Here is a 60,858-nt window from a genome sequence, read left to right on the forward strand (position 1 = left end):
TAATAGAAACTTGTAAAGTCGTCTACTCCATTCGATTAAACATTTTACAATAGGTGGTCCATTTGCCAATGTATTATGTTCGAGAGCTAACGTGCTGTCACTTGCTCGTCCACTCAATGGTGACTGAGTGTGTGTAGTTACACGCCGCTCTTATACTCCAGCACTATCCAATCTAGGACAGTCGCCATAACTAGAACTCGTTGTTACATAGATTTCTTATTCGTACGGGTCAATGGAGTCTCACTGTATACAAGACCGCCTCCGTGGTGTAGTGGTTACAGCGTCCGCCCGGAGAGCGGAAGGTCGCGGTTTCGATCCCCGACCGCGTCACACCAAAAGACGTTTAAATATGGTACTTGTTGGTCCCTGCCTGGCGCTCGGCATTAATGGGTACAACAAGGACTGGTCGGCTCGGAGTCAGTATAATGTGTCTGAGGGGGGGGTATCCATGCTTCACTGCGGCATGGTATCTCAGTGGGCTAGCACTATAAAACCAGCTTTAAGTCTGGGCTAGTACAAGCAGCCGCACATACACACACACGCGCATGCACGTCGTCATATGAGCGAAATATTCTCAAGCACGACGTTAAATCCAATTTCACCTCACCTCACCTCACTGTATATACCTATTCTCAAGGGCTGAGTCAGTGTTGTACATGAGATAGCCGGTGTGCTGTTTAGTCTGGGACTTGTATAACCAATTAATGCTCTCGACAGATGATGCATATCCCTCAAGCTGCAAATCAGACACAGTTTATATACTTGCTATCATTGTAAACAGAGGAGCCCCTTTGACTAGGGAGATTTGGCTGTTATAAAGAGTGTGTTGCAGACTCCCATGGTCTTGAGTCCAAATACTAAATTAGATTCGAGCTGATTTTAATTCTTGATATATATTTCATAACGAACATTTACCTGTATGGTTGTACAATCTGCTAAAACAAACCAACAGAGCATAATTTCAAGTTAATAAATTATGCTTAAGTTGAAGCTTGTTTTGTACCTTTTGTTTCGTTGCAGTTGTTTTACTGTTTTACGCAAAGTAACTATGATCTATAGTAAAACTTTGATTCTAATTTTACGCACTCGGGTCAGTAATGAGTGTTGTTTAAATCATTGACTAATAACTTCAGTGCAGTGTATGTATATAATTAAAACAAAATATACATAATTTGCTTTCTGAAGAAAAGAATAATGACAGCTGAAAATATACACTTACACTTGATGTTTTAACATCTCATTTTTCTAAGAGGTATGCTTATAATACAGTGTCTGTACAATTATTATGTCCTTATTTAAGTTACCCGTGAAGGTCCGGGTTAGAGGTATTGATCTTCAGTAACCCATGCTTGTCGTAAGAGGCGACTAACGGGATCGGGTGGTCAGGCTCGCTGACATGGTTAACACATGTCATCAGTTCCAAACTGCGCAGATCGATGCTCATGCTATTGATCACTGGATTGTCTGGTCCAGACTTGATTATTTACGGACCGTTGCCATATAGCTGGAATATTGCTGAGTGCGGCGTGAAACTAAACTCACTCACTCACCTTATCTAAGTTACCTTGAGTTATTTCCGAGTTTGAATCAGTTCCCACTGTTTACCAATCGCCCAAACCACGTCTATCTTTATCAATAAAGGGCGCGAGGGAAAACGGGAAGGCATTTCATGCGTATTCATGTGCACCTTTACCAACAATTGCTCACGTGAGGTTACGCCTGGACTCATAGAGATGTAACCAGGTAATGGCATTGGGTATTTAGAAGCTGGCGAGCGGCAATCGGCCTGTACTCGGCCCATCAATATGTCCCTGGACTCTGTTGCGAGTCTCTGGGACAGATTTCAGCAACTTGAAACAACACATGATGGGGCTCGTTTTGGAAGACCACGTGTCACTACACCTACAGAGGGTAGGTTCATCTGTCTTCGACATTTACGGAACTGGTTAGCTACAGCAATATGAACTACGTCGGCAGTAACTGGGAATCCGGAGAATCTGTGATCAGACGATTAAGAACCGTCTGGTATACGCCTAGGGAGACCAGCCTGGACCCATCCTTATCCCAGACCAGCGTGAACCCATCCTTATCACAGCGTGGACCCATCCTTATCCCAGGAGACCAGCGTGGACCCATCCTTATCCCAGGAGACCAGCGTGGACCCATCCTTATCCCAGGAGACCAGCGTGGACCCATCCTTATCCCAGGAGACCAGCGTGGACCCATCCTTATCCCAGGAGACCAGCGTGGACCCATCCTTATCCCAGGAGATCGTGGACCAGCGTGGACCCATCCTTATCCCAGGAGACAAGCGTGGACCCATCCTTATCCCAGGAGACCAGCGTGGACCAGCGTGGTCCCATCCTTATCCCAGGGACCAGCGTGGTCCCATCCTTATCCCAGGAGACCAGCGTGGACCCATCCCTTATCCCAGGAGACAAGCGACCCATCCTTATGGACCCATCCTTATCCCAGGAGACCAGCGTGGTCCCATCCTTATCCCAGGAGACCAGCGTGGTCCCATCCTTATCCCAGGAGACCAGCGTGGACCCATCCTTATCCCAGGAGACCAGCGTGGACCCATCCTTATCCCAGGAGACCAGCGTGGTCCCATCCTTATCCCAGGAGACATGTGGTAACCAGTGAAGATCTGTAGTAACCCAGAGACCGTAGTAACCCATACATGTCGTAAGAGGCGACACGTGTCATCTTATCCCAACTGCGTAGATCGATACTCATGCTGTTGATCACTGGATTGTCTGGTCCCGACTCGATTATTTACAGACAGCTGGAATGTTGCAGGGTGCGTCGTTAAACAACAAACAAAAACAAATCTTGTTCACATTTATGACGTCGTCACGATATGGCTGAAATATTGCTGATGTGAGGTAAAATATTAACTCACTCACTCCTCACAAGTGGTCCGCGGTACGTGTCCACATGATTTGTCTGCCTTGGCCGTACCAGGGTCCGATATTGCTTGACAATTCCCGTGCTCATTGCTTCAACCTCGTTTCTTTCTTTTTCACCCACTTTCTGTCTTCTCTATAACATTCAGCATATACGCCATGATATAACCGATATATATTCCGAAGTCGACTGACTGAGTTTGGTTTACGCCGCTTTTAGCAATATTCCAGCAACATCACGGCGGGGGACACCAGAAATGGGCTTCACATTGTACCCAGGAGATGCGTGGTCCCCATCCTTATACCAGGAAGACAAGCGGGTCTTCGGCGTCAAACCATCCATATCCGAACAGCCAGCGGATACATATTTGGTTCTTATAATATATAGTGTGATGTCTAGATGTATTCTGACCTATCTCATAAATCAGTTTTCTGCTGAGGTAACTTCTGTACAACCGGGGGCGGTGGGGTGGCCTAGTGGTTAACGCGTTGGCTCGTCACGCCGAAGACCCGGGTTCGAATCCCCACATGGGTACAATGTGTGAAGCCCTTTTCTGGTGTCCCCCGCCGTGATGTTGCTGGAATATTGCTAAAAGCGGCGTAAAACCAAACTCAGTCAATCAGTCTGTACAACCGGCTCACTGTTTACATGAAAAAACGTCTCTTTGCGCCATGAACGCGTTGAAGTTTAACATCCTAATCACATCTTTATAAATCACACCTTACTTAGATAAACAAGTTACGCCTTATGGTACAAGTGGTTCTTTAAAACACACTTGCCTGTATACATGAGATGAACCATCTGCCAGTCGTCTGTCAGCTGGAGTTATTTCGGACCCACATACGGATGCCTCGTGCTGATATGGTGCATGGCCCATCCATGGCGTATGTACAAGAAGCAGATCCATCTCATTCAACCCCCGATGGCCTAGTTGGCAGAGTTCCCGCCTGGGTGATGCTGCAGCTTGGGGGGGGACTAGCTTCATCCTCGTGCGCAGAGTGGTGATACACACTGTTGGTGATATTCCATCAGGCTGTTTCCTTGTGGTTTTGTCAGCTCTGTAAGATATGCCCCCACAAAAAGAAGACAGAGATTGGTGGGAACTTTCCTCGAGGTGTTCAAGCGTTGTTTATCCATCTGGTTCGGCGTGTATTTATGCTGAAGGGGTCGTGGTCGGCACAGGTACGAGGGGCGATTTAAAAAGTATGTAGCCTCACCAAGAAAATGATACAAATGCATTTAGTTTTATTTTTCTACATATTATCTGTCAACATCAGGCAAATTGGTTTTGCTATGTTCCAAACATTATACCCCAATGTGTTGTGATATCACATTACCCACATATGTGAAATTTTGGTTTTGCCCATGATTCCTTCAAAATAAAATGGAATCTTTTCAAACATTCGACATCGAGAAAATGATTAAGCTGACTACGTTTTAACCGACCCCCGTACTACAGATGTGTACCCCAAGGTACGTTTCTGTAAACAGAAATGTATCCTAAACATAATCAAAATACAGAAACGTACCCGGTACACTAAACGGCGGAGTCCATGTTCCGCAACTCAAACCGAAACCAACTGGAGGTAGTTCTTCCTGTTCAGCTGATTGCCAGTGGTATGGTGCATGGCGAAATATTTGCTATTGTGTGTGCTCGTTTCTTATATAACGCAATCAAATGTGTCTAGTAGAATATTATTGATCTGTTTGATTGGCATTTAGAAGTTGGTGACTAATAAGAAAGTAAGATTGTTTATGGATAACAACTTCTTTTTATTATATATGATGCGACGTTTCGGTATGGATTCTTATACCGTTGTCAAGCAAGAGTGAAGTACTACAGCACAGAACAGACTTATATACATCAACAGGGATTACGTAATAACAGCATGTAGGTATGAATACCTAGTACTGTGCTGTAGTACTTATGTTATCAATAAACAATCTTACTTTCTTATTCGAATATTATTGCCGTAATCCAAACTGCGACTGCGTCTCAGGAAATATTAAATTTACAAGGGTCTTACAGTGCCGTAACCCTTTCAAAACACCTTGGAACTAATACAACTACTAAAAACGACCCATTCAACTGTAGTTACAGTACATTAACCTTGCTCCAAGGCTGTACTGAATGCTAAGTCCATGGATGAACAGTAATTCTATCCTTTAACTGACTGACTGACTTTGGTTTTACGCCGCTTTTAGCAATATTCCAGCAACATCACGGCGGGGGACACCAGAAATGGGCTTCACACATTGTGCCCATGTGGGGATTCGAACCCGGGTCTTCGGCGTGACGAGCCAACGCTTTAACCACTAGGCTACCCCACCGCCCTCTATCCTTTAAACAGTCTAGATGAGGGGGCAGTTATTTTATAAATTATCATTTAAACTACTAATTATTACCCTAGAAACTTTTGCAAGTCTAACAGTCCGTATGCCAATATGGGTTAAAACAGACCAAGTAGGTATTTATACACATTTTAAGTACAACGTTTAAAAGAGTTTTTTAAAAAACATATCTATTCATTACTCTATTATTTACAAACTGAAAATGTCATAACACCAAACTGAAAAACAATCAATCAGTCATTCACATTACATAGTTATAATTTATGATACAGATCAATTTCTCTCAAGTAGTTTACAATGGGACGCGGGAAAACAGATCTGTCAGATTTATCACTTTACAATGTGAATCCCTTGCATTTGAAAAGTCCACAGAGTCAAGTTTATTAGGAACCCATACAAGTCACGTGTCATCATGTGGCTATTTCGAATGGCATCAAAAGTCACATGTGTTGAACTGCAGCATTAATTAAGGCTTCAAAAGTGTTGAAATGCATAATTTATTAAGGCATCTTAAGTCATAAGTTTTGAAATGCATAATATATTAAGAGATCCAAAGTCACATGTGTTAAAATGCATCTTTTATTTAGGCATCAAAAGTGTTGAAATACATCATTTATTAATGCATCAAACATGTTGAAATGCATCATTTATTAAGAGATCCAAAGTCATATGTTTTGAAATGCATCATTTGTTAAGGCATCAAAAGTTCTATGTGTTAAAATGCATCTATTATTTAGGCATCAAAGGTGTTGAAATGCATCATTTATTAAGACATCAAAAGTCACATGAGTTGAACTACAGCAATATATTGAGACAAACTAAGTCATATGTGTTGAAATGCATCATATATTGAGACAATCTAAGTCACATGTGTTGAAGTACAGCAATATAACTATTTAAATCGACAAAACATTTTCTACAATCATAAGAATCTGCTAAAAGACGAGTCCGTTGTACGACCCCGAACGTATGTTATGAATAAATGACAGTTGTAACCTTGATCAAACAACGTTTAAGCAAGAGTCAAATAGTCCGTGTGATGCTTTCTGAAGTCTTTTTAGAAATAGCATGCTCGACTGTACTCCAACGTTTTGGTTTGGCTAATCGTGGGTTCGAATCCCATATTCATAACGGTTACTACATAGGCAGTAAAAGTTAGAATGTATGAGAGTAAGTGAAGAAGTATTGTTTTACGCCGAGGTTAAAGCGCTGGCTCGCCACTCTGAAAATTCACGTTCGTCATGTACGATTTCCCACATGGGTACAATGTTTGAAGTCCATTTCCAAGGTCCCCCGTCTTGATATTGCTGGAATATTGTTACAAAGTGGTGTGAATACTTCATCATTCAGATGAATGCCCCATTGTTCAGAAGGGATTAAACTCGCGTTAAACGCACCTCACTCTGTATTTAAAAGGGGCGGGTGTAGTCTGATGGTTGAAGGGTTCGCTCGTCACGCCGAAGACCCGGGTTCGAGTACCAATATGGGTTCAATGCATGAAGCCCATTTCTGGTGTCCCCAATATTGCTGGAATATTGTTACAGCGGCGTAAGAACATACTCACTCACTCAACTAACACTGACTTTTGTGAAATTCAAAGTTGTTTTCATTTGTGTCAAAACAGTGATATTTACGAGTTCTCTTTCTTAATAAAACATTAGCGTGGTCTAGACCTTGTGGAAAAACACTAACTATTTCCACAGTTGTAGTACGAGTGAACGCAGCACACTTGGCAGGAGGATGAACCCACCACTGGGGAGGCACGCGGTGATGCCGAGGATCTACAGCATCCCCGCACGTGGGGCAGGATGATGAAACACTCAAATCGATGTTGTTAAATTTACCCATGGTTCGGCCTCATGGCTAGTTCGTGGAACGAAGAGCACAGTGGGTGAACCAACAACACGACTGCGAGGCGGTACGTTTTTTGCCGTTACTATGTTGTATTGTTAGTATGGATGTTGTATTGTTAGTGGCTGTTTATATGTGTTGTTTTTTTCATTTGTTCTGTTGATGTTTTTAATAGTTCTAAACTGTCATATTTTCCTTTTGCGACTTAAAACTTCTTCAGTTGTCTTTTGTAGTTCAAAATTATTGTGTTGTTCCTTGAAAGAGTTTAATTTCTTCAGTTATCTTTTGTAGTTAACGGTGCGGTGGGTTAGCCTAGTGGTTAAGGCGTTCGCTCGTCACGCCGAAGGCCCGGGTTCGATTCCCACATGGGTACAATTTGTGATGCCTATTTTTAGTGTCCCCCGCCGTGATATTGCTGGAATATTGCTAAAAACGGCGTAAAACCATACTCAGTCAGTTGTAGTTAACGATTCTCATGCTGTTCCTCCAAAGCTTTTAATGTCTTCTGATGGTCAGTTGTAGTTCTAAATTTTCTTGCTGTTCTTTTGAGGCTTTAATTTCTATTTTTCTTCCCCACGTTGTTTTGTTTGCTGTTTAAGATATTGATACCTGTTGTTGTTACGCAATTCATGTCCTCACTTTTTATGTTGTTTTCCTGTTTGTGTTGTTCCCGTGTTATCTGAATTTCGTTATTCTGTTTTCGTATATTTTAACCCGTTTGTTTTTTATGCCAGTTTCGTTATTCATCTGCTATTCCTATTTTGTTCTTATGCGTAGTTATTTCCAGTTTATTTATCTAAACATTCCGTACATATATGTATATGTATGACATTTACTGATTTCGATTTCCATATATTTATTAGTGGCAATTTTTTTTCTTAATAACAAATGTTTAGTAAGCAAAATGATTATATATTGAATAGTTGCTTAACAGAATAGATTACGTACGAAGACAATATGTTGACCAAAGACTGTGATAATAAAGAGAGTGGGCGCATGAGTGAGTGAGTGAGTGAATTTAATTTTAGCAATATTATCTCAATAACACGGTAGGGGACACAGAGATGGACTTCATACTCTGTTACCAAACACGAAACACAACCCGTCCGATCCAGTATTTACAAAGCGATTCAAGGTTTAATGATAATTAATGCTTAATACGCCTGAAATCCGTAAAAACTGCGCTAAAATTTCAAAGGCTACACCTACTACTGATCAAATGTTTATGAACTACGAATCACTGGTTCGATATGCGATATGTTTTGTTCCCCCATATCAGGAGATTGTAGAACTATTTAGGTTAGTGCGCGTCTTTCAAGCTGCTTTGGTATAAACAACGAGGATGTTGTTATGTAGGATCGGATATGTTTTTCAGAGAGTGCTCGCCAGTGCTTAGTAAGAGGAAGCATGTTAACAGCGTGTGAGATTCGCGTCATGTTAGATAGCATCTACTGAGACTATTAAATGGTGATTCAGGTTTTCAAGCTACAGACCAAACAAAACGTTTCTCAAGGTATAACGTTAACGCTTGTTTAACGCTCACAGCATATACAGTATACTACCGTTATATCAGTGAGTGAGTGAGTGAGTGAGTTTAGTTTTACGCCGCACTCAGCAATATCCCAGCTATATGGCAGCGGTCTGTAAATAATCGAGTCTGGACCAGACAATCCAGTGATCAACAGCATGAGCATCGATCTGCGCAATTGGGAACCGATGACATGTGTCAACCAAGTCAGCGGAACTGACCACCCGATCCCGTTAGTCGCCTCTTACGACAAGCATAGTCGCCTTTTATGGCAAGCATGGGTTGCTGAAGACCTATTCTACCCCGAATCTTCACGGGTCCTACCGTTATATCAAAAACATGTTTGTTATAACAGTAGTTCGTTAAACGTATTTGGACTAAAATATACAGCAAGTGGTTTGGACAAAACCAGTTCGTTATACCCACCACTTCGCTATGATAAGCGTAGTTTACTGGATGGACAGCGAACCCCCGTCATATCAGACCGGAAGTTACCGGATAAACAAATTTCCGGACTGACGAAACATGGATACGGGGCAATGTTCATTTGATTATACTTCCACTGTAGATGAAGTCCCCGTTTGTAAGTGTCCGGAATGCGTGGTGTCCGCATTATCGAAGGACAAGGCTAACCTATTTTCTTGAACGTAAAGTACGTTTATAACGAACTGACGGATATAACGAAGTCAATTTTCTGCCATAGCAACTTTATGTACACCTTATTCGAAATGCGTACAACGAACATTATGGATTTAGATTGGCATCAGGATAAACTGGTTTCGTTTATTTCGTTCAAAACTACTTGTATGCATTACCAGATTGACTGCATTTTCACCTTGTCTACATTACGTTGCGATAAGTGTATTTTAATTAAATCTATTGTGAATAATTCATGTTTATAAAAAAGCGAACAAAACAGCTTTAATGGCAGTGTTGTTGGTGCAGACTAACGCTCAGTCTCCGAAAATACATATTTTCTATAGAAACAAATGACTCCATTTAAACTGAAAGAAGCCCGATCAGAGATTTTTCCCTGGGGAACAGTTGGGGCTTTTGAGTTGCATAAAGGTTGTGTAGACGGCAAAATGTTACTTGGTTGAGGGGCTGTAAGGCAGACTACCGATCTTCATATCTGTAAATCTAACAAGCACTGTTTACATTCTGGGTAACCAGCACCATTTGACGGAGAGGTCACGTGGGTTTGGCTGATCAGCGGCACCGGATGTAAACAAATCTGACTGCGCCACCTGCCGGGAATGTCTGCACTGACGTATATACGCGTTCCTTGGAGTGCCATTCAAACATGTGGTTAATGTACTACTGACACAACAAGAATCTGACTGATGTACACTATTCTAGCCTTAGCTTCCTCTAAGTCTGGAGGCATTTGTTAAAACGTAGTTTATCTAAACATATGCTATAACAGTTCGAGTAGTCACATAGATACTACAACACTTACGATTTGAATTAACACACGAATAATCCCAATAGGTCATGTTTTTTTCTAATCTAAACATTCGTTTTTTTCATTTCTGATATAAAAGAGATAAAAAAGATAACTTTGACTCTTTCCTGTTTTTCGGATGCAAAACCGCTTAACGTCTCTTAAAAAATGAATTTTACTGTGAACCCTCGTTAGTCCGAAATCCCATCGAAACGGTCCATTACCATTTATGTAATATTTACGGACCAAAATTACTTATCCATGCCTTAATCCAGTAAATATATCCCCCAAAGATTCCACCAGCACATTAATCGGCACCCCGCGGATTAGGGGAGTCAGAGACCATGTACCGTCGGTATAAGGTCTCTGGGGGAGTTCACTCTATTCATGTGGATGTAACGAATCCTTTATATTTATTTTGTTCAACACGTGTGTGCCCTCAGGTGTTGGTCTATTTAACACGTATGTGCCCTCAGGTTTCTTTTGTTCAACACGTGTGTACCTTCAGGTGTTGGTCTATTTAACACGTGTGTTCCCCCAGGTTTCTTTTGTTCAACACAAGTATACCTACAGGTGTTGGTCTATTTAACACGTATGTGTCCTCAGGTGTTGGTCTATTTAACACGTGTGTGCCCTCAGGTGTTAGTCTATTTAACACGTGTGTTCCCCCAGGTTTCTTTTGTTCAACACAAGTATACCTACAGGTGTTGGTCTATTTAACACGTGTGTGCCCTCAGGTGTTAGTCTATTTAACACGTGTGTTCCCCCAGGTTTCTTTTGTTCAACACAAGTATACCTACAGGTGTTGGTCTATTTAACACGTGTGTACCTTCAGGTGTTGGTCTATTTAACACGTGTGTTCCCCCAGGTTTCTTTTGTTCAACACGTGTGTACCTTCAGGTGTTGGTCTATTTAACACGTGTGTTCCCCCAGGTTTCTTTTGTTCAACACAAGTATACCTACAGGTGTTGGTCTATTTAACACGTATGTGTCCTCAGGTGTTGGTCTATTTAACACGTGTGTGCCCTCAGGTGTTAGTCTATTTAACACGTGTGTTCCCCCAGGTTTCTTTTGTTCAACACAAGTATACCTACAGGTGTTGGTCTATTTAACACGTGTGTGCCCTCAGGTGTTAGTCTATTTAACACGTGTGTTCCCCCAGGTTTCTTTTGTTCAACACAAGTATACCTACAGGTGTTGGTCTATTTAACACGTGTGTACCTTCAGGTGTTGGTCTATTTAACACGTGTGTTCCCCCAGGTTTCTTTTGTTCAACACGTGTGTACCTTCAGGTGTTGGTCTATTTAACACGTGTGTTCCCCCAGGTTTCTTTTGTTCAACACAAGTATACCTACAGGTGTTGGTCTATTTAACACGTGTGTACCTTCAGGTGTTGGTCTATTTAACACGTGTGTTCCCCCAGGTTTCTTTTGTTCAACACGTGTGTACCTTCAGGTGTTGGTCTATTTAACACGTGTGTTCCCCCAGGTTTCTTTTGTTCAACACAAGTATACCTACAGGTGTTGGTCTATTTAACACGTATGTGTCCTCAGGTGTTGGTCTATTTAACACGTGTGTGCCCTCAGGTGTTAGTCTATTTAACACGTGTGTTCCCCCAGGTTTCTTTTGTTCAACACAAGTATACCTACAGGTGTTGGTCTATTTAACACGTGTGTGCCCTCAGGTGTTAGTCTATTTAACACGTGTGTTCCCCCAGGTTTCTTTTGTTCAACACAAGTATACCTACAGGTGTTGGTCTATTTAACACGTGTGTACCTTCAGGTGTTGGTCTATTTAACACGTGTGTTCCCCCAGGTTTCTTTTGTTCAACACGTGTGTACCTTCAGGTGTTGGTCTATTTAACACGTGTGTTCCCCCAGGTTTCTTTTGTTCAACACAAGTATACCTACAGGTGTTGGTCTATTTAACACGTATGTGTCCTCAGGTGTTGGTCTATTTAACACGTGTGTGCCCTCAGGTGTTGGTCTATTTAACACGTGTGTTCCCCCAGGTTTCTTTTGTTCAACACAAGTATACCTACAGGTGTTGGTCTATTTAACACGTGTGTTCCCCCAGGTTTCTTTTGTTCAACACACAAGTATACCTACAGGTGTTGGTTTATTTAACACGTGTGTACCTTCAGGTGTTGGTCTATTTAACACGTGTGTTCCCCCAGGTTTCTTTTGTTCAACACAAGTATACCTACAGGTGTTGGTCTATTTAACACGTATGTGTCCTCAGGTGTTGGTCTATTTAACACGTGTGTGCCCTCAGGTGTTGGTCTATTTAACACGTGTGTTCCCCCAGGTTTCTTTTGTTCAACACAAGTATACCTACAGGTGTTGGTCTATTTAACACGTGTGTTCCCCCAGGTTTCTTTTGTTCAACACAAGTATACCTACAGGTGTTGGTTTATTTAACACGTGTGTACCTTCAGGTGTTGGTCTATTTAACACGTGTGTTCCCCCAGGTTTCTTTTGTTCAACACAAGTATACCTACAGGTGTTGGTCTATTTAACACGTATGTGTCCTCAGGTGTTGGTCTATTTAACACGTGTGTGCCCTCAGGTGTTGGTCTATTTAACACGTGTGTGCCCTCAGGTGTTGGTCTATTTAACACGTGTGTTCCCCCAGGTTTCTTTTGTTCAACACAAGTATACCTACAGGTGTTGGTCTATTTAACACGTGTGTTCCCCCAGGTTTCTTTTGTTCAACACAAGTATACCTACAGGTGTTGGTTTATTTAACACGTGTGTACCTTCAGGTGTTGGTCTATTTAACACGTGTGTTCCCCCAGGTTTCTTTTGTTCAACACAAGTATACCTACAGGTGTTGGTCTATTTAAGACGTGTGTGCCCTCAGGTGTTAGTCTATTTAACACGTGTGTTCCCCCAGGTGTTATTCTAAAAGAAACCACCAAAAAACAAAACAAACATTGCAGTCAACAACCACCGTGCAAATAGCAACAGTTTATTTTCCAGAACGTGCTGTCTCACCTAGTGGCAACGAAACGATCATTGACTCACATTGAAAACGAGTTGTACGATCTTAGTCGGCAGAAAGGCATGCTGGGAATTTTTCTTTGTCGCATATATCTAATCGACCAAGGTTAAACCTATCAAAAACGTCAAGGAAACTCTGGTTTTTGTTAACGACCCTTCTACCTGATATCTCACACACGTGATAGTAGGACCAAGGTCAAGGTCATCGACTGAAGTAAACATTCACTCGTCAGCGTGCCATCACTCTAAGCATGCGTGAATTAATGCGCTTTGACATTCTCAGTTCATGAGGCTATAGACTTGTTTGTGTCTCAAAGGCAATAATTATTTGTCTAAATTATTTTAAGATTATATAAATATTAAGGACAAGTTGTCCGAATAAAAGAATGGCGCCCTTCCGCTTATCTAGACTTGCCTATGATAAGGATAATATCACTAAAACTCCCTGGATTTATCGGTCAGTACAGCCTTGATCAAGGCTTAACTAGTCGACAAAAGGGTCTTTTTCCGCAGTGTGTAGAGCTGGAGATAGTGAGCTCGTTTAGAACACTATTTCAGTCATATCACGTTGTGTCTGTCTGATGTTGGTGTAAGGCAAGGGTTAACTTGCTTCACCAAGGTTACAAGTCCCATTTGTGAACAGATAGAAATTATGAACCGAGAGTATTCTGTTTTGCACAGTGTGAGAGATAACACCGTCTTTTCCAGAAGAATCTTCCGGATATCGTAAAGTTTAAGAAAGATAAACCCTAAAAAAACTGTTTATCCCATAATCGCTGCCATGAACTGCATTGCATACCACGTGAGCGGGCGTTTCTTTTGTTTGTAAACACGCGAGAGGTTGCGAATGTCTTTCAGTGTGATTTCAACACATTTTTGCATAATAAATAAAACAGCAGCGTGGGTGTATATGACAATGGCATACTGTAAAATATGGAGTGGAGTCTTGGAGTGGAGCCTTGGAGTGGAGTCTTGGAGTGGAGTCTGGAGTCTAGAGAATGGAGTATAAGTGCACTTGTCACTTCTGTAAACACTGATTACTGTCTAGAATGGTTAGGTCTACTAATGCCTACAGTGAATAATGCCTACAGGGAATAATAGCTACAACGTTTGCAGTGACAGCGATACGCTTACCTGCACACAAGTAGATTGTTCCACTTAGTGTGCACTATTGCCTACAAAGGGATTAGGGGGAGGCCAGCAAGGAGAGTAAAGAGTAAGATCAAGAGTATTAAATCGTTAGCTAGCTTATGTTTTGATAATTCCATACGCATTTAGTTCTCACACGAGAAGGAAATTGAAGAGTAAAGTAATTAATAGAGAGATTATTAAAGGGAGAAGGAAATGTATTGCTTTAAAATGCTTGTGATACAAATCTTCATTGCAAATCATGGCAAATCCCAAGAAAGTCGAATACTTCACATCACAGAAAGGAGGACAGCAGGTACTCTTGGAGGGGATACCGCTACAGACTCAACAACAGGCGACAGACGTGTGTACACTGGAAGTGTGTTCAAGGTGGCTGCTTTGGCAAGTGTACGACAGTCGGACAGTTTGTTCGGAATCAGACCCCACACAACCACCCACAAGAAGACCAGGTAGCCCTGAAGATTGCCAGTTCCCTGAGGCAGCGGGTACAGACTGAGACGACGCCAGTTCAGGTGATCTACGATGAGGAGATTTCCCGACTTGACCGAGGTGAAGCAGCAACAGTCAAGTCGTTCCATTCTATGAAGAGTGGACTCTACAAGTAGAGACGGAAGATGATGCCGCCACTTCCCCAGACGCTCAGCGAGGTGAATCTACCCGACTTCTTCAAGGAGACTACAGATGGACTGCCCTTCCTCTGCATTGATGACAAGATTCTCTGCTTCGCCACAAGTGACCGCCTGACCCTCCTGCAAGAAGTGGACACCCTCTACATGGACGGCACCTTCTACTCCTGTCCTTCTCTCTGGGATCAGCTGTACGTCATCCATGGCCTAGTCGGAGGGAAGATGACCCAGTTGGTCTTCTGTCTACTGCCGAATCGTCAACGCCGCACCTATGAACGCCTGCTACGTCTCCTGAACGACAAGATCCAGCAGACAACGGGATCGCCCCTTCAGCCTGATGTCATCCAGACGGATTTCGAAATCGCTGCCATCAACGCTGTTGAGACCGTCTTCCCCAACTGCGACGTCCGTGGATGCTATTTCCACTACAGCCAGGCTCTCTGGAGGAAAGTACAGAACCTCGGCTTCAGCGAAGCCTACCAGCAGGATCCTGAGGTCCACAGATGGGTCCGACGAGCAGCAGCACTCCCCCCTCCTCCCAGTGGCCATGGTACAAAATGCCTGGATAGAGGTCATGGACGACGCCCCTGCCATTGGACAGAAGGATGAGTTCCAGGACTACATCACCAGCACCTGGGTAGACGACCATGCACGGTTCCGAGCCGGACTATGGAATCACCACGACACCAGCGGCCCAAGGACGAACAATCATCTCGAGGGTTGGCATTCGCATCTCAACAAGACCGTCCAGAGAGCCCACCCGAACATTTTCGCTCTTGTGAAGGTTCTGCAGAAGCTGGAGAAAGCGGAGAGAAATAAGCTGGTGCAGATGGCTCATGGCGCCCGTCCCCCCACCCCGCAAGAGGACGTACACAGAAATTGACCAGAGACTCACTCGTCTGAAGGCCCAGCTGACATCTGGTATCAAGACACCCCTGGAATTCCTGACTGCTGCAGGATATTTGATCAAGCTAGCTTGAAAACCAAATGACTATGTTGATGAATGTGTGAAACTGTGTGTATACATGTAAATTACTTTTGGTTACCACAATGACTTTATTAATGAATGTGGTAGTTGACTGTGTGAAAGATGTATATATGTATATATAATCATGAATCAAATTAAGTTTTAATTACATTTTAATCCAAATAAATGATTATGTTTATTTATGTAAATTTATTTATCTCAAAACAAACTACTATGTGAAAGATATGAATAAAGTTTAAGAAAATTAAGAAAAATATGACAACAATGTGAAAGATATGTATATGAATGTACATATGTATATGAATGACCAAATAAAATGTCTCTCAACATAGAAAGTTACTGTTTTCTATATACTGTAGGCATTAGTGCACTTTGAAATAGGACCATGCCACTTTATTGAAAGGTTGAAGGCAGGTGCAATCAGCAGCACTGGTGCGTAAAGTTGTTTATTTGACACTGTAGGCATTAGTAGACTCCACCTCTAGAATATGCCATTAATGGTTCTTCCCAGTTGTCGTTTATACTTCCGGAATAACCGGTTTCAAAAGTAAATATCTTATCTTACTCATCTTAGAGATTAGTCTTTCTTTTTAACAGCTCTCGTAGAAATGTTTGTTAATGCTTGTCAGTTTACTCCAAACTTATTAATAAATCGTCACAAATTCGAACTCTGTGCAATTATACTTTCATTTGTAGACAGCAACGTAATCATGGTAAACATGCCAATCCACAGCAGCATTCCTTTAGATCTCTGACATTCTGAGGGCAGATAGTATCAGTGATGTGTTTCCTCTAAGCTGTCACATTCCAGTGGACTGCCCATACATAACCTGACAGAAAGTCAAGATTTTCGAAGCCATAGAGAGCTGATGAAACTCACTAACAATCAGATTGCAAAATATTCTGCTGCATTTTTTTTTTGCTTTTTGTTTGTACGTTCAGGGATGTAGAGAGATGGCTATTTCTGAACAAAAATCAAAACAATTATGACTTAGGAACAGTTACTTATGCCATTACTGACAATAAATCCAGTTCTTGAATAATATAGTGCTATGTATCTTATGTAATCTATTTCTTTGTTAAGTAAGAAATAAAATTATTCATGCAATAATAACTGTTATATTCCCTGATGATTAGTATGTCTTAGCATAGACTTAATTTATGTACTTTTTCCCTTACTACCGCTTCCTCTACACAAATTTGAATTTACATGTGACAATATTATATATATATGTCGTTTTTTGGCTAATAATTAATGCCATTATTAATATTTTGTTTACAGGTTGTAAATAATTTACATGCTTCTCCATCCATCCATTCATCCATCCTTCCATCTATTCATATACAATTTTTCTTCTTGATGGCAGTGTGGTACTGTTACAGAATGACATTTCTGGAATTGACAGGGGTAATTGATACGTGTATACAAAATGCCTCCTGTCTTCTGATAAAACTGATAACACCAACCAGCTACAGATGTGAAATGAATGTGCTTGTATAGATACCCTTATGATCAAAACAAAACAAACTCGGTCACCTAAATATTTAAATTAAGACTCCATTCCGAGACTCCACTCCAAGACACCACTCCATGTTTTACAGTATGCCATATGACAATGTATCTTGAAACATCAATGTTACAGTACCGTTAGTTATTCAAAGGGTTTTGATGTCTGCACTACGATGTCTGCACTCGTACAAGATAGCTTAGTTGTGTCCCACAGACCGAGACTAACAACTAGTCTCTGAAATGAACAGATTTTACAGAAAAAAGGCTCATAGTGAAAAAACCCAAAATATAATAAAAAGGAGCCCTGAGACTTTCTTCATTTTCAGAAGACCCTGAAGCTGTGGAAATCTAGACTTGCAACATTTTCTAGACTTTCGTGGGAGTTCTTGGATATATTTGCTTCAGGGTCTGTATGACAGACTACTACAGACCCTAAACGAATATACACAATACGCTCATGCAAGTCTAGAATCTGTTGCAAGGCGAGATGACCAGAGTTTCGGGCTGAAAATGAAGAAAGTCCGTGGGCTCCTTTTGATTATATTTTATGAATATTATTTAAGAACCAATTTGTTTGTAAAATATGTTCATTACAGGTACGAGATGTTGTTCTGAGGAAATATCTGCTAAAAGTAAATACCCCCAAAACCAAACCCCCTCAAAGCATATGCAATTTATTAACTATACCGAGTAATGTGAGGAAGCTTAAAACCATTTGGATTGAGTGAGTGAGTGAATTGGGTTCAACGCGGCGTCTTCATACCAGAGTTCATTGGTCGACGTGAGAAACCTGCATAAATGGTCTTCCCTCCAACATCTATATGGGGCGGCGGTCCCTCCAACAGCTATATGGGGCGGCGGTCCCTCCAACATCTATATGGGGCGACGGGGTAGCCTTGTGGTTATAGCGTTGGCTCGTCACGCCGAAGACCCGGGTTCGGTTCCCCACATGGGTACAATGTGTGAAGCCCATTTCTGGTGTCCCCCGCCGTGATATTGCTGGAATATTGCTAACAGCGGCGTAAAACCATACTCACTCACTCCAACATCTATATGACACACAGCAACATAACTGTAACACAGGTAACAGAAGAGTTCAACCCCAACTCACTCACTCACTCAAGTAAACAGCGTTCTGTTTATATATCGTGACATGTCAACTTGATGCTGAAAACAGGAATGTAAAATTCAGACGTTTATTACTTTGGAGAAACCAAGGGAGTGGTGAATACGCTAAAGATGCTTGTCGCAACGACACATGGTTCTAGGGCCAAGTTTGGTGATTTGTTTGAAGTATGTCACCGTCTCCCATTTGCGTAGACCGATGCTCATGACGTCAATCACTGGACTGTCTGGCCTAGACTCGATTATTAAGAGACCGTCGTCACATAGCTGAAATATTACTGCGAGCGGCTTTAAACAAACAAACAAACAAACAAACAAACAAACAAACAAACCTGAATTTCTTTTATGGTAGATACGTATTTTTTTTAAATAAGATAACTTTCTGGGCTTAATTACTATCGGATGAGGTCTTCTTGAGACGAATCGATTGGATTGTGTGATTTAAGCTCAGTGACACATATGTACAGCATTATTACAAGACAGCTGGTGACAGCAGTAATCACAATATATCGGCCACCCTCACACTCCCGCCCACATCCCTGTAAAGAAACACGTTCTATATACCATGAACTAGAATGTAAGTTGGGAATGGGCAACCAGACACTGATGAGTTATTTATGTACGGAATCACATTAATCAGGATATCATACAAAATCCATGTTAAGAATATTGCTGAATGCGTTGAAATGAGTATTGGTCTAAAGCATTTCCTCTGAGTAACATATACGATTTCTATTATTTTATGAAAACACATTTCAAGACATATTTTTCTGTGTAAAAATGTGTTAAGCTGACATATGTAATTAAGTCTGTCAGGAGATATTTTGAGTCTCGATTTAGAGCTTTCATAAGGCGAATTTCTTGAATAAGTTGTCTTGAAAATATTGCTCGATTTTTACGCTATTTATCGATACGGATCCGGGAATATTCACATATTCAAGTTAAAGAAACATAAATAAGTAACAATTTAATTAGTTCTTGTGTAGTATTCTTAGGTATACTTTACAGGACTAGTTTAGCCATATGCTGGAGGTAACGATAGCGTGTCATCGTGTCAGTTGCTCATGACATCGATCACTAGTTTGCATGGTCCGGATTCGATTATTTTTAAACCACCGTCCTACTGTGGAATATTGAAGAGTACGGCTTTTGATATCAATATCTGTTGACGTTACATGGCATACATTGAGACCCGTGAAGGTCCGGGTTAGAATAATTATTGGTCTTCAGCAACCCATGCTTGTCGTAAGAGGCGACTAACGGGATCGGGTGGCCCGGCTCGCTGACTTGGTTGACACATGTCATCGTATCCCAATTGCGTAGATCCGATGCTCATGATGTTGATCACTGTATTGTCTGGTCCAGACTCGATTATTTACAGAAAGCTGCCATATAGCTGGAATACTGCTGCGTGGGGCGTAAAACTAAACTCACTCAAATACATTAAACAAGTAGTTTTTTTCTGGGATTTAAACAATTTGTGTAGCCAATTATGTTTCTTCCTAATAAACCTCTATTAAATTATTAACATTTTGCAAGAGGCATGCAACAGACATAAATGGACACACAACAGACACGCAACAGACATGACGTGGACATACAACAGACATAAAGAGGGCACGTAACAGACATGCCACAGGCACGCAACAGACGTGAATTAGTCAAATTACACAAGGACCGGCAAGTTTGATATAAATTGTGATAAATTTGATTAAAACAATTAATGGATCCTTTAGGATGGATTCATTTTCTTGAAATACAGCTTTAGATTCGCCCTGTCATTTAGCCGTTGTCATGGTAATTAACACAAACTAAAAGCAGATTTACTGGAAAGTTATAAAACAGAGACAAGGTTACATGTCCTCCCACCAGTACTCTATATGAAGCCATCAGAAAATATCCCCGGTAGTGTACAATCACCAGCGTTGTCAACAAACGGTACGGAAATACCTGTACAAATTGAAATATTTCCGCTGACGTAGGCAACAGCAAATTAAGAGTGAGGGAAGACGGGGTCCTGTGTTAATGATTCATTGCGTGTGTTTAAATAGGGTGATAAATAGCCCCTGTATGTATATTAACTGTTACAACCAACAACATTCTCCATTCTAAGAATGAGATAAACCAACGCCGTGATACAAAAACTGGTGAGTTGCTACTTTAATATTTCAAAAACATGTTAGTAATGTCAATGTAATGATTTGAATGAGTGAGTTTAATTTTACGCCGCTTTTAGCAATATTCCAGCAATATCACGGCGGGGACACCAGAAATGGGTTTCACACATTGTACCCATGTGGGAACAGAACTTGGGTCTTCGGCGGTACGAGCGAACGCTTTAACCACTAGGCTACCCAGCCCCCAATCTAATGAAATGATCATAAAATACATGTAATAATATTTTCAGTTCAACAGGGCGGTAATTGGGTAACATGCTTAAAAGAGAAGTGTGTGAATTACGAATTTCTCACTGACCTATCCCTAAACTCATCGATACAGGCAGGCAGTAGTTTCAGCATTAAGTGTTTTTTCTTAAAAAAATGTTATAAAAAGTCCATATTTGTAAGGTCCCTTTCCCTGGAAACAGTATTGCCTAGGTAACAACTGGGTATGTTTGCGGTTGAGTACGGGTGTGGGTTTAAGTGTGGTGTAGGTGTTAGTCTGCTGTAGGCCATGATGAGGCGTGGGTGTGGCTGTGGGAGTAGATGTTGAAGTGGTTGTGGATGTGGGTATGGTGTAAGCGGGGTATGGGATATAGGGAACTGGGTTTACACGTATATCGGGGCGGTAGTGGTTAAAGCGTTCGCTCGTCAGGCCGAAGACCCGGGTTCGATTCCCCACATGGGCACAACGTGTGAAGCCCATTTCTGGTGACCCCGACGTGATAGTGCCAGAATATTGCTAGCGCAGTAAAGCCATACTCACTACATGTATATCGATCGCTCAAACTGAAAAAAATAAGGTGTGTACATTTATTGTTTCAAAACGAAGATAAACTGTATTTTCGCACTGAAAAAACAAACGTTTACATGAATCAGAGAACTGAAATATGTTTACAGACTTCCTTACAATAAGGGTACGTAAGTCCCAAAGCATTCAAGTCAATTTAATCTATCCGGCCTTTATTTAATCGCAGAATATGTGTGGTTTTAATGTATAGCTAGATTATTTTTTTTTAGATAGATACAAATATACAAAGTACATGATGCAACAACACTTGTACACCGTAAAACAGAAATTCATATGGGTTGGTATTACACATATTGGAATCTTCATTTAGCTGGGAATGTGTGCAGTAGAGATGACCATTTTCTGTCAAATTGTAATATGTTTTGATTCTTACTGGCAACAAACTTTTCTGTGTATGTATGGCTAGATTTGTCTAAATTGCTAACAGCTGAAGGGATGGTGTAAATCCAGCTAGGGTTCACGCAGGAAGCAAATGTACTGTAAGTCCCATGGTCCCTTGTATGGTGACCTACCTTCAGTTGTTGGCAATATATAGCCTGCTTTTATATTGTGTTGTCCTCTATAGTTAAAACGTATTAGACATAATTACTGGTTTTACGTTTCTCTCTGTGATAATCTGGTTATTTTACTGTCAGGTTGTTGTAACTTGATTCCATTTATTATCAAATAATATCTTTTTAAGTTACGGTGATGCAGTACTTTCATTTCATTGTGATACCACGATCTTGCATATACTCTTCTATTCCCAGCACATAATGTAATTGAATATGTAAGTGTGCCTTCCTATGCATGCTGTCTCTCACTTTAAGGCTCGCAAAATTGATTTTTTTATGCAACTGAAGTGAATTTGTTTAACCCTCCCCCAACTTTTTAAGTCACGATATGGCTGAAGTACTACCAATGTGACTATAAATCTTAACTCACTCACTCCTTACAATAAAATGTCTTCACTGAATTGACACTGCCATATAGTCGAAGACTTTAGATATGTCGTCAACCCTTGAGACGAACAAATAAATGTAAACTTCAGAATCAAAACAACATGTTACCAACCAGCCCTTAAACAGGGTCACTGTGTCAGGCGAAAGTTAAATCACTTCCATTCCTGACCTATTTGGACAGCCGCCAAGTCGAACAGAAAACCACAATGTAAACAAACATAACAGTCACGTGGATAAGTGTACAAAATACTTTACCGTTGCGAAGATAAATATAGTTTATCTGCGATTCTGTCTCATTGAAAGGAATTTATTGGAGCAGAATTCAAGTTTCTTGTTTTGGTTGCATTCCAAGTTATCGTTCCACGTTCTGAAAATACCCTTCTTACAAAATACGTTATCTTGGAGTCGGCAATGTGTGTCTGCACCTCTGGCCTGTAGAAGAGTTCATTCGGGATGCGTGTTAGAGTATCTGTAAGTACCAGTCCGGACTATGCGGGTTAAATACCGCCAGTCCACTGAGATACCAGCCTGCAGTATAACATGATACATATACAGAGAGTATATCGTCTTCGGGCCAGCAAGATATCCATTCATCACCTTAATGCTGAGCACAGGGTAGGGTAACAACAGGTAACATCGTTTACCGGTTTTTTGTCTGACGCAGCTGGGCGTGGAACGCCCAACATTTCGCTCTCGGGTAGATGCTCTGTCCACTTAACCACGAAGGCAACACCCCCGCCCCAAAGCTTAGAATGCCAGGCTCCAAGGGTCGCGGCCAATAATTGCCAATTCCCTTCTCAGCAAAGTCACTGAAAACGATGTATTCAGACCTAATTGTGTGATTTTTATTATATTTTTTCATATGACCCAGTTTGGCGTGAGATTTATCAGCATTGTTGTAGGAGTGTGACATGAGAAATAAACGCGTGAGAGTTTGCAGGTATGCGAAGGCAGTGCATGGTTTTCGTGTGTTCGTACAGGCGGTTGGATGATATTGAAATATGAGTGAGTGAGTTGGGTTTTACGCCGCTGTTAGCAATATTCCTGCAATATCACGGCGGGGGGCACCAGAAATGTTGAAATATGAATGCAGTCCCTTTTTAACAGTTTAAGAAAATACTCCCTGGTGAGCTGAGCGTAGGCCGATCTGTCTACCTATGTATAAGAATATTGCTGAGTGCGGCGTAAAACTAAACTCACTCACTCTCACCTATGTATAAACGCGCTAATCATCATCACAATCATTACTCTGTGTGCTCATGTTTTTTGCATTATCAGGCCTACCATACAAACGGTGAACAAATCTTCAAAACTGAACTATATAAACCAAAACAGAACAAAAATCACCAAAATAGGACAATAAACTTCCAAAACTGCAACAATGTCCTCTAAACCCGAAATAGACTAACAGCTAGTCTCTGAAATGAACATATTTTTAAGAAAATAAAAGTTTTTAAATTAAAATTGTAAATACAATAAAAAGGAGCCCAGGGACTTTCTTCATTTTCAGAAAGCTCCGGAAATCTAGACTTTCCACAGTTTCTAGACTTCCGTGGGCTTTCTTGGATGTATTTGATTCAGGGTCTGTACGACAGACTAAAACCGAAACAAACGCATCTGTAATGGAAAACCAATCGTTTGAAATGGAAACAAAACTCGCTTATCAGCTACAACAGCGCCCGAGAACGGTCGCCGAGCGTACAAAACGGCAGTCATAGCACCCGAAAACGGCAGTCATAGCATCCCGAAACGGCATAAAAATCGTCAAAGATGGCGGCGAGGGGAGACAAACAGGCTTTGGTACATAATTGTTTTGCGTCACTATGAGTCTAATCTTTAAAATTTGATATCGGGATGTAGCGCATCAACCCCATATTGTAGTAAGCTTCAAACCTACGTTCATACTTCTCAGTGTCAGGCTTGTGATTCTGCACAATGTGGTCCCTCTTTCGACCGAATAGGGGTTGTTGTCAACGTGTCGTGCTACTCTCTTCAGTTTTGTAAATAAAGTATTCATAGCGTCACATTCAACGTTAATATATTTTAGTGATTTAAAACGTTGATCAATCTCTGTGAATTGCATATCTCCTCTGCCGCTGTGGAAATGTATGCCCTCATGTGATATCTGAAATATGTGACTAAAAATACTGTTACCCTTACATATTCATAAAAATACAGGTCAGCTTGATCTTTCATCACTTAAGTTAACTTAAGATATTGTTTTCGAAGCAAAGCAACTCGATAGATTAAATTTTTTAAAATTAAACAGAATAATTTACACAATTAGTGTCAAATGCTCACTAAAATGTATTTTCTTTTCGCCCAATCCCTATCTTGTTGCTTTAGGCTGGAGATGGGAAACACTATAACGAAATACATCTAACGCTCTTTTGAGGATGGCGTTATCATGATTCTTACCCTTAGTTGCTCCTCAATGTCGTCGTCACCACCACCACCACTACTACTACCACTACTACTACTACCACTACTACTACTACTACTACTACTACTACTACTACTACCACTACTACTACTACTACTACTACTACTACTACCACTACTACCACTACTACTACCACTACTACTACTACTACTACTACCACTACTACTACTACTACTACCACTACTACTACTACTACTACCACTACTACTACTACTACTACCACTACTACTACTACTACTACTACTACTACTACCACTACTACTACTACCACTACCACTACTACTACTACTACTACTACCACCACCACTACCACTACTACTACTACTACTACCACTACTACTACTACTACTACTACTACTACTACTACTACCACTACCACTACCACTACTACTACTACTAAACCCATGAAGATCAGGGTTGGAATTGATCTTCAGCAACCATGATTGTCGTAAACGTGGTCGGCCTCGCCGACTTGGTTAACACAAATCAATCAATCAAAACTTTTTTGAACACATGTAATCGTATCCCAATTACGTAAATCGATGCTCATAACAGCAATCACTGGATTGTTAGGTCCGATTAATTACTGACAGTCGCCATATAGCTTAAATAATATGCGACGTTGTGTGTAAATATATAAAAGAACACTACTTGTATGACAATAGCTGTATAACTGCTGTCTGGGTTGTTAAAGGCGAAATAATGCAATCCATCAACATACCATCAATACACTACCAGGGCTCCAGATAATTTTTCAACATCAGGAGTACTTACTCCTTCCAATATAAGAGTACTGGAAAAACTTAAGAGCACATTTAGAGTACTGAATGGAATTTAATGGCGTATCAGTAATCTTGTGTTTCGTTTCATATGTGCACCACAACATTGATACTCTTGTGTAAACAGGTCAATTAACAATGAAACAATACTTTGTATCCGATAAATACGTCTGTAAATGATTCTAAGACCGTACGCCATTGCTGTGGTGCGTATCTGCTACGTTTTCCAAAATATTTCCTACCGTATCGTGCATATTATTTATCCGTACATACGCCGATACGGCCCTTATCTGCAGCCCTGCACTACTACTACTACTACTACTACTACTACTACTTTTACTACTACTACTATTACTACTACTACTACTACTACTACTACTACTGAATTAGCTACTACTACTACTACTGCTGCCACTACTACTTTACTACAACAAACTGCTGCTACTAATTTTGCTGCTGAAACCGTGAATCCACAAACGAAATCGTGCAATTAACAACATACCACACTCCTGCCCGATACGAAGAGGCCGTCTGCTTGTCCTTGCTGTTTCTCGGTAAAGTTTCGTTGACAAAACGGCCCCGTCAGTCACAAGTATGAGGTGAGGATGGCAACACACTACACCCACAAGTCCTGTGACAGAAGGGGCCCTCGGCGCTCCACCCCCTTCCGTCTAGCACCCCGGAGGGTTATTGCACGGACGCTATTGGGGTGTCACACCTCGGACCAGGGTTGTGACTAGGTCACAGGGTTCTGTTTAGAATGCATGGAAGCATCCCAAAGACGAAGTAAGCTTTAGATCCAGTTCATGTAGTTGTCATCAGGAAACCACGGGGGCGCCACAGTCGCCATTTTCCTCGAGTATCACCCCGAAATGATTGCTACCAGGAACACCGCCCGATAACAACTTCTCTCGGTTTGGAATGGCAATACTAAAGTTATCTCACTTACCTGACGCCTTTTATACCTTCGCAGGACACTGCTTCGTCAGCAATGTCTCACGTGATGATGACACATCATAACTATTTATACAAAATGCCGATTTCGCAGTCTTATTGCACAACCTGTTGCGTAATCAACAAGGGGAAGTCACTCTAACTAGACCATGTCGGCGGTTAACCGCTGTCACCAGAAATCCATAGATAAGCTTGCCCTACTTTCATATGGCAGTCTTTATTTCATAATATTCGCCCTTTATCTGGTCATAATGATATGTTTGGGCAGTTGTGGAGACTGGTTTGTATTTTGTCTTATCCAAACAGCACTAGTTGATTTGTGAATTTACCAGGTAACTTTAGTAAATCTACTCTGGACCAAGCAATAAGTGGAAAATAGAAGAGGGAAAATAAGTAAATTTAATAATGTTCACTACATGAACCGTGTCGATCTTGTGGTGTGAACACTGTTAGATGTTAACCTGTTATATTTTAATACAGGCATATTTATAGTCCTAAAATCCTCATATAATAGTTTTGTTTGTATATGTGTAGGACAATGAGATATATTTAGCCATAGGCGGATACAGAGGTGTGTGTGTGTAGGTGTAGGTGTGTGTGTGTGTGTGCAGGGGTGCGCACCCCACTTTTGCCCTGAAAGTTTATTAAATGACCATCGAAACTCTGGTGAAAATGAAGTGTGCACCCTCCCTTTTTCAATAGTGTGCATCCCCCCTTTCTCAAAAAGCTGTATCCGCCCCTGCTTATCCAACTCACTTAGTAAGTACATGTGTGACCGTGAACTTTTGTAATTGATTGCACAGGTAAATGTACCTGTCTACCTGATTATATGATCTTTCTTAGAAGTGGGTCATGTATTATGATGAATAGTATGGTGGGTAGGCCTACATATGGCAAAAAACGCCACGATATTCCTTTATACACGATGTACAACCACGTGAAGCGTTTGACTAGCCTGCTCATTTTCTTCTTAAAGAGTGTCAAAAGACTTGCAGACAAGTCCCAACCACAGATTAGGAAACAACTATCTAAATATATTGGGAATGAAAGTCAATAGTTTATTGAGACAGATGGCCTCGCAGTAGTGTATCGAGTTTAAAAGAAGTTCCTGTTTGGTGGCCTCATTTGCATAATTATCGGGGCAGTGGGGTAGCCTAGTGGTTAAATCGTTTGCTCGTCACGGCGAAAAGCCGGGTTCGATTCCCCACATGTTGCAATGTGTAAAGCCCATTTCTTTCCAATTATCAGATCGTAATACCAAGTTTATTGGATTGGTTGATCGTATTCACAATGCCAGCCTTTATATGATGAATATATTTACAGAAGGAATATATATTGGCTCGGTGACGTCACTCTGTGTATAAATATTGTTATTTCCCCATCAGCATAGGGTTTTTTGTTTGTTTGTTGTTGAACGCCGCAAATCAGCAATATTCCAGCTATACGCCAGCGGTCTGAAAATTATCGACGCTAGACAATCCAGTGATCAACATCATGAGCATCGAGGTACGACATTGGGCTATGATGACATGTATAAACTAATCAGTGAGCCTGACCACCCGATCCGGTTAGTTGTCTCTTACAACAAGCATGGAATGCTGAAGATCAATTCTAACCCGGATCTTCACGTGTGTTTACATTGTAGAGCTGAGGGATTCGTTTTCTAGTTGAGTTTAGTTTTAACTTATTCTCTAAAATAACAACGTAAATAAGCGCCTTTGGTGTGCCTCCGCTTTACGGGTCCGCGGATGGTAGCGAGTAAAGGCCTGGATGTCGTGTTCTGCACTGATGGTCTAATGGCGAAATTCCAAATGTGCCACTTAACATAGTGACGTAAATCAGGTGTTTTTGAGTTTGAACCAAACGTTTGCTTACTTGACATAAGAGGAGTAGATAAACGGACTTGATACGTAGCCTCGTAATTACTACCTGGTATATACAGGTGGTTGTTTGGTACAGACAAGCAGATTCCTGATTTCAAAGCCTGCCAGCATGACTCACTTGAACAAAATCTTTGTAACCGTGGAGAGTCTGAACAGGCACAAAACTATGCGCTTTCTGGAGACATCAGCTATTAGGGCACTACAACAGGCACTACAACATACATTACAACAGACACTACAACAGACACTACTACAGGCACTACTACAGGCACTATAACAGGCACTATTTCAGGCACTATAACAGACACTGCAACAGGCACTATAACAGGCACTGCAACAGGCACTACAACAGACACTACAACAGACATTGAGACAAACACTAGAACAGACACGACAACAGACACTAACTACAACAGACATTGAGACAAACACTACAACAGACACTACAACAGACACTACAACAGGCACTACACAACAACAGGCACTACAACATACACTACGACAAACACTAGAACAGACACTACAACAGACACTACAACACAGGCACTACAACAGACACTTTACAACAACACACTACAACAGACACTAGAACAGACACTACAACAGACACTACAACAGACACTACAACAGGCACTACAACAGGCACTACAACAGACACTACAACAGACACTACAACAGGCACTACAACAGACACTACAACAGGCACTACAACAGACACTACAACAGACACTACAACAGACACTACAACAGCATTTACAAACAACACACTACAACAGGCAACAGGCACAACAGACACTACAACACAGGCACTACAACAGGCACTACAACAGACACTAGCAACAGACACTACAACAGGCACTACAACACTACAACAGACACTACAACATAAGGCACTACAACACACTACAACAACAACAGGGCACTAAGACACTATAACACTAGGCACTACAACAGACACTACAACAGGCACTACAACAACAGGCACTACAACAGACACTACAACAGGCACTAGAACAGACACTACAACAGACACTTAACAGGCACTACAACAGGCACTACAACAGACACTACAACAGACACTACAACAGTCACTACAACAGACACTACAACAGGCACTACAACAGACACTATAACAGGCACTACAACAGACACTACAACAGACACTACAACAGGCACTACAACAGCACTACAACAGGCACTACAACAGGCACACAACACACACAGCACACAACAGGCACTACAACAGACACTACAACAGACACTACAACAGACACTACAACAGGCACTACAACAGACACTACAACAGACACTACAACAGACACTACAACAGACACTACAACAGACACTACAACAGACACTACGAACAGACACTACAACAGACACTACAACAGACACTACAACAGGCACTACAACAGGCACTATAACAGGCACAACAGACACTACTACAGGCTACTAACAGACACTACAACAGACACTACAACAGACACTATAACAGACAACAACAGACACTACAACAGGCACTACAACAGGGGGCACTATAACAGACACTACAACAGGCACTACAACAGGCACACAACAGACACAACAGACTATAACTACAACACACTACAACAGGCACTACAACAGGCACTACAACAGGCACTATAACAGGCAGACCCTACAACTACAACAGGGCACACTATAACGGGCACTACAACAGGCAGACACTATAACAGGCACTACAACAGACACTATAACAGGCACTACACTACACTACAACAGACACTATAACAGGCACTACAACAGGCACTACAACAGACACTACAACAGGCACTACAACAGGCACTACAACAGACACTAGGCACTACAACAGGCACTACAACAGACACTACAACAGCACTACAACAGGCACTACAACAGGCACTACAACAACACTACAACAGGCACTATAACAGGCACTACAACAGGCACTATAACAGGCACTACAACAGACACTACAACAGGCACTACAACAGACACTATAACAGGCACTATAACAGGCACTACAACAGGCACTACAACAGACACTACAACAGGCACTATAACAGGCACTAGGACACTACAACAGGCACTACAACAGACACTACAACAGACACTACAACAGGCACTACAACAGACACTACAACAGGCACTACAACAGACACTACAACAGACACTATAACATGCACTACAACAAGCACTACAACAGACACTAACAGACACTAACAGGCATTACAATAGGCACTACAACATGACACTACAACAGGCACTACAACAGGCACTACAACAGACACTACAACAGACACTACAACAGACACTACAACGGGCACTACAACATACACTACAACGGGCATAACAACAGGCGTTACAACACTAAGGTGAAACCATGTACTGATAAGCAAGGCAGGGAAACTCACATAAGGCGTACTGGATTACTCCCAGGTCATTGTCTATCTGCTTCTACGTTCATATTGTTCTCGTAAGTATTAGTTTCACACCAACATATGGTGACTCGGACTAACTCTGTGGGTGGGGATTACAAATATTCCTTTGAAGCTCAATACTCAAAACAATATTGACACGTGCTTTGACCTCAATACTGGATTGTGGATCGTAAGACTGGACAATGGCAGTGTCAAGAAGGGTACTTGATACCGGTACACAGACGGGTACACAGACGGGTACATAGACGGGTACATAGACGGGATAGTAGCTCAACCCTTGGAAATCTAGATACAGACTGGATACAAGTACAATGCCGTTAGAGAGTCTAGACAGCAGATGCAGATTTGTCACAGATATCGGATCACTAGAAACTCTAGTTTATTTCATTGTTCGTATTTTCCTGTGAATATTTCCTGGAATGGTATTTAACCTAGTGTTTTCTTTTCTTTTCTGTGACACAGATCAGACATGATTCTCTGGGTCGTCCTTTCCGCGTGTATCGTCATGGTAACGATGTTTACCAAGTGGTTGATAGGGAAACAGACTGTGGGCAACTATGGTGACAGATATGTTCTGATAACCGGCTGCAACAGTGGCTTTGGGAACCTTCTGGCCAAACGTCTTGACTCTCTTGGCTTCAACGTGTTTGCTGCCTGCCATAGCGATAACGGTGTAGATGAACTCAACGCCGCGACGTCAAAGCGACTTGTGACCTTAAAGCTGGAAATTGCTGATGAGAGCAGTATACGCAGTGCTGTGGAGTTTGTCAAGTCAAGGATTCCTGATGGTACAGGTGAGTGAGTGAGTGAGTGACTTTGGTTTTACGCCTATTAGCAAAATTCCAGCAATATCACGGCGAGGGACACCAGAAATGGGCTACACACATTAAACCAATGTGGGGAATCGAACCCGGGTCTTTGGCGTGGCGAGCGAACGCTTTACCCACTAGGCTACCCCGCCGCCTGGAACGTCAGATAAAACAATATATTACTAGTATGTGTTTGCTTCCCGACTGACAACAACTTATTCAATAGTTGAAGGGAAGGCGGGGTAGCCCAGTGATTAAAGCGTTCGCTCATCACACTGAATACCCCGATTCAGTTCCCAACGTGGGTACAATGTGTGAAGCCCATTTCTGGTGCCCCCTGCTGTACGTGATATTGCATGAATATTGCCAAAAGCGGTGTAATACTACGTAACGTAACGTAACTTGTCAGGTTCTTTTAACAGGAGTAAGTGATTGAGTTGGGTTTGAGCAGTTTCACCTTGAAGTAGAAAGAGTTAGTGAGTGGTTTTGTTCTGCAGTTTTATGCAATGTTCCACCAGTAACGGCGAGGACACAGATGTAGGGAATCGAACACGGACCTTTGCGATGACGAACGGACCTTATGATGTTGAAGGGTAGCCACCCTTTACAGTTTAGTCCCATTGCACCAGAATTAAATTATCTTTGGTTATAATCAGATAATCGTCCTGATAATGACCCTTTGTTTCAGTACAGTGACACTTTAAGTCCTGCACCATGCTGATACTCTGTCATATCGATATATACTGTGAAAATGCCGTGAAACGACTCACTCACTCATTCACTGACTATAAATATATCCAGGTCTATGGGCACTCATCAACAACGCCGGCACAGCTGCCTCTCTCGGACCCGTTGATTGGCTGGAGCGACAAGATTACGCAAGCGCACTTGACGTCAATCTTCTCGGTCTCGTTGACATCACAAGGTCGTTTCTACCACTGTTGCGTGAAGGTCAAGGTCGAGTTGTCAACATGTCGAGTATTCTGACCAAAGTTGGTATGGGGCCATCACCATATGTGGTATCGAAATACGCAGTGGAAGGATTTTCCGACTGTCTCAGGTGAGTTAATGATATTTTCTAATTGGAAACATATAATTGAGACTCATCCCTTACCTGTGAAGGGGCGGCGGGGCAGTCTTGTGTTAAAGCGTTCGCTCGTCTCGCTGAAGACCCGGGTTCGATTCCCCACATGGGTGAATGCGTGAAGCCCATTTCTGGTGTTCCCCGTCGTGATATGGCTGGAATATTGCTGACAGCGGTGTAAAACTAAACTCACTCACTCTTACCCGTGAAATCGTTTTGAGGACGTCGCTTTTCATTTTCAATACTGAAATGCCAAGCATAAATGGTGCATTTATAAACAGGCACACGGCGCATGTGTTTGGGACGTTCGTCACTGATGGGCAGGATACGCTTACATTCTGCGAACACCCGGTGTCTTCACTATGCTATATTAATTCAGAAACTCGTGATATAGTCGGATTCGTAGCCTGGACTCCGCCCTAAGGAAATGTTCAGCAGAGTGACTATTGCTCTGGAGATTGCCGAGTGACGCATCAGAATATTTATTGCAATACATGTACCAAGACCTTGTGGCCATTCAGTATGTAGAAGCCGCTTCGTGGTGTAGTGGTTAGAGCGTCCGCCCGGAGAGCGGAAGATCGTGGGTTCGATCCCCGACCGCGTCATACCAAAAGACGTTAAAATATGGTACTTGTTGGTCCCTGCCTGGCGCTCAGCATTAATGGGTACAACAAGGACTGGTCGGCTCGGAGTCAGTATAATGTGTCTGAGTGGGGTATTCATGCTTCACTGCGGCATGGTATCTCAGTTGGCTAGCACTATAAAGCCAGCTTCAGTCTGGGCTAGTACAAGCAGCCGCACATACACATACCCACGCATGCATGTCGTCATATGAGCGAAATATTCTCAAGCACGACGATAAACCCAATTTCACCTCACCTCACCTCAGTATGTAGAATAACATTATACAGACGTGGTTTCAGTCTTTACACTTCTTGTATATCTTTTCAAAAGGGACATAAGTTTTAGGCGTTTTCATAAAGGTGTCTGTCAGCACGTTTTTCATAAACCAACCTCGGCCCACCTACACAAAGCGACCTTAGCACTACGATGATAGTAACTCCCACACTCTAACATGGACTGAAGACGGTCTTATGCTGTGACCGCTTTGTGCAAGTGGGCTTTTGCAAATCAATAACAAGTCCAATTGTCATGGTTTACATAGCAATAACAGTATCACTATCGTAGACTCAACGATTCAAAGATCAAGGCAACTATATCATTGTAACTGATGTGTTGATGATGACAGAACAATTTTCCTTATAAAGATCTGAAAACATCTTTGAGAATGTTACATATTTCAAGAATTATGTATGAGTGTGTTTCATTTACCGATTGATAAAACCGAAACAATGTTATGAGTGTACACCCAACTCGCTCATTCACTCGTCCCCTCACTCACTCACTCGTCTCCTCACTCATTTACACGTCTACTCATTCACTCGTCCACCCACTCACTCGTCCACTCACTCCCTAGTTCACTCGTCCACTCACTCGTCCACCCACTCACACGTCTACTCACTCACACGTGCACCCACTCACACGTCTACTCACTCACACGTCCACCCACTCACACGTCCACCCACTCACTCGTCCACCCACTCACACGTACACTCACTCCCTCATTCACTCACTCGTCCATCCACTCACACGTCCACTCACTCACTCGTACACCCACTCACACGTCCACTCACTCACTCGTCCACCCACTCACACGTCCACTCACTTCCTCATTCACTCACTCGTCCATCCACTCACACGTCTACTCACTCACTCGTCCACCCACTCACACGTCCACTCACTCCCTCGTCCACTCATTCACTCACTCGTCTACCACTCACACGTCCACTCACTCACACGTCCACCCACTCACACGTCCACCCACTCACACGTCCACTCACTCCCTCGTCCACTCATTCACTCACACGTCCACTCACTCACACGTCTACTCACTCACTCGTTCACCCACTCACACGTCCACTCACTCACACGTCTACTCACTCACTCGTCCACTCACTCACTCGCTCGTCCACCCACTCACTCGTCCACTCACTCACTCGTCCACCCACTCACACGTCCACTCACTCACTCGTTCACTCATTCACTCACTCGTCCACCAACTCACACGTCCACTCACTCTCTCATCCATTCTCTTACACGTCCACTCACTCTCTCGTTCACTCATTCACTCACTCGTCCACAAACTCGTCCACCCACTCACTCTTTCGTCCACCCACTCACTACCTCACTCACTCGTTCGTCTACTCACGCGCTCACTCACTCACTCGTCCTCTCCAGGCTTGAGCTGTTCCGTCAGGGAGTGTCTGTTATCGTTCTTCAACCAGGCTTCTACAGAACCAACTTTCTACCAGTGGAGACGATGGTGGTCAAATACAAGCAGAGCTTCAGACACGCCCACCAAGATGTCCAGACGTTCTATGGGGAGGAGTATTTAGAGAAGGGTATGTTTGTCCAGGGGTTCTATGGGGAGGAGTATTTAGAGAAGGGTATGTTTGTCCAGGGGTTCTATGGGGAAGAGTATTTAGAGAAGGGCATGTCTGTCCAGGCGTTCTATGGGGAGGAGTATTTAGAGAAGGGTATGTCTGTCCAGGCGTTCTATGGGGAGGAGTATTTAGAGAAGGGCATGTCTGTCCAGGCGTTCTATGGGGAGGAGTATTTAGAGAAGGGTATGTCTGTCCAGGCGTTCTATGGGGAGGAGTATTTAGAGAAGGGTATGTCTGTCCAGGCGTTCTATGGGGAGGAGTATTTAGAGAAGGGTATGTCTGTCCAGGGGTTCTATGGGGAGGAGTATTTAGAGAAGGGTATGTCTGTCCAGGGGTTCTATGGGGAGGAGTATTTAGAGAAGGGTATGTTTGTCTAGGGGTTCTATGGGGAGGAGTATTTAGAGAAGGGTATGTTTGTCCAGGGGTTCTATGGGGAGGAGTATTTAGAGAAGGGTATGTCTGTCCAGGCGTTCTATGGGGAGGAGTATTTAGAGAAGGGTATGTCTGTCCAGGCGTTCTATGGGGAGGAGTATTTACCCAATAAATCCGAACATGTTCACAGACTAATTGAACGAATCTCCAAATGTCTGGATGAACGAATCATGGTTTATAACAATACGATCTCCTAATACTTAGCATATAATAAATTCAGACCTTGAATTCTCTTTAGAAGTGAACACATGTTCGGACTTTTATTGCTTGTGGGGAGGGGACGGTGCAACCAGTTGTCTATGGTGCCGTAATTCTCTATGCGGAGTTGCGTCCCTTTGGCGCACCAGAAACCTGTGATCGTTGGTAGGAACCCGGTTCTAGGTTTGTCAGCACTATATTTACTGGTAAACAAGGATAAGTTGGACCGGCGCAGAGAACGCGTTTACGAGACGTAGGCGGTACACAGCAGTGAGCAAACCCATTTGGTTTGTGAAAGGTAGAGCAGATGTAGGCTAGTGCACGTGCATTACATGACGATGAAATTGATTCCGCGCGTAGCTGCACGCCTTGCTCATCAGACTCTCATGTCGGTGTAGCAAGTCGCACTACACTTGATCGCGGACAACCTGGGGCCCCTTCGCTAACAATGGCAAGCGACAGTGGGTGGCACTCATACATGCAAATAAGGGTCAATGATCAAGCCGGTGCTCAACTTATCCTTGTTTGCCAGTAGTGTGCTTCATCAAAGTTATAATTACTTCTAAGAACCTGTATCACACCATGTTTTCCTCCCATATTAAGTTAAAATAACTGGAATATTGTTAAATCGGCATTTAACCCAAATAATTCACCTACTCACTATTGTTTATGATTTCAGCTTTGAAACATTGCCACGATATCGACTCCATGACGTCATCTGACCTGTCACAGGTCACGAGGGCCTACGTGCACGCGGTGACTGCACGATTCCCACGTGCGCGTTACATTGTGGGTCGAGACGCTAACATCATGTTCCGCGTGTTGTGGATCCTCCCGCTGTGGATGAAGGACAGGCTACTGGCGCTACATTACATTAAACCAGAGGGAACACAGAAGAATGGCCAGTCTGCAAATGGCGGAATACCATCATGAAATAGTGGAAGGAGAGCTACCAATAACTCTATGTGAATTCAAGAAAATTCGGATGAGTGGGCTCTGAGAAACATGGATGGTAGTCAGTTCCAGATTCCATGTCAAATGACGACCGTTACAGTGATGTGACGAAGATAAATGTCAAAGATACCAACTGCCATACTACCTGATGTTAATCCTGAAGTGGGGCTTTTACAACAGTGGATCTTCTTTCAGGTTACGGAAAGCAGGGAGAATAGAAGACGTAGATTATCCCTGCAGAAAGGAACGATAAGTGCTGAATGTACTCATTCGTAACTACTCGTGTCATTCCGGCAAGGTCAGCTGGTCACGGAAAGAGGCGAGTGGTGACGAATGGGGACGAGTTTTCTCGGAGGTTACGGAAAAGGGCGAGTGGTGACAAATGAACATTAATCACGAATACGTTCAACTGACTGAAGCGTTACTAAAATCTCACAGACTGATTGTGGTCCCATGTACTTACATCCTGTTTCTTGATTTCAATTTACCAATGCTACTGGCTACGCTACTAGGTCTATCGTTCCAGAGGCCATAAATTTGATTATATGGTCTCTGATCGTTCTAATCAGAATGCGAGTTACAGGCTAGGGTTAATTGTGGCGGCCCCTTCCATTGATAATGATGGATTTAGCGAGAAATTCAATATTTAAAAAGAAAGTGCACTCAAAGACCTTTTTAATGGAACGAATGGCTTCACGTACAACTGACATTCGTCACCTCTCGCCGCTTTCCGTAAACTGTAAGAATCGCCTGTTTAGTCCCGAATCGTCCATTGAAACTGGTGGTGGCTTTGGATGGATAATTGAAAGTTTGATAGGTGTTCGGGCAACTGGGCCCATTTACACCTTGCCCATCATAAAGGTTTGCTACGTTTATACATGTTTACAAAGTAGTAAAGCTGCTTTGTAAACATGTATAAAGGTGGCTTTGGTTTATAGGTGCTACGAGTTATCTCCCTTACGTCGACGTTTGCTTGGTCGGTTAACGTTGAAACTCAAGGTCGGGTAATTTGCCATCCAGGGGAATGGATCCAGCGGTTATGAAGTTATATCAGACTGCATCCCCCGAGATATAGAGGATGGTGTATCTCATACACGTGTTTAAATGGTGCAGTAAGAAAATATCTTATGTGAAATACGTACTGATAAACTTAGTATATCTTATTCGTTATAAAGTGTCTCAAGGGCCGCTGAATTCGTTCATTGATGTGGAAGTTGCGGGTCAAGATTTGTTAATGCAAATACAACTAGACAACGTACGGAACTCATCAGCGTACGGCGTGGGTTAGTTTTAGTGACAAAACCGCTTCATACGGTTGCAAGGTTGTCTTTGTGTGATGATTAAGGTTAGATGCATGTTAACTCCATATTTCACTATCTATTGATACACATGTTTGTAGCCAGTTAATGCGCTTTATTCTGACTTGTTATTGTTAAGCCATGAAATGCAGTAAGTTACATGAAACTGACTTTCATGTCAAGAATGTAAAGGAAGTCTACGAATGGTCCGACGCGCCTAAACCGGATTTTATGAACCATTGAGAACCTGTTATTATTGAACGGCTTCCGACAGAGACCGGGATACTGAGATTATAGTCACGTTTATATTACAAATGTACAACAATAAATTTTTGATAGAGATATTACCTCAATCTACGATTTGTCTACGATTTGTGATGAAAGCTCTATTTGATGAAACTTCCAATTGGACTGATTAAATCATGTTGCATGTTACAATGTTTTCCATTAAACGTCGGCAAAGTGTATTGGTTGTTTAAAGATAGACACATGACGTCACATGCATTAGCGGGAAAGGTCAACCAAGGATGAGGACCCTTTGTGGCCCCCAGGATCTGCTTGATTCAATAAATGAGCCCGGCATATATATATTGCTCGGAAAGGTATAAGACAAATGAAGGATAACTCGATTATTCATGTTTTGGACTTAGCACCAATCGGTAAATTACACTTAAGACGAAAGAGTGTCAGAAAATACGATTTGGCAGGCGTCCGATAATGATGATTGTGATTTTGTTCTTAACATTTTATTTTCAAATTTCCTGTAGTTCATAATGGATAATAATCCTGCCTCAATTGATGATCGTATTTCCCCCGCGGTCGGGCTTGTCGGAGGTTCTATTTGCTTCCCCTGCGGTCGGCTTGTCCGGATTGACAATGTTCTAATTGCTTCGACTGCGGTCGGGCTTGTCCGGATTGACAAGGTTCTAATTGCTTCGACTGCGGTCGGGCTTGTCCGAACTGACAAGATTCTAATTACTTCGACTGCGGTCGGGCTTGTCCGGATTGACAAGGTTCTAATTGCTTCGACTGCGGTCGGGCTTGTCCGGATTGACAAGGTTCTAATTGCTTCGACTTCGGTCGGGCTCTTCCTGATTGACAAGGTTCTAATTGCTTCGACTGCGGTCGTTCTTGTCCAGATTGACAAGGTTCTAATTGCTTTGACTTCGGTCGGGTTTGTCCGAATTGACAAGGTTCTAATTGCTTCCACTGCTGTCGGGCTTGTCCGGATTGACGAGGTTCTAATTGCTTCCGTCAGTCCCAAAACGTCAGCATTAATATTCAAATCATCAATGATTTCATACCTTGTCCCACAGATGGCTATTATATTCAACTTTTGATAAGGACACCGAGGTCTAATGAAATGAGTCTCGGAGAGATGACCACAAATATCCGTCTCATGAAAATGTCAAATACTGTTTTTTTGGTGCGACAAGCTGTCAGTGGCATTCAGTCCCTACAGGAACAGGATAGTTGAGTTGAGTTGAGTTGAAATTTGGTTTAACGTCGTGCTGGAGAATATTTCGCTCATATGACGACGTGCATGCGTGCGTATGTGTATGTGCGGCTGCTTGTACTAGCCCAGACTGAAGCTGGTTTTATAGTGCTAGCCCACTGAGATACCAGTCCTTGTTGTACCCATAAATGCCGAGCGCCAGGCAGGGACCAAGAAGTACCATATTTTAACGTCTTTTGGTATGACGCGGTCGGGGATCGAACCCGCGACCTTCCACTCTCCGGGCGGACGCTCTAACCACTACACCACGGAGGCCGTCACAGAATAGTAAATGTGGAATAGTGTATATAGGTGTATATTTAATATGAAACGGGTTAATGATCCTCGTTTAATGTGCAATATGTGTATATTTTGTATACCTCAATGTATTCTTGTAACACAAATATATATATAAAACATGTTGATCATACAGTAAGTATTTTCTTTATACACATTTCTATTTCAAAGTGAGTGAGTGAGTGAGTTGGGATCAGCACCGTTTTCACAGTAAGCCAGTTATATCACCGCGGGAAAAGCCCGAAATAATGCAAGTCTCAGACTGTACTATTTAGATGAAGCCAACAAGTGCTGGAAAAGCCAGAAACGTTATCGGGGCGACTACCTGTTTTTGGTGTAACAAAGGGAAGCAACTCTGACGAACGATTCACGTGCATAAGACTACTGGGCCACTCGTGCACCGCCTTATATAAGTATCCATTCACTGTCTCATCATGGTAGGAAGTGCTAATGTTATACAACCTATCAGTGAGGGGTAGGATGTTTTCCAGTGACGTAGGTATTTTTATCACAGCGCAGAGTTGTGCTCCTTAACCTTTCCAGGAGATGCTAATAGGTTCATGTTCCAAGTTTCGTGGAACATATGTATTTTGGTCTGATTACCGGTGATTATGGAAATATCAAAATTAATTTGCTATGACCATAGCAGATAACTTTTGTATTTCTGGCCCATCGATTGTACTTGTCTAGCAAGAATACTGACTTTGTTTTAAAAGTTAAACAAAATCAAGCCTTCTCTCACATGTCAAAGTGAATACAGGAACTTATATCTAAGGTGATATCCTCAGCTATAGATTCGTTCGTTCTTTCATTGAACTTAATAACCAAAAATACCACTTTGCTGAGATATGTGCTGGAAAATTAATATTCCATCTTCTTAGACACATCTTAGATTATTTCAGCAGTAGTAGCACAGTGGGGGTTCTGACGCAGATGCGGCTTAGGGGCTTCTTTGTGGGAATTAAGCCTCCCCGCCCCCATTAAAAACGGCGATGGTCTATCGAGAGCCATCCTTCAATGAGCAAATAAAAAAAGAAAGATAGAAAGGTTAAAAAAGTAGCAAATGTCCCCGGCAGCCACAATTCCCCAAGGGTGAAATCGAAATATTGATGGTTGCGCATTTTTTTCCCAAGGGGAATTGCGTTGGCTGCCTTTCTCTCGCCATGAGAGTGCCCTGCTCAGCTAGGCTCTTTTCAAAGACCTAACTGATGTGATCCTGATTCCTTACCGAAACACCATCACCACCAACGAAAGTTGCAAGGAATCCACAGAGGCAACGGCGGGTATACGAACTCATAATGCATAGCTGCGCAACTATACATTATAAGCCCGCACCACTCAACCGATTGCGCTACCGGGGACTTGACAGCTAAATTTCGGTTTAACAGGTCTATCCTGAAATTGCATCATCCTCTTAAACCGGGCTCCATCTATAGTAGCGCAAAAGATGTCTGGAACCAGTTTTATGACGTCATTCCACTTCCGCTTCAAACATTGAAAATGAGATCGCTCGCTTCGAACACGTTTGGTGGCTTTTCACCTCGAATCAAGGTCTCATAAAATACAAACACGATGCTGTTAGGTAGTCTAGACCCCATGAACGCGTTGAGAAGCGACAAACACAACATCTACGGCATCACTCTCAACAAGACCTCGCTGTCGCCCCTTAATACCAAGCGATGGATTGCGAACGATGGCATCCACACTTATAGCTATGGGTACCAACAGTTGACCTTGATGCGTTGGGAGTTTCCGAGACCCCCAATAAAGGAAACTCCCAACGCGTCGAGACAATTGAATGAATGATAGCGTGTATACATCATGGAGAAGGTTTACTACAGCCCTCTGGGTTACTTGAAAGGTGTGAGTGCCATCCCGAAGCTAGCCAAAGCCGCTAGAGTTTCCGAGGATACCGCCAAAGCTTGCCTTAAAAAACAAGCCATCTGGCAAGTGTACCTGCCCTCTCCCCGATACAACCTGAGAAGAAAGTTTGACATTTCCATACCCAGTCGTACCCATCAAGCCGACCTCCTGTTTCTCCTGCACGACAGGGTGAGAAACAAAACATACAAGTACGCCCAGACCGTCGTGGATGTTACCAGTCGCTACAAGGAAGCGGAGCCGTTAACGACCAAGATTAAGATTCGAGTCAAGTCGCTAAGGCCTTAGAACGTATCTACAAACGCAGTCGCTTGACCTGGCCGACCAAATTACAAGTCGATCCTGGATGCGAGTTCATGGGAGCCGTGTCGCAGCTGTTATCGAAGAATAAAGTCCAGGTGAGACGAGGCGTGGCCGGAGCTCACCGAAGCCAAGACATCGTCGAAAGATTCAACAGGACATCAGTATGCCCGAGAGATGGCCAACCCAGAAAAATGATCGACGGAATGGGTCGTACGCTTACCGCGAGTGGTGTTGGCGATCAAGAACGAAGTCACTCGACTCCTCGATAAAAGACCCATCATTCGCCATTCGAATGAAATCTGTGACGACTAATTCGGCTGCGCCATCGCGTCACGGCAAAAAGAAAAAAAACTACTGGACCAGGTTGCCGTGAGGTATCTGTACCAGTACCCGTAAGGAGGGGATAAATGTCGTGCCACAGACACCGTATGGTCCGTGAAAACGTACCGCATCGACGGAGGGGATATCAAAGACGACGAACCAAATCTGTATTACTTGCAAGACGGACTGGGTAGGGGATTTGTCCGAGAGGAATTGATGATCGTCCCTCGCGACACGGTATTGCCCCCTTATTATAGATTTGTCTTATGTCTCTCATTATCAGCATTTGGAGACTGATCGAGAAACGGTTGTTCAGACGCGCGTGGACGTCCATGGCCTCGATATTTACTCAGCCCTGCGTCGAGTCATAAGTCGAGGGAAATTCACCAGCCTGTACGATAGTTTAGGTCTCGTGGGCACCGAATGGTTACAACGCCTCATGGATACGTTAGTTGATTATAGCTTCGAGACCCGAGAATGCACCGCCCCGTACTCTACCTACTCCGTAGCCCACTTGGACGAGTTTATGACAGACCCCATCCCCAAAGTTGTCGCTCAATATTACGGATACCTTTCGTGAACCCTGGATTAAGAGTCCAACGCTCGGAACTTTGGGTCTAGGCTGGAGGCACTTCGAAGGATGGCTCTCGATAGACCATCGCCGTATTTAATGGGGGCTGGGGGGGGTTAATTCCCACAAATAAGCCTCTAGGCCGCATCTGCGGCAGAACCCCCACTGTACAGCTGCAGGAAGTACAAGAATGAAGATACCAGTAGTAGAAAGCAGGTTATTGATTTACAGGAAGCATATAAATTGTTGGACAAGTTCCATTGTTTAGATTTTGCAGCACCGAACAAAAACAAATTCGCTTAACATCTCAAACTTGAATATTGATAAAATGTCCATTATGATTGATGACATGTCCATTATGATTGATGAAATGCACCACCTGACATATCTCCCCAACACACGACTGTAGAGTATTGGTTTTCTTTCTCAACATGACATCAACTGGTAACAGATACTGAAATAATCCGCCCGGCTTCGGATACAGTGTCGACATCACCATCACTTTCATTGACCATATATCTTCTGGTGTAGACTCCATCAGTCATTGTCGTCGGAGGGGGAAGATGAGTTTGCTCAACCGTGGAAAAAAATATGAGCACCATTTTGCTGGGATGTATTGGGTGTATTTACTTGAGTAAGCAAATATTCTCTTTGATTGTCTGGAGCATGGGTGTTCAAACACGGTTCATTTTGCTTGAAACTGTCGTAACAGTATTGTTGATCGTGAGTTGGAATCCAAAATAGAAAAATGGAAGAGTTTTGACATTATACAAAAAAGCAAACAACCCCTCCCCCTTAAAAAGTCAAACTAAGGAAAAACACAACAACAACACAACACACACAGACAAAACAGCAACAACAACAACACACACAAACAAACAAAACAACAACAACAGCATAAAAAACCAATAGAAAACAATAGAAAATGACAAAACATTACAGAAGTTAAAAATAACCCACGCACACACCCTAGAACACCAAAACAAAACCGGACTGGGTCTGTGTTGAATCCTACCATATCTGTATACCACGTGGGGAATCCGAGCCTATGTTCCCCACCTCCTTGTGAGACACACCCAGTTGTGATGTTGTGATCAGGATCGGTAACTCGGTGACGGCGTGGATCGATCTTCACAACATCAATCACTGGATTATCAGGATTATTCACTGGCAGCCGCCACATGGCTGGAATAATTATCACTGAGAGCGGCGTTAAACAACGATCAAAGAAAGTATTTCACTTTAATGAAATATGATCAACTGAGAGCCCTATAGAAGCGTATATAAAATGCCTTTATTTGGAAATCCTGCTGAGCTTCCTGCCGCACTCAGTAAAATCCCAGCAATATGGCGGCGGTCTGTAAATAATCGAGTCTGGACCAGACAATCCAGTGATCATCAATATGAGCATCGATCGCCGCAAGTGGGATACGATGACATGTGTCAACCAAGTCAGCCAACCTGACCACCCGATCCCGTTAGTCGCCTCTTACGACAAGCATGGGTTACTGAGGATCAATTCTAACCCCAATCTTCACGGGTGCAGAAGCATCGAGGCAATGAGTGAACGCTGAACAGGAGCTGGCATCTATACAGTCTGTTTGTTGTTTAACGCTGCAATCAGCAATATTCCAGGTATATGGAGAGACAATCCAGTGATCAACATCATGAGCATCGATTTAGGCAACTGGGATATAATGATATGCGTCAAGCTGAAGTACTTGATCTGCGTCAAGTTGCAATAGTTCACAGGTAACATCAGCTCTACTTAGGCGATTGCCTGGGTAGCTGTCATGTGCATTTAACTTCATGCTGATGGAGGTTACTATACTGACATAAAAAAGAAAGTACACACCGGTTTTATGCGGAAAATGTAACGACAACAACGACAACGACGACGGCGACGACAACAACAACCGCAAACAAAATACCATCGTAACTATCTTTAAAAGTGTTTTCATAGTGACTTGCTAGTAATTAGATTTAGGTAATTAGCTCCCCTGCGAATAGAGACAGATTATCAGTCATTTTACAAATCAAAACAAAACCTGATCTAAAACGATCCTGCAACCACAGCCTTCACTGTATACTGTGTTTTTCATTATCTAAAGCGGCGCAAAATCATACACGCTCACACATTATTACATCAGGGTGGGGGAATACTGCTAAAAGCGTCGTAAAACCATACTCACTCAATCATAACTACATCCTTATCCTTCTTTACGAAAACCATAATTACATTTTAATCCTTCTTTACGAAAACCATAACTACATCTTAATCCTCCTTTACGAAAACCATAATTACATTTTAATCCTTCTTTACGAAAACCATAACTACATCTTAATCCTCCTTTACGAAAACCATAACTACATCTTAATCCTTCTTTACGAAAACCATAACTACATCTTAATCCTTCTTTACGAAAACCATAACCATACTTTCCTAGACTTTTACTGACTTTACCTAGGTTAGAATATTGACCAAAGTTTTTACTGAAAGTCCAACTGGTTGTATTTTTCCCATCGGACCAGACATTCTATTCATGTACAGTCAATCAGAACACATGAGGCATGCAGTCAGCATATGTTCTTTGGTTCAAAGTGGCCAATGTCTGGCACCATGCTTCTCTGTAGTCTGCTCCCCCATCATTCAGTATTATTACAAATATACTGTTAAAAGTGACGGGTTCACGAGCACCAACTGCTCCCCGTTTCCTGTGAAGATCCGGGCTAGCAGCTGTCCTCAGGAAGCCATGTCGTAAGAGGCGTCTGATGGAATCGGTAGGTCAGGCTTGTCGTCGTTGATGCATGTGTGATGTTTGTGGTTGATGACAGCCCAAGTGAACAATACCGTTCATGTCGTAGATTCATCCCCAGTTCTGAGAAACGGGTTACGTATCCATGTTTCCATGGCAACGCTGATCACTAGTGCGATATGCAGGCAAACGACGTTTGTGTCATCAAACAAACTAGGAATGTGTCTGTTTTACATTAAATAGAGAAGTAAGTATAACATTGAACGAACGAAAGAACGAACGAACGAACGAACGAACGAACGAACGAACGAACGAACGAACGAACGAACGAACGAACGAACGAACGAACCAACCAACCAACCAACCAACCAACCAACCAACCAAACGACCAATCAACCAACCAACCAACCAACCAACCAACCAACCAACCAACCAATCAACCAATCAACCAATCAACCAATCAATCAATCAATCAATCAATCAATCATTTAATCAATCATTCAATCAATCAAACATTCAATCAGTCAATCGACTTACGAAATTAAGGTGTTATCACTAGGCCAACCTTGCGTCCCAGAACAGCCTGAGAGGAGGATATATATATATATTTACTACATTACACAGAGGATATTATATGAGTTCCCGCGTCATACTATGTTTACGACACGAGTGTCGTAAACATAGTATGATATGGGCACGAATATAATATTCTGTCTATTACCGAAGTCGTCAAATTGAGGAAAATAAACCCAAATCTACTTTCAAACATGGGCTGGCTACTCGCCGTCGCCGCATGTAGAACGCAGAACGCAGAACGCAGAAGAAACGTGACGTCATAGCATTGTTCATGACGTCACCACACCATGACAAAGTGATATTTTGTCCAAGGGCATCGCATGAAAAATATGAACCCCGATACGTTCGCCCTCGTAGGTTATAAATGTTTGTATTACTCACGACCATTGTGTATATCAAAACGCATGCCCAGTAGAGACATGTGACGTCATAAACGATGGATGGTGTCTTCAGTTTAATGTTTTCTTCCACCTGTCCTAAATGAAACTAGCTAGTATCAGATAATATACAACACTCGCAAATTTGAAAGCAAGAAATCTTTTCCGACACCACAAAACACCAACATACGAGTGATGGTGCTAACTAAACAAGAATGTTAATTCCACCAAACCGGAGATTCGAACATGGGATTCAGGTATGAGTAACGGACGCAAGTCTGGTTCACCTTCTGTGGTTTCCCACGAAAACCAAGCTTACGAAGAGTTTGACAAAATCGATACATAACTGTGTGATTAAGTCGGCATTTTGGGTACGAAAATGTTTGATATACTGATACCTGCCAAAATGGCATGTTTTGGGTGAGTTAGATCAGCATGTGGCGACATTCCCGAGCTTAACGTAATACTATGAAAGTTTAAACGCTCAACGTGCGTGTAAATTGTCTGTGATATAGTTTGGGGCGGTGGGGTACCCAAGTGGTCAAAGCGTTCGCTCGTCATGCCGAAGACCCGGGTTCGATTCCCGACATGTGTGAAGCCCATTTCTGGTGTCCCCCGCCGTGATATTGCTGGAATATTGCTAAAAGCGGCGCAAAACCATACTCACTCGCTCACTCACTGTGTCATGTATAGGCTGTCTCACAGTCAATGCATTATTTTCCCTTCCGCCCAGGCCTTTCTACAACACTAAAGCCGCAGAAGGAAGCAAGTCTATATGTCTTCTGGTTCTGAATCTCTCATCTCACCGGGGCTCCTTTTCAATTTAAAAGGAACGGTTTGTTTCCTGTCAAAATCATATGTATTCAGAGACTAAAAGTTAGTCTATCTGCCTCACCGTCCCTGAACCGCATTATTTTCCCTTCCGCCCAGTCAAATCAAATCAACCCGTGAAGGTCCGGGTTAGAATGAACCTTCAGTAACCCATGCTTGTCGTAAGAGGCGACTAACGGGATCGGGTGGTCAGGCTCGCTGGCTTGGTTGACACATTTCATCGCATTCCAGTTGCGTAGATCAATGTTCATGCTGTTGATCACTGGATTGTCTGGTCCAGATCCGATTATTTACAGATCGCCGCCATATAGCTGTAATATTGCTGAGTGCAGCGTAAAACCAAACCTCACTCACACACTCGGTCACTCAAATCAAATCAAATCAAATTAGACATTTGTATAGCGCTACATATCCAGAGTCCTGCTCATGTGCCCTTAGTCGAATGCTCGTTTGAAGAGGATGATGGTTTTGAGACAAGATCAGAAACTGTTGATATTTTCCGATTTTCTGACATTTTCAGGTAATCCATTCCAGAGTACAGCACCCGCTCTGCTAAATGATCTGTCCCCGTATGTTGTGGTTCGGACAAATGGAACATGTAAGCTTTGCTGACTAGCTGATCTGAGTGACCTCCCTGCAACGTTAAAGCCCCAAAGGAAGCAAGTGTTGATTTCCTTAGGTTCAGACCTCCTAACACTGGTCTATGCCATGTAGTACGTCATTGAATTCCTACTGACTCACAGACAGGTCATTCACCTAGATCTTTTCTAAGGCAATGATTCCAATAAATAATATCATACACTGATATGTGTTCCTACTTATTGAACATTATGAATAACATTCGTCTTGCAGGGAGTACTGCTTTGTGGCTTAAGGCAACGAACACTTTTTTAATGAAATCGTGCCCCGGATGTACATGGCCTACTTACCCTGTTCTAGTATGTCACTGTCATTCCAGTGTGTGGCCGGTGATGTATCAGTGACCCATTCATGTTACTGTCACCGCTAGTTGACTCCGGCGCCCAATTGAATCAGTTAGCGGTTGTTTCCTCTGGGGTTGTCAGCAATGTCGGATAGCAATATGTTTGAGGCCAGTGACCTTCGGTTTACGCTCGTAATTGGAGATAGTGGGATCTGGTTGACTTTGTCCTTTACACTGAAATCAGGAATTAAATTAATCGGGATGTAATTTTGGTAATGTTTAAGATCCAATAAACAAATGAAACCGACGACGTTATTGCTGTCACGAGCCTGGTTGGGTGAGGTTGTTCACCTACAGACTTCTGTGTGTTTACTGGCGTGATTACATATGTTCACAGACACTTTGAACTGAGGATTCAGAGAAACACATTTCTGAATGCAGTCGAACAAGTTTGTGTCGAAGTCGAGTGACTCTGATAAGAAATTTAACCATGGTTGGTTATAAATAAGTGGGGGCGGTGGGGTTGCCTAGTGGTTAAAGCGTTGGCTCTTCACGCCGAAGACCCGGGTTCGAATCCCCACATGGGTACAATGTGTGAAACCCATTTCTGGTGTTCCCCGCCGTGATGTTGCTGGAATATTGCTAAAAGCGGCGTAAAACTAAACTCAGTCAGTCAGTCAGTATAAATAAGCGGAAATGTGCGCAGCATCAATCTTACACTTGCTCTTTGCAGTGGAGTGTTTTTTTAAATTTTATTTTATATTATTTGGGTGAAACAGTTCATCGGACCGAAAGGCAAAATAAAAAGTGTATCAAGCTATACAGACTGATTGGAACGGCAAGTAGAGAGAATACGACATGTTGATATTATCTTATTCCCATGTTTTTCAACTGAATGAATCCTGTCCACCAAGGAAGAGAAATCTCCCTAACTCGAGGTGTTCGGCATATCAGTTACCTATCGAGTCAACCGTGGTTCGAAACAACCTGGTAGCTGTATTTTAGACCGGGCATAAACCTCCTTTACTTGTAAGCACCAGGGCCCTTATTCTCGAAACGTTCGTAGCCATAAGAATTCTTAACTTTGATCGTAGCCAATGTGTTAAGAATGGGCTTAAGAAGTTCGTAGGCCTACGAACGTTTCGAGAATAGCTAGCCAGAATCTTTACTCGAGACTCGCTATCACCGGTCTGTATTGTGCAGCCAGTTGCATTATAAAAATCAATAATGCACTATTGTGTGACTGGAATGCCTTGTTCACAGTCGTTGTAGTTCCCAATTGCGCAGATCGATGCTCATGCTGTTGATACCTGGATTGTCTGGTCCAGACTCGATTATTTACAGACCGCCGTCATATAGCTGGAATATCGCTGAGTGCGGCGTAAAACTAAACTCACTCACTCACAGCCGCTGTCACGGGATTGTCTGGTCCAGCCTCGATTGTTTACAGTCTGCTGACGTGTGGCTGTAGGCAACAACACACACGTATCTTTTGATCTATAATTGTCTTGGCGGGTGATACCGATAGAGCCGAAAATGTTTTCCCATGTAGGAAATACCTGGCGTCATTGCTGTTTTTCGGATCGAGAACGGGTGGTCAGACTCGCTGATATGGTTGGTATATGTCATCGTAGCCCAATTGCGTAGATTGATGCTCATGTTATTTATCACTGGATTGTCTGGTATAGACTCGAATATTATTTACAGGCCGCCGTCATATAGCTGGACAAACTGCTGAGTGCGGCGTAAAACAACAAAGGAACAGAAATGGTTTCGGCGATCTATGATAATATGTCTTGAAACTTTGGGATCCGACCGTGAAGATCCGGGTTAGAATTGATCTTCAGTAACCCATGCTTGTCGTAAGAGGCGACTAAGGGGATCGGGTGGTCAGGCTTGCTGACTTGGTTGACACATGTCATCGGTTCCCAATTGCGCAGATCGATGCTCATTCTGTTGATCACTGGATTGTCTGGCCCAGACTCGATTATTTACAGACCGCCGCCGGAGTTAAATTTAAACTCACTCACTCACTCCCTTAGGATCGGTGGGATAACCTAGTGGTTCGTCACGCCGAAGACCGGGGTTCGAGTCCCTACATTGGCCCATTTCTGGTGTCCATTGCCGTGATATTGCTGGAATATTGCTAAAAGCGGCGTAAAACCATACTCACTCACTTGAAACCTTAGGAAATGCAACTGTAACTGTAATATGGTTCCCACGTTCAGTGCGTGGCGGAACTCAATCGCTGGCCTAACAGTGTGTAATTATGCGGGAAATAAATGTACAAGCTTCTTGTTTGAACAACTTTGAAAAAACCCTATAAAGATCAGAACTCAGACACCATAAAGACCACGATGAATATACAGCCATCACGACGCCAATTCCTGGCTGTTTCAAAGAATGATTCTGAATATCCCGAATCACGAGGCCATTGACATTTAATGTTACAGAATGTTTCATGATAAAACGCGATTCGACTCCGTTGTCTTTTTATATAGATTATCATCTGCTAATAGAAGGTTACATAATCCAACATTAGAGGCAAAGGGCATAAAAAATACCGAGTCAGCATTATCCTTTACCGTTAACAACCTAATAAACATTGTCACGATATTTCCTTAACATAGTCTGGACACGATAGGAGTTACAACGTATACATTATACGACGATTAAAGGGAAAGCAGCTCCTACTCTTTGAGACATGGGTCACATCTATTGCATGGTAGTAATGTTTTGATATACAGTATTTCATCCATCAACTATTTCATATGAATCAATTTCCTTCAGACTCTCTTTACTCTCGTCGTTCAATTTCCGACTGATTCGCTAACACATATTGTTGGTGTCGTAGTTTGAAGGTTCTTGTAAATGCTACTGTTTAGAGTGAACATTTAGTCGAATTGTAATACACGTGTTTCAGTCGAGGCTTGGTGTTTAACCCCAAGACCCAAACGTTATTGTTTTCATATACCCCGAACTCCCATGTTTATTTGAGGTATTTTGTAGAGTACATACAGTCGTTGTGTCGAACTCCGATAACTCGATATCTCGGTTGTCTCGATATAACATCTCGGTCCTGGCAGAATCATTCATAATTTATCATTATTCAAGCTCTTCTAACTCGATACGGATGTCTCGATATTTCGGATATCTCGATATAATTTCATGGTCCCAACAAGCAAAATTACTTTTTAACTCGATATTTGCAAAGCAAGTCGATATTTACCTTCTTTTCATGGGCAAGTATCCCTCTGAACTGAGGTTGTCTCCACACGTTTACACACGATGCAGCATGAATCAAAGGGATGCGGTAGTGTAAACTAATTAGGGCTAATTGAGTTCAAGGTGTCACTGGTTTGTTATTTATGTATATTTGTCCAACGCAAGAAGGTTAACCATCACATTACCATCAACTTCTACCGGGTACCCATGTTTTGACTATGTTTCAGCGTTGCCAAGGACCAAAACTCCGAGGAGTCCTATCCATGCTTCTTGTTTCACCTACTCTTAACTCTACGTCTTAAACGTCTACAGAGCCCACATGCCAATCTCTACACTTCTGGTTTCTCTCACACAACGCCGAAACGTCCTAATCAAGGATGTCATCTAAACTACGGGCTGTTCATTAACTCGAGACAACATCAAATCAATACTACACATGGAAATTATACACTAATATCCGACTTCAAGCATACCTTTCACGCAAACGTTAAACACAATTTATTCAGGGTAGTGATCAAGGCTGTAATCTTACATAAGAGACGGGGATGTTTATGAACTTGAAACCAGTCAAACACTATACTTACATATAATATACCAACCCCTACATGCTTAGTATAGGTATCAACTTAACCGATCGCGACACTGGCACTCACAACTCAACGCGTATACTGAGAGTGGGCAGTGTATGTCTTGCAATGCCAGTACGTCTTCAGCGGAGTTCCTTCAGACTTGTGTTCAATGGTAAACGTGTATGTAGACGTTGGTAGTGGACGAAGCTGTCTGTGTTGTCTCAGGCGTCGTTTCTCTGCTCACAGATCAGTTTGTCATACATGGCTGCCATTCAGATATCGATAAATGGTGAATTTGCAAGTACAAGTTAGGAGAGGTATGGTATTGCTTATATATTAGGATTTGAATGTTGGTTCACTCAGTGTGCGTAAAGAGAAATTATTCCTATCTGGAGTGAGTGAGTGAGTTGAGTTTTATGCCACTTTTATTCCAGCAATATCACGACGGGGGACACCAGAAATGGGCTTCACACATTGTATTCATGTGGGGAATCGAACCCGGGCCTTCGGCGTGACGAGCGAACGCTTTCACCACTAGGCTACCCTACCACCCCTTCCAATCTAAGAAACAGTGTCTGTCAGTCTTCGACAAAGGACACCGTTACACACAGGTATACAGCAGACACAAACATATAGTACTATATATAAACATAGATACAGACACTATACACACAGGTATACAGCAGACACAAACATATAGTACTATATATAAACATAGATACAGACACTATACATACAGGTATACAGCAGACACAAACATAGTAGTACTATATATAAACATAGATACAGTCACTATACATACAGGTATACAGCAGACACAAACATATAGTACTATATATAAACATAGATACAGACACTATACATACAGGTATACAGCAGACACAAACATATAGTACTATATATAAACATAGATACAGACGCTATACATACAGGTATACAGCAGACACAAACATAGTACTATATATAAACATAGATACAGTCACTATACATACAGGTATACAGCAGACACAAACATATAGTACTATATATAAACATAGATACAGACACTATACATACAGGTATACAGCAGACACAAACATATAGTACTATATATAAACATAGATACAGTCACTATACATACATTTTTATGTGTCGATGTCCACGTTGAAACCAGTTGACCCAGAAATGTACCCGGAAGTGAATTCCGTGTTAGACTCAGGAACAACAAAGAAATAGTATACAACAGAATTTGCAACAAACCATACATCTTTCCAAGCAGCAAAAAAAACAAAACATAAAACAAACCCAATGTACATTTGTAGTTTATAATTTACTAGGTTTATAAATCACCCCCAATAACGGCAAAGCCATTCAATGATAGTGCACAGAGTGGAAGTATAAATTCCATTGGCAGAATATGTCCCAAATCAAAATCAGAAGCAAGGATAGTCAGATAGTTACAACAGATGAAAACTAAACCTTTTACTACAATCAAAACCACAACTATCAGTAATGTCATCACACTGTACATCAGCTCCAATATCCTGGTGGTGTGTGATACTGTGTATAGAGCTCAGGTCACAAATCAGTTGACGCTAAGCAACGTTGGTCGCGGACAGTCCTTGGATGGGGGACCGTATTTGGGAGTTGACTCCTGGGAGTTTCTAGGACATCAGTCCTGTCCCACAACGAAGCATATGTGACACATGTGGTCTCACCTTAGGCAAGCGAGTTTGTTCAAAATTGCCTCTGTTCACCAGCAGAAAATGGGTACCCGGTAGGATAAGTCATGTGACTATTAACCTTCTACCGCCTCACAGACAGCTTGGGTTATCCGGTGTAATAATAATCACATTGTGCGCTTGAGCATCCTTTGTGATCTTTGAGCAGGATATGAAGCCTGGAAAGGCGCGTTATAAATATTCTGATGTACTATTCTTCATGAAAGATCCAGCAACAACTTTCCATACACCCAAGCAATCAAAACAGGCACAGGACTGTTTCACTCATGCTCCATTGACACAGTAAACATCACCTGGTTCAAGTCCTCATCAAAATACTCTATATAAGTCCTTTTTGTAAATACCCCTGTCGTCTGGACAGGCGTGGGACTTCATCATAGATTGTGGTGAACTATATTTGAGTAGGGTAGCCACTAATAGGAGCGATCCCCCTAAGCAAAGAATTTCTTTCTTGGTAGGTGTCCCACCTGCGGTTAAATTACCCTGACAACCATTAGTTAGCAGATTTAGAACCAGAAATGAATGTCTTGCACATATATCAAAAAGTTGCGTTTGGATGATGCGTTCCTGTTTAAGGATGACGCCTGTCTCTGATAAAATACTCCCAGACATGGCCATGGAGAAAGAGCATGTGATGTGTCAGTATAATATCTAGTAGAACTGGCTATAGCAGTAACGTCAGTAGTAATTATACTCACACAGCAGCCACAGTGGCGAAGCTTCCAAAATGGGTCTAGACTGGGTAGACAGGGTGGCAATATTGATCACACAACCCTGGTCTTGATGAACTGTATTCATCTACAGCTATTCTTGAACATTCCAGATAACACTTGAGTCAAAACATAGTCCTTACGAGGTCTTCAACACCTTCCAGAATGTTCCTTACACTATTGTATTCATCTACAGCTATTCTCGAACATTCCAGATAACACTTGAGTCAAAACATAGTCCTTACGAGGTCTTCAACACCTTCCAGAATGTTCCTTACACTATTGTATTCATCTACAGCTATTCTCGAACATTCCAGATAACACTTGAGTCAAAACATAGTCCTTACAGCTATTCTTACACTATTGAACTCGAACTTTCCAGATTACACTTGAGTCAAAACAGAATGGTTCCTTCCACTATAGTATTCCTTATTCGAACTTTCCAGATTCTGAGTCAAAAACACCTTCCAGAATGTTCCATACAATGTTGGATTAATCTGCAGCTATTCCAGGTTACACTTGAGTCAAAACACTTTAAAATGTAGTAGCTTGCACACCACTGCTTATATTCGAGAGTAAGACAACTAGTTATTGTTAGAGCAAAATGATATAAACTTTATAATCATAAAAAATATGAAATGCAATGAAAGTATTGTTTAGCAATACTTTACATCGCCATATGGTAAAACAACATACATAAATAGAGATTGGGGACAACAAGGGCAGCCCCAGACACCAAGTAGGCCAACAGACCCAGACACCAAGTAGGCCAACAGACACAGACACAAACATACGTCAAATATGCTTGGTCTATATCTGTTTCTGTATCTGTTTGTTTCTGAATCTGCGGGTCTATGTTTGTCCATATATACAGACACAATGTATAGACATAAAATATAAAGAGACGCAGATAGAGGCAGACACTAGCAGACACAGAACAAGAGACAGACGCAGACACTAATACGGATTTAAGAGACAAACGTACAAATACCTGCAGACTTAAACAATGTCGTCCAGACCTACAACGATATAAAACAAAACAAGAGACACACCGACACACAAACGGCGGCAGCAGTACAGACAGCAGATGAACACATATTCTGATCGACACCGACACCAATACAGACGTCAGCCTGTTGTGGCCAATACGATCAAATATAGCCTGTTTTTTACAGACTTTAGAACAGGAACCAACAAACCAAAATTGTTAACGCTCGACCCCGTTCAGGACGTCCGAGGTAACGACTAGGATAGAAGATCGATTAATCCCAAACTAGGTTCTACAAAATCGAACAAAAAACGTCGATTCAAATTGCTGCAAACTTATTCTGATTATTAGAAATCGACTAAGCACTAGAACCTGTGCTTTACTGAGAAAGTATAACCCCAAATATAACATATGTTACACATCCAGTCTGTCTCACAGACATTAGAGAAAAGAAGTCCAGCTTAAGACGTGAAGATTGCCTTAACTCTAAGTCTGAAACTAAGACCTGTTGTGGGCTCCCAACGGATATATCTTTCAGTGAGATGACATAATTTCTGTGGCTAAATATCAGTTTACGCCGCCGATTACAAATCGCCATATTGCCAGCAGACGTCAAATGTGTTCGAATCTGGAGGAATCGTCGCTGGTAACGAGTCATGTCTTCAGATTCGTCTCAGTTCACTTCACACTCCCCTGATAGACATGGTCTTTCTGGCGACGTCAAGATGAACTCCAAGCCATTGGCTGTATGTTACATATGTTTACCTAACAGCAAATGTAGGGCGATCTGTAGCGAAGGAAACGAGGTATTAAACACACTCTTTGCATGTCAAGCGTAGGTGCTCCAAATCGGTGGGGATCAGATGACGGTCATTTGTGCCCAGATGGTTTTAAGTGGCAACTACACCGGTATCGGTTGACATTATTAAATATTTATAATTAAGAACTGAGAGGTATCATGCTTTGGATCGTTAGAACAATCACCCAAGACAAGGTTGGAATCATATGTTACATTTCACATTATACAAAGTCAGCGGTCTTACCAACTCATCTTTTCAGGAGAATACATGGTCAATGTGGATTGGTTGGTTTGTTGTTTAACGTCGCGCTTAGCAATATTCCAGCTACATGGCGGCAGTCTGGAGCCAATCTTGAGATCAACAACATTAGCATCGATCTACACAATTGGGATACAATGACATGTGCCAACCAAGTCAAACCAAGTCAAACCAAGTCATCAAGCCTGACTACCTTATCACCTTTTACGACAGGCATGGGCGGCGGAAGACCAATTCTAACCCGGATTTCCACGGGTAGGCCATTGTAGAACTGCCAGTACGCTCTTACACTTGGCATGTGTCTTCAATCGTTAGGTGCCTGACTCTGAGGCTGTGGGTTCGAATCCCCTATAGGACTCAGCCTAACAAAAGTACAAGAAGGCGCGGTGGCTGAGTGGCTGAGACGGCTGACTTTATGTACTGGCGTTAGACGCTAAGTGTGGGGTTCGAATCCGAGACAGGACTCAACCCTAAAGATACTAGAATCTGTACTTTCCTGAGAAAGTGTAATCCCCAAACATAACATCTGTTACATTCCACTTTCTAAATGGCATTGTGTATTTAAGGTAGGTATCTGGTTCAATACTGAGAAATTTATGGATAACAGCGTCTTTTTTGTGTACTCCTCAACTTCACAAATGTCATTCAGCGAAGATATCAGACTTTTGTGCATGATTTGCGAGTTTACTTTACAAACAGCGATACAATCCTAGCAATATAGCACAGCCTCTGGCCTCGTGTAACGATATATAGGATAGTGCATTTCTGACATTCGCGATATTGATCTGGAAATATTTAAGCAAATATAAAATGGCCTCTGACCTATACCCAATCCAACTTCTCGGTGAGAGATAGTGATCTGGACTTCATTCTACAAAACGACCTCAGCGCTACGACGACCGTGAGCCTATGTTAAAGTATGACTCACGACAACCTTAGCCCTGGGATCGTGTTGTAGAACGGAACCCAAAGACGACTCTAGCATTCGAGCCTACAGCTATACGCTCCTAGCACGCTAAAAACACACTACTCTTTGACAGTGAATTGAGGCGAGTTAAAACACCTTCAGCCCTTGTATCGCCTTACAATGTATACTGCATGAGGAGATGCCGAATAACAATGTGATTTATCCAAAATTCATCATTCATCACATATATTACCCCACAACATCACTGTCGGAAAATGGTTCTCCGATTTCGCTAAAAATTCTAAAATAATGAAACAAAACTGACATTCAACCTATTAGTCCGACTATGGCCGGTGATAACGCTTCCGAAATAACTCATGTTTCACCTCCTCCCTTACAGCATAGCTGCTGGTGAATCCTGGTCGTGGAAGCTACTGGTCTGGCGGCTGTGATTTGCGTGTATTGTGATGGTTCTATGCACTAGCTATAGTTTGGCATGAAATGCATGTGGACCCGTTTTTTTGTAAATATATCTTCATCCAATGACCCAATCGATCACAAACTGTGCAAGTGGATGTTTTGTCAGACAACCTAATCACATTGTAAATCACCGATTTTATGCATTTGTATTAAAGAATCTGTCTATGTAACTGTCAACAAAATAAACAGCAGACCGCAGACTGCTTCCAGAGGGAGGGAGCCAATGACCTGTAACAGCAGCAGTGTTGGGTCATAAAGGTAAATGCACGTGCAGTTCATGATAGTTCACATTGACTACTTCTAGCTGTCATCATGAAAGCTTATTCAGATGATGCTAAACGTTTAATTAGAAATGTGTTGATTGTTTTTAAAAAAGAGAGCAAACGTAGCAAACCGATTTATAAGGTGTCGGATTACATGAAACGTACAACTTTTGCTCTTGGCATGAAAAAGATGACCCTGATGTCAAAAGAATCTAACTTTGGATGCCTACCTTTTTGTACAGGGTTTTGTTTATTGGTTGTTGGTTTATTTTTCACAATTTTTAGCACGATGTTCTTTTTCATGCCAAGAGCAAAAGTTGTACGTTTCATGTAATCCGACACCTTATAAATCGGTTTGCTACGTTTGCTCTCTTTTTTAAAAACAATCAACACATTTCTAATTAAACGTTTAGCATCATCTGAATAAGCTTTCATGATGACAGCTAGAAGTAGTCAATGTGAACTATCATGAACTGCACGTGCATTTACCTTTATGACCCAACACTGCCGCTGTTACAGGTCATTGGATCCCTCCCTCTGCAAGCAGTCTGCGGTCTGCTGTTTATTTTGTTGACAGTTACATAGACAGATTCTTTAATACAAATGCATAAAATCGATGATTTACAATGTGATTAGGTTGTCTGACAAAACATCCACTTGCACAGTTTGAGATCGATGGGTCATTGGATGAAGAGATATTTACAAAAAAACGGATCCACATGCATTTCATGCCAAACTATAGGTTTAGTTAGCGTGTATCTTGATGTAGCATGGACTGTTGATAGCGGCAGTTGGCATGATCGTTGCTCTTTGGTTGTCAGTGTTTCTTTGTCTGTTGTTTAACGCCGCACTCAGCAATATTCCAGCTATATGACGGCGGTCTGTAAATAATCGAGTCTGGCCCAGACAGCCAGTGATCAACAGCATGGGCATCGATCTACGCAGTTGGGAACCGATGACATGTGTCAACCAAGCCAGTGAGCCTGACCTCCTGTTAGTCGTTTATTACAACAAGCATGGGTTGCTGAAGACCAATTCAAACCCGGATCTTTACGGGTTTGTTTTCTGTGATCCAATTGTCTAACCACTATTTTGCCCTTTCGTCTAGTCTAATCTGCTTCGGCAGAAAATCGAGACTGGTTATTCTCTGTCGTTGACACAGTCGGATACGCCGGCCCAGGAATGCAGGACTACAACAGTCCAGTCAAAGACCACTTGCTGGCAGCGTCAGATCCCAAACCACGGGACCTGTATCGGACATGGGACGCGTTGAAGAGACTTCCTAATTGTTCAAAATGATATCCGTTGAAATTTTTCTATCTTGATATGTATCACGTGTTCCCGTCTTTGTCCAGGTGACAGTTGCTTTGCCTTTGGATATGTGTATGGCGGGTGCACCTAATGGGACAGAAAGCGCTAGTACCATTGCTGTTTGGCAGTACTCCGTAAACACAAGCTCAGGATATAGTCTGACTGACTCTGTTCTTATAATTATTGGAGTGAATGTTGTATCCTCTATTTCTATGGTGCCGACAAACCAAGAATCACGATCAGGGCCAATACAGGAAAGGAGACCACGACTCCATTAGTTGGCACCATGCTTTCAGAAGAATGTTTTACCAAAGTGGTAAAAATCCCCATAACGTCGGTGGAGCTTAGCTAACGCTCAGTCATATAACACAAAACGTTCATTGCCATATTTTGTCATATTCAGGTGATAGTTGCCTTGCCTTTGCATGTGTGTGTGGCGGGTGCACCTGATGGGACAGGATGCGCTCTGCTCAACGCGAACACCTGGTGTCCTCACTCTTTGGTAGAGATTCATAAACACAATCTCATATATAGTCTCAGTCGTTCTCTGTACGTTTGATTATGAAAGTGGCCTTGTCCTCTCTATTTGTCCTCTGACAAACTAAGAATCATGATCAGGGCAAATAGAGGAACGAGGACCACGATTCCATTTGTTGGCACCATGGTCTCACTAGAATGTTTCATCAGAGTAATGAAAACCCCTAACACCTAGCTAACACGTAGCCATATAACACAAAATGTTCACAGCGATGTTGAATGAACACTTGGTTCAATTTACTGTAAACCACGGTTATACCGAACTCAAACGGGCCTAGATTTCAGTTTGCTATAACCGCAGTTCGTTACTAAAATACAGTCGAGCACCGTTGTCCATCCTCGATAATCTCCAGGGTATACGTTACGATAACTCTCCACTTGATAATCTCCACTTATACCCTGGATAATATAGTGGAGAGTTATCGTAACGTATACCCTGCATAATATAGTGGAGAGTTATCGTAACGTATACCCTGGATAATATAGTGGAGAGTTATCGTAACGTATACCCTGCATGATATAGTGGAGATTTATCGTAACGTATACACTATATAGTGGAGAGTTATCGTAACGTATACACTATA

At 42.3% G+C, this 60,858-nt stretch overlaps 1 protein-coding gene and 1 long non-coding RNA gene across 4 annotated transcripts; one reads left to right on the top strand and one right to left on the bottom strand.

The window, feature by feature from the left end:
- Positions 1 to 7,117: 7,117 nt before the first annotated feature.
- On the top strand, positions 7,118 to 39,643 carry LOC124285096 (retinol dehydrogenase 16-like). Of its 3 annotated transcripts, XR_006900726.1 has the most exons (7): positions 7,118 to 7,180; positions 31,359 to 31,690; positions 32,507 to 32,765; positions 35,088 to 35,251; positions 36,603 to 37,661; positions 37,799 to 39,233; positions 39,414 to 39,643. XR_006900726.1 is itself a non-coding variant. In XM_046721253.1 (5 exons), exons 2-5 carry the CDS (start codon positions 31,366 to 31,368, stop codon positions 36,854 to 36,856), a joined length of 1,002 nt encoding a protein of 333 aa, XP_046577209.1. In that variant the 5' UTR covers positions 7,118 to 7,180; positions 31,359 to 31,365; the 3' UTR covers positions 36,857 to 37,665. The 3 variants fall into 3 exon arrangements, 1 of the variants encoding a protein (XP_046577209.1); XR_006900725.1 differs by having other exon boundaries at positions 37,799 to 39,643; XM_046721253.1 differs by lacking the exons at positions 37,799 to 39,233; positions 39,414 to 39,643 and having other exon boundaries at positions 36,603 to 37,665.
- LOC124285097 lies at positions 8,742 to 28,182 on the bottom strand. Its single transcript, XR_006900727.1, has 3 exons — positions 28,083 to 28,182; positions 26,564 to 26,567; positions 8,742 to 8,811 (listed from the first exon to the last, which is right to left on the bottom strand). It is a non-coding gene; the product is annotated as an uncharacterized LOC124285097 (long non-coding RNA).
- Positions 39,644 to 60,858: the final 21,215 nt, after the last annotated feature.

Source organism: Haliotis rubra, unplaced genomic scaffold (genome assembly GCF_003918875.1).
Source record: "Haliotis rubra isolate DU_JTF1 unplaced genomic scaffold, ASM391887v1 Scf351, whole genome shotgun sequence".
Classification (NCBI taxonomy): domain Eukaryota; kingdom Metazoa; phylum Mollusca; class Gastropoda; order Lepetellida; family Haliotidae; genus Haliotis; species Haliotis rubra.

Excerpts from the sequence above, each read along its gene's own strand:
- LOC124285096 (XM_046721253.1), top strand. The coding sequence starts at position 31,366 with ATGATTCTCTGGGTCGTCCTTTCCGCGTGTATCGTCATGGTAACGATG. Across the intron at positions 31,691-32,506 it reads AAGGATTCCTGATGGTACAG|GTCTATGGGCACTCATCAAC; the intron begins GTGAGTGAGTGA and ends AAATATATCCAG. Across the intron at positions 32,766-35,087 it reads GGATTTTCCGACTGTCTCAG|GCTTGAGCTGTTCCGTCAGG; the intron begins GTGAGTTAATGA and ends CGTCCTCTCCAG.